This window comes from Temnothorax longispinosus, chromosome 4, assembly GCF_030848805.1.
Source record: "Temnothorax longispinosus isolate EJ_2023e chromosome 4, Tlon_JGU_v1, whole genome shotgun sequence".
NCBI classification, from domain to species: domain Eukaryota; kingdom Metazoa; phylum Arthropoda; class Insecta; order Hymenoptera; family Formicidae; genus Temnothorax; species Temnothorax longispinosus.
The window spans coordinates 8,993,216-9,055,613 of record NC_092361.1 but is presented as its reverse complement, the minus strand read 5'-3'; the positions used below and the strand labels follow the sequence as shown (position 1 = coordinate 9,055,613).

General features: G+C 40.2%; 3 protein-coding genes, 1 long non-coding RNA gene and 1 pseudogene across 4 annotated transcripts; 2 read left to right on the top strand and 3 right to left on the bottom strand.

Moving 5' to 3' along the window:
- Window positions 1-14,322: 14,322 nt before the first annotated feature.
- LOC139812061 (interstitial collagenase-like) lies at window positions 14,323-15,024 on the bottom strand. The gene has a single exon (XM_071776691.1). It carries the CDS (start codon window positions 15,022-15,024, stop codon window positions 14,323-14,325), a length of 702 nt encoding a protein of 233 aa, XP_071632792.1.
- Window positions 15,025-26,451: 11,427 nt separating this feature from the next.
- On the bottom strand, window positions 26,452-36,358 carry LOC139812373 (uncharacterized). Its single transcript, XR_011731860.1, has 4 exons — window positions 36,061-36,358; window positions 33,782-33,881; window positions 33,444-33,494; window positions 26,452-26,866 (listed from the first exon to the last, which is right to left on the bottom strand). It is a non-coding gene; the product is annotated as an uncharacterized lncRNA (long non-coding RNA).
- Window positions 36,359-38,913: 2,555 nt separating this feature from the next.
- Window positions 38,914-45,913, top strand: LOC139812060 (uncharacterized). The gene is made up of 6 exons (XM_071776690.1): window positions 38,914-39,069; window positions 39,140-39,248; window positions 41,571-42,079; window positions 44,892-45,090; window positions 45,463-45,632; window positions 45,872-45,913. The coding sequence occupies exons 1-6, from the start codon at window positions 38,914-38,916 to the stop codon at window positions 45,911-45,913; spliced, it is 1,185 nt and encodes a 394-aa protein (XP_071632791.1).
- Window positions 45,914-57,161: 11,248 nt separating this feature from the next.
- LOC139812059 (uncharacterized) lies at window positions 57,162-57,703 on the top strand (annotated as a pseudogene).
- Window positions 57,704-60,512: 2,809 nt separating this feature from the next.
- LOC139812058 (uncharacterized) lies at window positions 60,513-62,393 on the bottom strand (the record flags this gene model as incomplete). The annotated part of the gene is made up of 1 exon (XM_071776688.1): window positions 60,513-62,393. A coding segment is annotated over one exon (1,692 nt), but the record flags the coding sequence as incomplete, so codon positions are not given.
- Between the last annotated feature and the right edge of the window lie 5 nt (window positions 62,394-62,398).

The following is a 62,398-nucleotide window of genomic DNA, read 5'->3' as shown; positions in this document are numbered from 1 at the left end:
ATATATATATATATATTCTGTGATATATAAATTAGATTCTATTAATGTTTATATTAGTTTTATTAAATTATTTGTTTTGTTAATTTTAATCATTATTTACAATTGTAAATATTTAACTATATTTTGAAAATATTTTTTTATTAACGTATACTATATTATATAAAACATTATATTACATTAAGTAATGTAAGCATGTGCGCTTTTATCAGTTAAATACTAGAAGTACTAAATAATTTCGACCGACTCAATTTTTTATTCTGTTGCAATCTTACTTGATCGAAAATGTTAAATTTTGAAATATTATGAAATTTTATTGATTGTTCTTTTTATTCTAATAAAAAATTTTATTAAAGTAAGAATTAGAACTTTCAATTTATTTTATTTCAATCTTTAATAAGATCAAAAATATATTTATTAAAAAAATTGAAACGGTTTAAATTATTTAATACTTCTTGTATAAAGGTCACTTTACACAATTTATAATTCACAACAGATAAAGAATACAATTATGTTAATAATTTTTTGCATCGTATAACATAGGAAACAATTCATTTATGAATGTATGCATACATTTATAAATTTAATTGTTTTAATTTTTTCTATATACATATATACGATTTTATTCCACATTCTGTTAATTATAAATTGTGTAAAGTGATCTAAAAATTATCATAATATTCTCTATATATTACTTTTGCTTTTCTATTCTCTGTCCTTTATATTCTTTTTTAATTTTATTTATTCTTTTATATCTATCTTGTGTCTATCTTTTTAACTATCCTTTATTCTATCTATTCTATCTATTTCTACCTATCTTCTATCCTATTTACATTAAATATTCATTTATTCATTCATTCATTCATTCATTAATTCATTCATTCATTCATTCATTCATTGGAAATGTAGAAGTTATTTTCTTTAATATATTAAAGAAAATAACTTTTACATTTCCTACTGACGGAAGAGACCACCACCTTCTCGCGGTTTCCGTTGAGCAACAATGTGTACGTCGACTATTAAAAAAAAATTTACATAACAGAAATATTTGTTCCTTGCTTAATTATTTTTACTCGATATTTTTCTTGATTTTACCAAAAATCGAAAATTTTGTTATTTTAATCATTAATTCCAAATGAAAAGACGAACCATGTTCAAATATGAAATCTTAAATAAGTACATTGTATGGAAATATCATGCGTTGGCTCAAATAAACCTTCAGCTTTATTTAAAAAATTATTTATTTTGTTGTAAAAATAATTTCTCTCTTTTATTTTATTACATATATTTTCTATTAGTAAAATAACAAATATATTATTAGAATAATTTATCCACTAGCATGTAATAAAACCTTAATATGAATTCTTTGTTTACATTTTCTTGTGCTAATTATAAATCATCTTTTTAAATCACTAACAGATGATTTTGTAAGAAAAAAACGTACACGTTGGCCAAGAGTGGATTTCATCTTCTTTTTCTATCCTTTACTTCCTTAATTTTAAGTTAATACTTTTTATATACACAAGAAATTATAACCCAGATAGCACAGCTGATCTTTATGAATTCAAAAAGATCTGAATCTGATCTTTATGAATTCATAAAGATCAACAGTGCTATCTGGGTAATTTAATTAATTAATGATTTTAACTTCTAAATTGTAAAATCATTAAGCGATATGATAGTGTATCGCATCTGATAGCATCTAGTGTAGAAAGAGGCACGCGACAGTCAAGCCCGCTAATATACGTATTTCGTCTGCGAGGCTGATGACGCGCCGGTTCAAGAGAGAAAGAGAAAGAGCATAGCATGTTTGCTCTCTCTAGCTGGCCGAGGCCGGCCGAGCGCTGAGCGCACATGTACACGGGGCGCTTGGCTTGTGTGCGTCAGCGTCACGTGACGTCAGCGTCACGTGACTATCCCCTCCACAGCCTATCCCCTCCACAGGCTATGTAGCAGAGACCTAAACCTGGGATCTCTGCCCCCTTTTTGAGATAATTGACCTTAAAGTTCACTCGACATAGTCGAACGTCGTCCATGAATAGCTCAATGGACGACGTTCGATCATGTCGAGTGAATATGGTTGTCTATTTTCTCATAAAAGAAAGACGAAGGGGGATATATAATTTGTTTAAATATTGCTATTTTATAACGATTAATTACATTAATTAATATAATAGCAATATGATAAATATTATTGGATAAATGTATCTGGAGTACTGCGCATTCTGTAAATCCATGGGCCAATAAGATTGCTCTACGTTAAATTATTCGTTTTTCTTGAGGGAGAGGGGAGGGAAGGGGAGGGGAGAAAATAAAAACAGCGGAGATAAGAACTTTTCGTCAGTCTCTCGATCAGTAGTCGATTAAAGACTTTTTGATTTTGAAAGTTTTGATTTTTGTCGTTGCTTTATACAATTCACTTTGCGTCTTTTTCAGGATACAGTGAAAAATATATAGAATATATACAATATATAGAAGATTATACTTTAACACGCTCGCAAAATAAAAAGTTTCCGAACGAATCGTCAACTTTTTAATTGTATGCAAATAATCTTGATTTATCAAATTATGAGGCTTTAATAAGCCACATAATATCATGTATTGATACTGAATTACCCAAAATCGCGTTGGAACCATTGAAACGAAAAATCATAAATTTCACGAAAAATTTGAAGTTAAAATAGATAGCTAGCCGTTACGATTACAATTACATTACAATTACGATTACATTGCTGGATTCGCTGTTTCGAATGCTTATTACATATTTCGTATAAAATTAATATCAAATGTTGGTCAGCAAGGAATGAGAGTCATAAACGAGAAGTCGAGCAAAGAAAAAGAGAGATACAGACTGCCTTCAGAACAAAAGCAGGTCTCTTGATAGACTTCGTGAAACAAGGAAAAGGTACATCTAATGATGGCAACACGGCCAGAAAATTGTTTGCTAATCCAGAATTATCAGCTGCCATTACAGGTTTAGATAAGAACTTAATAACTCGATTTGGAGTTTTGTTGCAAGTAATCGCTAGCGGTAATAGGATTAACGTGTTGGAATTCGAATCCTATGCTTTTAGAACTGCCGAATTATTTGTATCATTATACCCATGGTACTACATGCCAGTCTCAGTCCACAAATTATTGATTCATGGCAGTGATATTATAAATAATGCTATCGTACCAATAGGACAATTATCTGAAGATGCTCAGGAAGCAAACCATAAATATTTTAGAAAATATAGAAAAAATCATTTGCGAAAAATGTCGCGAATACAAAATAGTAGCCATACTATAGGGGATTTGAAACCCGGCGCACTTGACGGCGGGTCGGGGGCAGGAAGCGGAACGCGTGGGGGCCGCCGTAAGCGGTGGGCGAGGGGATGGCGTCGGCAGACGGGGGCCGCCCCGCCGCTGCTTTTCTAACCCGGGATAGTGGGGGGCAGCGAGGGGCGCCACCACTTTCGCGCGGCGCGGCACGAGGGGGCGGGCCACTCCGAATTTTCCCTTTAGGTCAATCGCGGTTATCTCTCAAAGCTATTTCCAGAGTTATCTGCTGCCCTATTGACATCCGCCGAGCGATAAGCGCGAGCCAACGCGAATCCTCGCGCAATTGTATCGTCAGTTTGAAGTTTGCGAAGGTTATATTTTAATAATAATTACTGAAATCTACATTGCAATAATCGTACGGACAGAAACAATTTCAACAACGTACGCGACATTTCGTCGTCGTCGTCGTCGGAGATCGTTTCCGTTTGCGTGATCGCGGTTATCTTTTAAAGCTATTTCCAGAGTTATCTGCTGCCCTATTGACATTCGTCGAGCGATAAGCGCGAGGCAACGCGAATTTTCTCGCGCAATTATATCGTCAGTTTGAAGTTTGCGAAGGTTCTATTTTAATAATAATTTACTGAAATCTACATTGCAATAATCGTACGGACAGAAACAATTTCAACAACGTACGCGACATTTCGTCGTCGTCGTCGTCGGAGATCGTCTCCGTTTGCGTGATTGCGGTTATCTCTCAAAGCTATTTCCAGAGTTATCTGCTGCCCTATTGGCCCCGTACATCCGCCGTCGAATCGTTATCGGGCGCTATATAAACGCGGGAAGAACGCGAATTCTGACCTATTGACATTTGCCGAGCGATAAGGGCGAGACAACGCGAATCCTTGCGCAATCGTTGAAGTTTGTGAAGGTGCGAGAACGTTGACGCTCGTAGTTCGCGCGGTACATCTGTATGGAGAAATGGTGCCATGGAGAGTCAAATGAAAGATAAGGAGGCTCTAATGTCGTTGTTGGACGAGCCGTTCGAGAATCAGGTCGTAGAAGTCGAACGCACCTCGACGGATATCAAGTCGGTCAGTTTCGCTTTGCTCGATCTGTTGCGCGAAATTTGGAATCCTGAATGTTCGGCGTCGCAGAATTTGAGACCGTTGCTCGCAAGCGTCTCGAAGTACCTGACGACTATGAATCAGAAGCAAACCGATTGCGACGTACGTCGTATGCGCGAGGGCAGCAACATAAAGAGCGTGCTAACAGAGCTCCATAAATTGTGGCTGAAGGAAGGTCCTAAGAGTCCTACCTGTTCCGTGAATGAAATGTATAATTTTATTCGTGATCGACTTCCGTCGAAGTTGTATTCATCATTAGTGAGTGATCTAATGACACAAGATACCTTTTACGAATGGATTAATTATCACGATAGATACGTCAAAAGTTTACCCGTCGGTGCGAGAGGGGATATCCCCGCCGCGGTTTCGACGGATCATTCGTACAGCGTGGACAAGCGAGACGAGGAGGAGGAGGAGGCAGGATGCAGCGGCGGCGGCGGGCTCGACGCGTTGTTCCACCTGACGGAGTCTGGTCGCGATCTCGATCGTATTCCGCAGCATATATCGAAGATGAAAGATCGACGGATGCTTACCGTAAGGTCCCCCGGGGAGATCGGATCACAGTTGATCCGTCTGGACGTCTACGACATCAAGGATATCGCGAACAAGGAGAGACGTGATTGGTGGAAATACGCGAAATTGCGATCTCAGATCCTGACCACTTTGTCGCGTACGGATCGCAAGCGATTATTAGTGCGTCAGTTATTGGATCAAGCGGCGGACGATTTGAGGAAGATTCCCGGGGTTACGAAGGAAACGAGGAACGTCATACATGAAAGCGGCGTTTAAATATATCGCGAACATGTACGTCTTAATAATGTTTTTGAAAAAAAGACTTATTATTATATTCTTTTATCAAGATACACGTTTATTTAACTTTTTTTTTTCATTACAGAGGTACATCATACCGTCAGGGGCCCCCAGTAGAACCACCCACTATACAAAAAAAATGTAATATGTAGAAAAAAAATACATTATCTTAACTACAACACGGCTGTCTCATTTCTATAATACAATAAAAAGCGTTCCAGAATGTCGAGACGCGCGCGATGTTCCGCCCACCAATCGTGTAACTTGCACACGTTCTCCATGGCGCAGTTCCTCGCGTGGCGTCTGCAGAGGAAAGATCGGATCGCACTCAGGGTCTCTAGTCGACCGATGTCCTCGTATTCGACGTCCATCGACTCGATCTTAACGTTGAACTCACCGACGGCGTCGCCGAGAATCTCCTCCAATCATCCTTTTTTTTCAGCGCCTTTCACGTAAACGAGTTTGAGCGTCTCGCAGTTCAGCCTATCGCACACGGCGCTTCGGATGATCGTTCTCGCCCGAACGTAATTCACGTCTCCATCGTTCCATTTGAAACCATGATGATTCGCCGTCAACCAGCACGCCCGCGATTTTTCCGCTCTTGTTAGAAGATTCCACGCCAATGGCGCGCGAAACACGTAGTGAATCAGTTCCTTTTCGTCTCTGAGCACGGCCACTTCTTTAACTGTGAACTTTTCGCGGATAACGAATCCCTGCAGATCCACGAATATCGGTACGTCGCGGACATCGTCTCTCTGTACGGTCAGTCGCTACCCCCACTCTGTTTGAACCTGCAGCTTATCGCGATTTCGTCAGACCAATAGATACGTTCTTCTTCTTCTTCTTCTTCTTCTGTTTTCCTTTACAGATCTTGCGGACTATGTTAGTCAGCGGATTGTACTCGATCACGCGATCGTGGATGATGAGACAGTAGGCCGTCGTATTGGAATCTATATTACGTTTGCAATCGAACTCTATGCGAACGTCTACGGTGGCGCTTTTGACGGATTCGTTCTGACGAGAACAGTCGATGACCACGAACGGGCCCCATTTGTCAAATTCTTCCATCGTTAGAAGCGTGTTCTCTCGCTCGCATCCGTAATACGACTTTCGAAATTTCGCGTACATCTCGTACAGTATGGCCGTTCTACGCTTCTCAAAATCCAAGTTCATATCGTCGTAGGGATAAAAATCTGAATTAAGGTACAGTTTCACATTGATGAGATTACCGTCGTCGAACTCGGAGGCGTGTTTCAATAAGTTGTTAGACCTCCCGGTTTGTAGCGCGAAAATGACGTATCGCGGTTTCTCAAGCTGCGTCGCTGCTTTCACAGCCCACGAATGCCTGTTCGTGGTTTGGAGCAAAGGGTACTCGTACAGATCCCACGAGCGGAAGCCCATACTTAGGTATCGTCTGCTTTCCAACATTCGTAAAAAGGACAATTTATTGACGTCGTTCAGCACCACGTGCGGCATTCGCCATTGCACTTTCAACAGAGTAATCGTAGGATTCTTGTGACGTTCCGGTTTCGTGACGATGCAATTAGCGTCGGTTCGGGAACGTATCAGAATGAGTTCGTGTCGCGCGTTTATCACCACGTGTTTGTAATCCTCGCAAAAACCTAGCAGAACGTTAAGGGGTACGCAGAAATTGAAATCGCCGATTCTAGTTCTCGAACGAGGTCCCACGTATTCATTGATCACAATCCATTCAGCGTTTTGCAGCTTCCTGCTTCTCTCGGTGGTCAACGACACGAAATTCTTGATCGAACTGGTTATTCCGACGTTTCTGTTCCTGTCGATCTCCACGCCGTTGAGTTCGTATCGAATCTCGTCGAACATGAACGCCACGCAATTGTTGTCCATCGTCGTATCCGAATCCTTTTCCGGAACGCCGTCGGAGAGTGCTCCCTCGATGTACAGAAAACTTTCGCAGGGTAGAATGTACAGATCCTGCTATTGTATTAGAATTCGTATTTCGTCGCTGTGCCCGAACGTGGTATTGGCATATGGATTGTAAGTGTGTGTCTCGATCTTGACGATGCGATCGTCGAAGATCGGCTCACCTCCGATACTCAGGATGTCGGTCATGATTGTTTTTCACGACGAATCCCAGAAATCGTAGAAAAGCGACGTTCGCAGCGCTCAGTCCGTTTTTCTTCTTCTTCTTCTTCTCTCTTACAATCGGTCTGCGCGTTCCTTTCGTCGGAGCACCGAACGATAACGTTTGCGGTGCAATGACGGATGCGGCTCTTGCGAACGAGTCGTTCAAAACAAGCATCTTTTGCGCACGCACATATCCGCCCCCGATTTTGTATTTTTATTTTCTGCGACGCACGTGTAGTCGAACCGTTATCTCCTCCCCGCGGAAGTCGATCAATCGTCCGATCTGATCCACGACGCGTAACGTTATATCGGTGACACTCCGCGCGATGACCGGAAGGTAAATGATCTGCGTCGGAGTCTGCGACAGCTTATATCCCGGTGGAACGTTCGGCGCGAATTCGTGTATCGTGTGTGCTGGCCTGCCGTTGCTGTAGGCTCCCGCGGTGACGTTGCATTCCACGCGAATGATATTCACGCGCATAATATTCACCGGTTTGTCGGACGCGTGCCATTTATTCGGCTCGAGTATGCGACGTGTCGAGAAACCTAACAAAGAACCAACGTTGTTCGATTTGGTGAAGTCAACTCTATAGGCACACTTGATTTCGCTTCTCATAGTGTTCTCGTTAGCGCGTAAAATTATCGAGCGTTCGCTTTTCTCGCGGTCATCATCGTTATCGTCCACGTATATGTAATCGTCTTTCTTCTTCGTACTTTTCTTGCGGAGGATAGCTGTTCTCAGGTATCTATCTATAGCGTCCAGTTTGTACGATCCTTCGAGAATAGCGATCACGTCGTTGTTGTCAAAGTAAAATCTATTGTTCGTGAAGTCAATGTTCGGTATCGTGTTGTACGTCTCGAAATTCTCGAGGCCTATCTCGTATTCGCCGCCGCTCAGATCCAGAGCGGGAAAGTAGCTGGCTGAGAGGACGCTGCTTCTTCCGGATAGCGAGAGAGTCAGCGACATAGCGAGATTGTTTCTCCCTCTCTCATCGTCAGAGACGTTTCCAGTCGACGTTTCGGAGGAACCGCAGACACAATTGACCGCAGATGCTCTGATCGAACGTCTGATACGAACGACGGTTGTACACGATATTCACGTCACTCCCGAGATATCGTTCGAGTTCCCTCGGGGGTCGAAGATTTCCAAAACTGTCAAAGGGTGCGTTTCGCTATTCACTCGCAGTACTGGCAGCACTGTAAATCCGTTCCAATATACGCGGCAGTAAGCTGTCAAAGCGTTTTCGTGTTCATGTGACGTCATAGATTTTGTCGTCACTCCCTACTTTCATTACTGCGGCTCGCGAGGTGAGGCATTCGCAGTAAGAACATGGCGGCTATGGCGGCACCTTTGAAAAAATTGGTCCTTACCTATGTGAACCTTGCACCCGACTTTCGAAAAATTAATTTTTTTACGGAAAACGTTAGCATTTGGTTTGTAGTTGTTTATAGTAACAAAAATTTCGTTTGTAGTTTAATACATTAAAAATTATAAACATTTAAAAAATTACTCGCACCCCACTTTGAGATAACTCAAATCCGCTTGCGCCATCTTCTTCAAAATTGTTTGTAGTTGTTTGTAGTGCTTTTCTTTTCGTTTGTAGTTGCACTGTTCAAAAGTTATTATATTTTTGCAATAAACAAAAAAAGTAACTTTGCCAATTTTGGAGATATCTCAAATCAGCTTGCGCCATTTTCTTCAGAATCATTTGTAGTGCTTTTCTTTTTGTTTATAGTTGCACCATTCAAAAGTTATTATATTTTTGCAATAAACAAAAAGAGTAACTTTACCAATTTTGGAGATATCTCAAATCCGCTTGCGCCATCTTCTTCGAAATCGTTTGTAGTTGTTTGTAGTGCTTTTCTTTTCGTTTGTAGTTGCACTGTTAAAAGTTATTATATTTTTGCAATAAACAAAAAGAGTAACTTTGCCAATTTTGGAGATATCTCAAATCAGCTTGCGCCATTTTCTTCAGAATCATTTGTAGTGCTTTTCTTTTTGTTTATAGTTGCACCATTCAAAAGTTATTATATTTTTGCAATAAACAAAAAGAGTAACTTTACCAATTTTGGAGATATCTCAAATCAGCTTGCGCCATTTTCTTCAGAATCATTTGTAGTGCTTTTCTTTTTGTTTATAGTTGTTGCACCATTCAAAAGTTATTATTTTTTGCAATAAACAAAAAGTAACTTTACCAATTTTGGAGATATCTCAAATCAGCTTGCGCCCATTTTCTTCAGAATCAATTTGTAGTGCTTTTCTTTTTGTTTATAGTTGCACCATTCAAAAGTTATTATATTTTTGCAATAAACAAAAAGAGTAACTTTACCAATTTTGGAGATATCTCAAATTCGCTTGCGCCATCTTCTTCGGAATCGTTTGTAGTGCTTTTCTTTTTGTTTGTAGTTGCACTGTTAAAAGTTATTATATTTTTGCAATAAACAAAAAGAGTAACTTTGCAAATTTTGGAGATATCTCAAATCCGCTTGCGCCATCTTTTTCAGAATTATTTGTAGGTGTTTATAGTGCTTTTCTTTTTGTTTATAGTTGCACAATTCAAAAGTTATTATATTTTTGCAATAAACAAAAAGTGTAACTTTGCCAATTTTGGAGATATCTCAAATCCGCTTGTGCCATTTTTTTCAGAAACGTTTGTAGTTGTTTGTAGTGCTTTTCTTTTCGTTTATAGTTGCACTGTTCAAAAGTTATTATATTTTTGCAATAAACAAAAAGAGATAATTTTGAGAGACAATTTTGGAGATATTTTGAACGAAACGAAACGAAAACTATTACAAACAACTACAAACAATTCTACATCGAGTCGCGCAATTAGTTTTAAAATATTTCCAAAATTGGCAAAGTTACACTTCTGGTATATTGCAAAAATATTATAACTAGATATATATAGAACGGTGCAAATACAAACAAAAGAAGAAAGCACTACAAACAACTACAAATGATTCTGAAGAAGATGGCGCAAGCGGATTTGAGATATCTCCAAAATTGGTAAAGTTACTCTTTTTGTTTATTGCAAAAATATAATAACTTTTGAATGGTGTAACTATAAACAAAAAGAAAAGCACTACAAACAACTACAAATGATTCTAAAGAAGATGGCGCAAACGGATTTGAGATATCTCAAAGTGGAGTGCGAGTAATTTTTTTAATTTTTATCATTTTTAATGTATTAAACTACAAACGAAATTTTTGTTACTACAAACAACTACAAACAAAATGCTAACGTTTTCTGTAAAAAAATTAATTTTTCGGAAGTCGGGTGCCAGGTTCACATGGGTTTGGTCCTTGTGGACCTGGAAGGCAACAACGAGAAATATACAGTAATTGTTAATTACAAAGATGCGGAAAAAGCCCGAAAAGATTACTACTACTACTACTAAATTAATATAATTAATATAATAATAAATAATTTCGATATTTTTATAAATCTGAAAACTGTTATTTATTTTATAGACATTTTTGCAACATTATTGTTTAAGTACAAGATTCTTTTTTATACATATATTTAGAATAGGTGCTCCTATCGTCGTGTCACGTCGTGTCTAAAATAGGTTAAAATAGGTTATATTTCTTTCTCATACGGGTGCGTTTCGACATTCATTGGCAGTACAGGCAGTACTGTGGTCGTCGTTCTGTTATTCCAGCCTGAAAGTAACAGCAGCAATATAGAAACGCTCCTGCAGTTCTACTCAATGACGTCATATCGTCAGTACTTACAGTGAATATCGAAACACAGCCAAAGTAGATCGCGTTGTTGCCCCTCTTCGCATAGGCGACCCAGTGCGTACCCGGGCCCTCCTCGTCGTCGAGATTCACGATTCCGCTCTCGTCGCGACGCACTTTCGTCGGCAACGCGTCGCGCATAAACACGCCCCTAAAGAAAGGTATGCGCGAAAGGCGCGCGGACCGATTCAATTGCTCGTTTGTCGTGACGCCGAACGTCGGCAAATCGAGCGTCATCAGTGTCTTTTTCGGCGATTGTTTTTTTTTACCCGTTCTCGTTCGTTTTCTGCTCGTCACGCCACTACCGCGTTTGTACGACGCGAGATACAGTCCGCGACCCTCCAACGTGCGATTGTGACGTTGCAGTTCCTCGAGCTGACGTTGAGCGGCCTTATTGTCGTTCACCGCCTTGGCCACGCCAGCCGCTCCACCGATCAGGGATCCGAGCGCTCCCAATATCGGTAGAAAGGGTAGGAGACCCCCGCGTTTCGCCAACGGGAGAATTTTCTTCTTCGTTACCGCTCCCCTCTTCCTCTTTCTCATGCCCATGCCCAATTTCGTTTTTGTTTTCATAGCAGCCCATACGGCGGTCGCGGCGGCTCTCTCGCCAATGGTTGTGTCGCTCGCCGTGATACGCTCGCGCGCCTTTTCGGCTAGCGCTCGATCGGCGACGTGTCGATCTGCGAGATCACCGCTTCGCGAGTAAGCGATATCGTGCTCGCGACACGCCTCGTCCAACGGATTGATACCTCGATCACCGCGCGCTAGTCGCTTGGCGAGACGAGTACCCGGCCCGCAAAATTGATAGCCGGGTATGTGTAATTCGACGGGTAGCGCGTTTATCGCTTTGTTGAGGAGGCCGCTGCCAGTGCTTCGCGCCGCTGCGCGCGACATGCGCCGCAATCCCTTATGAGCGATGGTGGACCGTCTATGTGCGTTCTCTGCCACGGACGATTGTAATGTTCCAAACACGGACGACAGTCCCGTACGTCGGGATCCGTCCTCAGATGAACGGGCAGTTTGTCCCACAGTCGATCGACGTAATCGGAAAAGTTGCGCAGCAGAAAAATCTTCGGCACAAATTTCAGTTGCTTGGCGGACAGACTGAGAATATCGCGTTTATCCGCCAGGACGAGAAACATCGCAGTAACTGAAGGCGTATACCGATCGAACGTTACGTATAAATAGGGCGTGTGCGCGCACGCGCGTAACAATGCAATTCGTGAGACAATCGTCGGCGATAGGAGTGTCGAATCTCGATTGCAAGACGCGACTGACGTCGGGTTTAACGTCAAGAGAAATGCGTCGACACGGCCCTCTTGTACCGATCGCGATACGTTGCGTCATCTGCGGCCCTTCCAATTGCGGTAAGACGAACGTGTTGATAAGCTTACTGGAAAGTCTGCACGGTCTGCGTTTCGAAAACGTATACGTGTACTCGAAATCTCTCCATCAGCCGAAGTATCGTTACCTCGAGAGTCTGCTCGAATCGATGGACGAGATCGGTTATCGCGCGTTCTCCAATAATCGCGACGTCGCGGCGTCGTGCCGTCGAGCGAGGCGCTCCGCGGTTCGATATTCGTGTTCGACAACGTGGCCTGTGACAAACAGGACGCAATCAGGGAGTACTTTGCCATGGGTCGACATTCGAATATCGATTGTTTTTACCTCTGTCAAACGTACGCTTAAGTATCGAAGCATCTAATACGCGACAATGCGAATCTGTTGATCCTGTTTAGACAAGACGGAACTAATCTAAAACACGTGTACGACGATCACGTGAGCCCCGATATGTCGTATGAAGATTTCTGCGCGTTGTGTCGCGAGTGTTGGCAGCGCAGGTACGGGTTCGTGGTGATAGACAAGGACAGCGCGCTACAAAACGGCAGATACAGACGAAGATTCAACGACTTTGCCGTACTGTAGAGCGATCAGTAGCTGTCGAACGTTCCGAGAGCGATGAGCGACGCGAAAGACACCGTTGACCGAGAGAAGACCGCGCGGCAGATCGCTAAAACGCGCGCGTCGATACGCAGAAAATACAGAGCGTTGAAAACCGGCAGTATGGAGAACGAGATGGCTCTCGAGAGACAATTCAAACCGATCGTCGACCCGTTGAAACAAATCGTCGAACACGTCGAAAGAGGCGAATCCAAGAACGACAATGCGGCGGCGGCGACGACGAAAGGTTTCGTTATTAAAAAAAAACGCGAGCAAAGCGAAGACGACGACGACGGACGACGACGAAGGAAAAGTCGCGCGAAAAATAATATCGAGACCTAAGAAGAGGAAAGAACAAACGAGCGCCGAGTCAGAGATGTTCCCGAACCACTCCACGCCTCTGAAACCGCGAAAATTATTGCTGCACGAGCGGATGGGGGAGCTGGAGGTTTTCGCGTCGCCGTTGCCCTCCCCCGAAACACCCGTAAGGGACGTTCTACAAACGCCGCAAAATCACGAGGAACTGCACAGTCAATTGGGTCCGTTGGGACAAAGATACATGTGCGCTCTTCTAAACGGGGACCACCAAAATGAATTCGATATCGTTTACGGTGTGTACGTCGGGAATGACGGCACGATGCTCGGTGACAAACGGTTCAAGGTGAACGCGGACGATTCCGTGATCGTGGACGGAGTGAGATACACGGGCACGCCCGGCTTGTACGAATTAATCTTCAAGAGATATCCCGATGGTCCAATTTACACCGAGGACGACATGCAAAAGTACAGAAATATACTGTTAGCGACAAACGCTTACAGACGCTACAGACGCTTACAGACGCGATTATAATGCTCTTAACTTCATAATGGGCAACAGGGGACAAAAATACACGAAAATCATCGCTCCGTTGGTATCGCGCGATAGAATCGGTAGTAATAGAAAGGGCGCTGGCGTGACCAGATTACGGTCGATTATGAAATTGAACGACAATACAATGGATTACGTTTATTGGGACGATCCTAACGAATTGGTGGATCGTCTGCGATTACTCGATAATCGAGTCGATAATCGAGGAGCTTCGCGAGATCGGATTGATTATAAATTGAGCTGTCGCGTCGATCGCGACGGCAGTACGTTTCTCGACGAGAGATCGGCGCAATGTCGGTGAACAAATTCGGAATGTCTCTGAGGAAACGCGGCGACGGCGGCGGATTCGCGACGGAAAGATCGCGATTCTCTATCGACTCCCTGCGGAACTACGTACGAGACAGCGCGCTTTGCTTGAACAAGGATTTCTACGACGCGAGGGAGCGCAAGCTACGACGTCTAGCCGTTGTCTAGCCTAGCACAGATCCATCTCGACGTCTTTCGTAGTCGTCGTTGCTATCGTCGTCGTCGTTGTGGTAGTCGTCGGTGTCGTCGTCATAACGATCGTCGTCATAAGTAATAACTACTTTTGGAACTTTAGCGTTTTCTTTAGCGCCGTACAGATGTTGAATGGAAAGAACGTCCTCTAGAGTAAATTGAACGGGAAATGTCTTCTCAGGTACGAACGCGAACATCACCGAATCTTCGCGGAAGGTGTGCGGCAAGCCTAAAGCGTGACCGATCTCGAGCGTCAACGTCTGAAGTAAATTGTACGTCCCCGGGGGATTCTTAGTCAGCTGTATGTGCCACGTCTCCGCTTTGTCTACGTGCACCTCCGAGACAAAATTGGGGTCTCCGGTGGGAAAGAACGCGTGAGCGACATCTCCGTTAGGACTTCTGAACGCAGACGAACACGGTTCGTTTCGTCGGGAGTATAGCATCGCGTGACGCCCCTCACGAAACGATATCAAAATATCGGGATTCAGCGAATCGCGCTCGAACGTCAATGACGAATTCGCTGCCCACAGATCGAACGCGGCTCGGGTCGTTTTCAAGATTATGTCGTTGGCCAGATGAAAGTTCCATTTGAAATGTTTCCTCGGCCATTTGTCCGAAAGCGGAGCGAACGTGCGCTCCGAAATGTCCTCGACGCCGCATCGCGGTTTACCCATTCGATTCAGCGTCTCTTCGTTTAATTCGCCGTCGCCTGGTAGTCGATAGAATTCTTGAAACAGTGAGACGGCTCGATGTAACTCCTACGTAGTGTTGTAGGACGATGAAAATTGCTGTGCATCGCTGTTATCCAGATACCCATATTTTTGCAGATAACTAATCGCAATCTCATTTTCACTCGATTTACAATTTACCGCGCACGTAATTACGCGCGCGAGCAACATCGTCGAAAGATAACGATACGTTTCCCACCTCGACCCCTTAACCCTCGAGAAGCGATAAGCGTCACCGCCCGATCGAAGCGCGAGTGACCGACGTAACGAGCGATGCGTTCCTTTTTTTTCAGCGATCGCGACGCGGTTGGGAGGTCTCGGTAAAGGTGTTAATTCGTGAAAGGCTGAAAATGAGCGTCGACAAGGCGAACGTGACGATTTCGCTTTGACGTTAGCGCCAATGATGAAGTTGCATTTGTATAATATCCACCATCGTCCCGGTACAATGAAACATAGACTTTAAACAAAACATTATTAAGAAGTACATATTCGCAATATATTATATATATTTATTTAAACGCAGCGTAATATCTTCAAGTAATAATATTTCATGATACATATATAAATACAAGATATTAATTCTGAAAATTCGGTATTTGATATCGCGACGCGGGTGAGAGGTCATTCGGAAATTGATATCGCGACACGAATGAGAAGTTTATTATGTAGTCACATTAATTTACATGCCTTATAATAGACATATATATATATATTTATTAACCCTTCGTAAGACAACGTTATTTGAGATCTTCAAAAACATTATTAAGAAGCACATATTCGCAAGTAATAATAATATTTCATGGAAACATATATATATATATATATTGCGACGCTTTTTCCCCCGGTCTCGCAATCCGGTGGAGGGCTATCGAGGATTGGCAGCACGCACAACTAATTCCGACACCAAAAGATTGGGCGCCAGGTGCGACGGATCGCACCACCGTACACTAATATGTCTGACGCGATATTCCCGGCAATACTTCAGGGCGTAGGGCTCTTTCAGGGAATTCAGAGAGAGGCGTTACGCAATCAATCACACACACGAGAATAATTAATAATAACAGATAATATATTTAATCAGGTAATATCAAGGTGTAGGTATAATCGATCTGAGTCTCTCGTATTACCGCAACAATGTCGGCTAGGCGGACGCACGAATGCCGCAGACGCAATAAGTGCACGCGGTAATGTCGACTATTAAACACTGTAGACTAATGCACGCGAAGTTATCAGCGCAACAGCTAAACGCAAACGGACACACAAAAGCTTAACAGAAATAATGACGATTCAGGTATCGCGGTACCTGGCTTCGAACTCACACCGGACTCACGCCACGAGGCCGACGAACCGACTCGCCGCACCTTCGGTTGCTCCTTCAACGCGCACCCGGGCCACCTCGATTCCGCACGACGCAAAAATTATGGGCGATCTCGCCGAGTCGACCACGCTGGCCGGCGATTGCCCCCGAACACGAAATAAGGACTTGTATCGCGGACGATCCCGCGGCTTGCCACGCGAATCCCGAATTCTCTCGCAAGCACGGAGATTCCGCGGCCCCGCACCGATCCCGTCGATCTTTTCGTCCCGCCAAACACAATATTCGCTGTCCTCGAGGGCCCGGATACGCTACTCTAATACGAGGGCGAGTGCCCTTCAAATTACATGACCACTCGCGGCTCGCCGTTACCCGCACAACTCGCTCCCGTTATCGCCACGCACGGCATCACTCTCAATAATATAGCCAAGACGCGACACGATTACGAACATAAATAATATGGCCGAGACGCGACACAATGACGAACATAAACTCTAACAGAATGAAACGCAACACGATTGCGAATATGAACACACTGAAACGCGACACGATTATTTACATTCACGCAACGAGACGATATACAATTCGACCCGATTGATCCGACTCACACATCTCCACGCCACGCGACTGTCGGCCGTGGCGGTGCTCGCGGGGAGGGCACGATTGGTCTCTACGCACTAGAGAGCTCACCCTCGGCAAGGCCCTGGCACGACTTCCACCCGACTCTATCTTAATGCGAGCGCCAGGTACCGCACGCTCTCGTCCCGCAGTCCACAGGTAATCCTGCGGCGCTCAGGTAACCGATGCGTGCCATGGGCCAGTGCCTCGAGCGAACCCTCCTTTTCTTAACGTGGGGACGCCAGAGTGGTGACCTTACAATGCGTCGTCGTCCCTTCGGTAGTCCGGGCAGCTCGGGATCCGGGAGATGCTTCCTGCTCTTTAGCCGGCACGACAGTGTCGGAAACGATAGCCTGCCGGGATCGCGCCGGTTCCCCGCGCCTGCGCTGTAGCGTGTCGCTCGACCGGATTGCCGATCCTAGCGCTTCCTGCGCCTGGGCCGCCCGTGCGCCGCTCCTTCCGGGGGCGCCACTCCAAGCGCTCTCGTCGGCGCCTCAGCTTCTCGCGCGCCTCCCCTTCCGACGGCGCCGCTGCAACTACCTCCGATTCGGCGCGGGCTTTTCGACTCAACCGGCTGTCCGGGCCGCGATGATCGAGTCGGCGTTCGGGGTCAGACTGACCGGGCCTCGGCCCCGTCCGCCGGCATCCCCTCGGGACCCTGGCCTGACTGGCGTTTCGCTCGGTGGTGTCCCGGGGTCTTCCAGATCGTTATCCGGCCGCTGTTACGACCGAGTGTGGAGTGAACTTTGGCCGGCGACGCTCGCACTTGCGGGGAGGTCCGGGCGATCCGACTTGCAGCCATGTCCCCTGGCCGTCTCCTTAATCCTCTGCCCTTCCTCGTTGCGGCCCCCGGCCGTTACAGATTGAGTCCGGCCACCACCGGCAATCCCTTAAAAACTTAAAAGCTAATTAGACCAATTAATATACGCAACTGCCCTCCTCTCGCTCTAACGAGGAGGCAATTCCCCTCGGCCGAGCCCGTCCGGGAAGGAGACGCGACTTGTCACGTCACAATATAAATACAAGATATTAATTCTGAAGATTCGGTATTTAATATCGCGACGTAGATAAGAGGTCATTCGGAAATTGATATCGCGACGCGAATGAGAAGTTTATTATGTAAACACATTAATTTACATGCTAAGTCTGTAAAAATGTAAGCAGAAATAGATATCGCGACGCGGGTGAAAGGTTTTCTATATATATATATATATATATATATATATATATATATATATATATATCTTGTATTCAAAAAATATTATTTTATTCGGCGAATACGGTTCGTTTAAAGCTACACGTTAACGTTTAACGGACGCGGCGTAAACGTGTGGAAGCTAGACGTACGGTAAAGTTGACAACGATAGTTTTTTGTGCAAAAGCTTGCGTGCCGCCCGTTTATTTTAAAACCGTTCCGAAAGAATTTTTTATACACTTTAAGACATGTGCAACCACCGCGGTCGAACCAAACGTCAATATTTTTTTTATAAAAAAAAATAAAAAACTTCATCTTTTTGTTCAGGCTTACAAAGTGCGCGTACCCTTTAAGTGTCTTACATCACGTCGTAAAAGCACAAAGTCCTTCATACGATACTTTTACTGTCGTAAAACGCATAGTTACGACGATATATTCTTTGAAGCGCGAACGTATATAAGGTAAACGGCCCAGTTACAGGCACTGTCCTAGTTTCCGACACCGACGGTACATTTATATTTGTAATAAATAAAGTTTTCGTCAAATATTAAGAACATTACAAGCAACGTAAAGAGTGTTTTTTACTGTTGATTTTTACACAAACACTTTTTTGTTTAATGTTTCGTACTTAAATTACCGACAGTGAATGGGGCGACTCGCGCGTTTCAGTGGCTCCCGAAGGACATTTCTAGGTGACACATCTTAGTGGTAGCGAACGTCAAACTGCTGATTTTTAGTATTATGTAAGTATTAAAACGTCATAATGATTATATGAACATGTTTAACACGAATCACATTATCGATTAGATAAGTAATAGTTTATCTGTATGTTAGTTTTTCCCTTAAATTCTTGATGCCAAGAAGTGCGTCACGTACGGAAGGATATGTTTCACTTTTTGGCACAGAGTTTGTAATATGTTGCATCATCACGTTTGCTTTATTATTCTAGAAAGTAAGGTAGATTTATTGATACTTGTAACTCGAAAATTTATGATAAAAAACATTTTTTATGAAAAAAATACGTCTAATAACGTTCTATGAAATTTATTTGAAATTTATTACGTATTGAATACATTTTGACACTTTACGCTACAGATAAATTTTGTTTTCTGTATTTTATTTTCACCTATCTTATTTTTTGTATTTAAATGTAATATATAAAAAATCTGTTGTAACAGAATAAGCATAGATAGAGAAAAAAGTGATAGAGACTTTGGACTCTTCGAAGGTAACTACGTCATCTCAGAATGCATCAAAAAGGTACAGAATACTTCTTTCGAACTAAGTATAGATTGTATTTTCAATAGGAAATATTTTAATATATTTTATTTTAATGTGCTTAGGAAGAAAAAATCTGCTGCAAGGTACACAAATGCTCGAACAAAAAAAGTAAAAAAATAGTCATTAGAAATCCTACAAGGTGAAGAAAAATTAAAAAAACTCGTAACGTAACTTTATAAAAGTGTGCAAAATGTATTATTTTATATGTAGTTTTTGTATAGAGGTTGACAAAATATATTTTGTAAAACTGTGCATATGTCTTATATTATATGTAATTTTTGCATAGAGGTTGACAAAATATACGACCTACAAGCTACGTAGTACGTAAACATTGATTATTACTGCTAAAATTATACGCAGGACACGTTAAGTAACTGTGACGTCTCGAAATACCGAAACGTGGGCCCGTTGGTGCCATAAAGTGCGGTAGAGCACTTCGATAGTGCCAAAAACGCCGGCAGTAACAAGCATTATAAAAATAATTATTTATTTATTAGAACTGAATGATGTAACTAAAAATATAGGTGAATCTTGCTCAGAAAGCTTTACGGCACGTGTTAAAATAGTTTGTTTGGGATTTAACAATATATCGCGTTCGTAAATAATAGAAAATCAGGGCCACTGCTATAAAGATGCCTATAACTAAGCCGTTTACCTTATATTATATTTAAAAAAATATATGGCAAAAGATATCGCGACAAAAAAGAGAGCTTAACGTATGATAGGTACGTGCAAGGTCCCTCCGTTACACGTGGATGTAACGTCGCCGAAGTTACTATACCGCCCCGTTTACGCGAAAGACGTTGCGTACATTTATATAGAACGAACGCTCGCTTCGAACGAATATTTGAACTGTTTGTTTTCGTCACCCAAAAAAAACGACCGCGACGAGCGTCTTCCAGGAATCGGACACCGACGGACAATATGGCGGCGGTCGCGCGCGCTTGCAACGAAACACACGCAAGCTTCTCGACGGCACGGCGTCGATCGGGCGTGTGCCGTCGCGAACACACGTACTCGCGTTGAACAACGCGGAAACGTTATGTACTTACAGGAGAGGTGAGGCACGCGCATCCACGGTCTCCAACGGATTTCGATGTGAAACTGTCTCGAACTCGACGGCCGGCCTCGCGCGCGACGCGCGCGTCCGGGACATCCATCGTCCGGTACGAAACACCACAACGAGAAAACGCAGGCTTCGCAAGCGTCGCGCACACCCGGTTGAACGACGCGTAAAGCCCAAATCAGACTAGCGGCTCGCGGCCGCGACTGCACGTGCGCGTTCGTTTCTTGATCAATGAAAAAGAAACTGCTGGCACGTCGAACATTTCTCATTGGTCAAGAGACGAACGCGCACGCGCAGTCGCGGCCGCGAGCCGCTAGTGTACGATGGGCATAACTCACCGTTTTCGCACGAAACGGAAAAATCCACGCCACCGCGCGACGTCACGGCCGTTGTGCGTGGTGTTCTTCAGGAAACTCGTTCCCACCCTTCCTTGCCCCTCGTGTAAACACTGGCCTCGCGCGCGGGTCGCGTGTCCAGGGCGTCCATTGTCTGACGCGAAACACGGCGACGAGAAAACGCAAACTCCGCAAGCGTCGCATACACCCGGCTGAACGATGCGTAACCCGCCGATTTTCGCACGAAGTTGCCACGAAGGCTCGTCTGCGTGCGAGATCGTTGAACGTACTCGCGAACATCGTATTCTCCCCGTACCTTAATTTACGAAAGACGACGCGTTACCACCGCACACCACGTTCTTACACACCGCACGTTCGCTCGCGACCGATAACCGACGACTACTCGTACGCGCGAAACTACTCGAAGGTCGGAAAACATCACGCTACCGTGCGACGTCACGACCATCGCACGCGGCATCCTGCAAAGAACTGTTTCCCACCCCACCCCTTACCGTCCTACAGTCCTACGCGCGGCCGGCCGCGGGGCGGCGTGCGCGACAGCCCCGGTGCGCGTACGCGCCACGAAACTGACGGCAGGCACGTAGCGCGTAGCCTCGCGGCCCGCTGCTTACATCGAGCGTGCTCGCGTCGATCCTTAAGATAATCCTAAAGCCGTGCGTCTAGTTGACTTTTTTCGGTTTTTTTCTTAACATTACGCTTTTATGTGGTTTTATAGAATGGCAAACGTCTTGTCTAGACGTAAAGTACGCCGCAAAATCTAGGTCATGGTGGTCGACGTTATATGTAGTGGTTGTTACGTTGTAGCCGGACGGAGGATCGACATTAACCACACGCCCTTGAGATCATTAATTATCACGGTCGCCACTCGATTTTAACCTAGGCCTATCGAGAAAGATACTGATGGATGACCAACCTTTCGCTGACTTTGCTAATTCCCCTTTCTACGACTCTGTTTCAGCTCCCATCTGTCTCCGGATCGACCCGCTGGACCTGTTGGACCTCTCCGCTCAAGGGACTTTCCTTCGCTTCTGTGCTGGACAGCACCGCTTGGCTGGGCCTCAGCCTCTGTGCGTGTTCGTCGATGGAGGATTTCGGGCGGCCGACAGGCGAGATTATGATTGGGATAGGTAAGTCTTTGCAGGTTGTCTCAGATTGAATGATAGTCGTCACACGTATGTTTTCGCAACAAGAGTTAAGTTATAATTTATTTCTCTTTTGTTCAGTTACGTTACATGGACTCGCGGTATAACGCCCCGTTAAGCGGGATCGTTCTCGTTCTCGCTCGCTGTTAACGCACGCGTTGAGATTTTATCTATCTTACGCCGATGCTCCTGACTACAGGAAGCCAACACTGTACGCCGAGTATTTCTCTAAGTGAGACGAGTGCTCCGATGCGAGAACCGTTCGCATCGAGAGCCGAGAGACGAATTCCTCGATTCCTCGGCTCGGCCGGCCCACCTCGATCGAGTGGGGATCGCCCCACTCGTCGCCATCGCCGGACACCTGTGCCCACAACCGGCAGCTGTGTCAATAGCCTCGTGAATGGTCTTATTGTTTCGCGCGCAAACACCTTTTGTTCACGGCCGAACATCTGGCCAACATCTGTATTCACTTGCTACGCAGTAGCGCAAATACTTCCGCATTCCGCGCGCTTTCACTTTTCGCGCAAACATGTTTACGCTCGACGAATCGAATCTTGGAACGATCCAGAAGATTCTACATGTTTCCGCTCGCTACGATTCCCTATGCTAAGTTCTATCGCGGGTTCGTCCTCGCGGTTACGCTACGCCTCCACCTCGCGTTGCCTCCTTTGCCGCGCCGCGCTCGGAACCCATCGTTAATTGATGGATCGACTACGCGGCGTCTTCGTATTACGCTCTCGCTTCGATAATCCGATTCTGCCTACGGTCGGCTATTTCGCCTTGCCCCGCTCGGATTACATCAAACCTCGCTGGATATAGTACCCGTCAATTCCGCCTCGCGTTCCCACGTCGATAATCCGCTCTTGCCTGTGGTCGGCTACTTCGCTTTACCGCGCTCGGATCGCATCGGAACTCGCTGGATACATTACCCGTCAACTCCGCCTCGCGCTGATGCGTCGATAATCTGATCCTGCCTACGGTCGGCTATTTCGCTTTACCGCGCTCGGATCGCATCGAAATTCGCTGAATGGATCATGTCGGATCCATGCGTTATGCTACTATGTCGGTGAGTCGATTTCGCCATCGGTTGGCGCTTTCGCTTTACCGCGCTCGGAACTCCTCACACCTCGCTGAGCGGAGCACGCGGCATCCATGCATCGCGCTCCTCTGCTGCTGAGCCAATCGCGTTATCCGTTGGCTATTTCGCATTACCGCGCTTGAAACTCCTCGCAACGCGCTGAGAGGAATACGCGGCGTCTATGCGTCGCGCTCCTAGTCTGCTGAGCCGGTCCCGTGGTTGGCTCGCAAGTTCACGCTATCGCGCTCGAAACTCATCGCAACGCGCTGAGTGAAATACGCGGTGCTTATGCATCGCGCTCCTAAGCTGCTAAGCCGGTCCCGTGGTTGGTTCGCAAGTTCGCGCCATCGCGCTCGGAACCCATCGCAACACGCTGAGTGAAATACGCGGCGCTTATGCTTCGCGTTCCTATGCTGCTGAGCCGATCCCGTGGTTGGCTCGCAAGTTCACGCTATCGCGCTCGAAACCCATCGCAACGCGCTGAGTGAAATACGCGGTGCTTATGCATCAGTCGGTGCCCCACCTTGCATTATCGCGCTCGAAACTCATCGCAACGCGCTACCGCAGTCTCGCGCTCGTTCCGCGGAACAAAATTTTACCGGACAGCAAACTCAACCTTTGTTTGCTGTCGCGCAATGCGTCCTCATGCTTATGCATCCGCGTCTGCGGTTAATAATCGTGACGAAACAAACAAAAGGAAAAAAACAAAAACCAAACCGATATAAGTTAGTTGGATCGCCACTCAACCCCTTCCCCTTACCTGGCTGTAGCCAAATCAATTACGCCAATCGGGGTTTCCTACTTAGCCTAATTTGTGGTACTTACGTTTAAGTAATCAACGCTCGCGTCTCAATTTGATATCGACGGAGTCATCGCGTTTTATTGGTTTAATACATATCTTATATCTAAATACTACAGGTCTTATTGTCTATATACAACGTGCTGCGTCCTAGAACGCCGCACTGGGCCGCTAAGCGCTTTGCGCTTACTCGCTAGACGTAGCGTTGGGCGTCTCTTCGGCTCCCGACGTCCTCCGCGTCTGGTAAGCGGCCTCCTGGCCGCTCGTCCCGGGCTGCTCGCCTTGCGACCGTCTGTCGGTTGTTCCGACTCGTTGGCGTTCTAGTTGGATTATGGGCCGCTTCGCCGGCACCGGCTTGGTTGCCCATATCCCTCTGCCGAGGTGATATGCTTCGGTCAGCGCCGCCCCGGTCCTCGGCGAGATCACGATGCCCTTGGTCGCGCTCGGTGGGTCGCGGTCATCGGACGGCTGCAACGTATAACAAAAAATATTAATTTTTGTTCGTTTTCGATATAACGTCGACCACCATGACCTAACGTGTGCGGCGTACTTTACGTGTAGACAAGACGTTTGCCGTTCTATGAAGCCATTTAAAAGCGTAGTGCTAAGAAAAAAACTGAAAAAAACCAGCTAGATATACAGCTTTAGACGTACCTTAACAATCCGTAACCGTGACGATCGTATACGTGACGAAAATATTTAAACGCCGCGTACGGTGTTTAAACGTTCTTTACACAAAGAGATCGTAAAAATATACATGACAAACTTATGTTTCCAACGTCGTTCGACAACGACGTTATATACATTTCGTTAAGTTTTACACTGTTATATATATTTATGCAGTGGCGGATTGATAGGGAAGCCTACGAAGCTTAAGCTTCGGGCCTCCAACAAAAGGGGGGCCCCATGAGGGCCCCCAAACGAGCGCACTATCTTCCGGCTTTCAACCCGTAACTTTTCACGAGTTCACGCTAGAGAAAAACATACCCTAGAGACACGGGGTGCGTTCCGAACGTCACTGCTAGTGTCGAAACGCTATAGTATACGTGACGTGAACTGTAGATTTTCAGTACTGGCAGTGAATATCGGAACGCATATCTAAAAATGTTGCTAGCTAGTAACCCTAAAAAGTAAAATCTCGAGTCCTCGTGGATATCAAATCGTTGTGTGTCAGATGTCAGATACAGTATGAATTCTCCATAACCTAACCTTGGGATCGGATGCTAGATCATCCCACCCATCGTCGAGCCTGGACCAACCCAGCGGAGGTTCCTGCCAACCGATCGGCGAGCCCGAGGCGCGAGGCATGGAGGACTTAGCCGCGGAGACAACCGTCGACCAAATTAACAAGGAGACGGACGAGCTTGACGACTGCAGCTTTGAGAGCCTGGCGTCAACGCAAATTCTAGAGTCGATCCCGGAGGCTGTGGCGCAAGCCATTATATCTGAAGGGATCGCACAGCCCGCAGGACCAAGCGAGGCCTTCCAACCAATAACACAGCCCGCTAGACGAGGCGAGGCTTTCCATCCGATAACTCAGCCCGCTGGATGTAGCGAGGCTTTCCACAGACGCGCACAGCCCGCTGGACGAAGCGAGGCACAGGGGGACAACGTCGAGCGTGAACGAGAGGCCGAGAGAGCACCGAAGCAAACGCCGATTCCCAGTAGCCAACCGCGTACGCAGGAACTTTAATTTGTATCCGCGCGGCGCGTATTTCGATATAATTTTATGTGTGTGTTACTTTTATGTTTTTATTTTATTTTATTTTATAATTTTTATAGAGTCATTCATAATTGACGTTTTACAAAGTTTTATGCAGCAAGTGCAATTGATAGAAGTTTTATTTTGATTTATATAGAGTCACGTCATTCGACGATTAGCATGTAAGGCATGACGATATTCAATTTTGCGATTAAAAAAGACACTCGGATTAATAACAAGGCTTACCATATCCTTAACGACCCATCCTACACATTTCCAGGAGTAGAGACTGAGATTCGATAAAAGAGCCAATCAGAGGCCAACATTTCATTCGTTCAAGATAGCTATGGATTCGGATAAGTTTCGTATCCTAGTCTTATCATTCATATTCGTATTGTTTGCTATTTCGATAGTTTGCATTTTGCTATTAGCGTATTCCAACGTGGCGAAAGCCGTTCCATATTACCAGGCGTGAGAAAGATAAAAAGGTTTACAAAATGAATCTCAAGGAATACATAGTAGTCACCCTAATCATATTCGTTCCAATAATACTCAGTTTTCCAGACGTTCAAACAGTCACCATGATTTACGTCCTGTACACTCTCTACATCCTGTTGTTAAGCCTCGAGATCGATCCGCGAATCATTCCCGAGGAGATCTGAGTGATTATGCATGCATTGCAACAAAAAGTGCTCACGAGCACGAGCGAGGGCCAACCGAGTCCCGAAACCATTATTTTATGCGTATTTTATTCATTTATTAGAATTATGGCAGTAAAGGCGAAACGCCGAACAGAAGCGACCAATGGCGAGAGACCAGGTCCGTTATATTTAAGTTTGCATTAATTTCATTTTATTCGAGTAATTATATCATTCTCAGCAGCATGAGAGCCAATAGGATCTATTCTTGGCAAATTAATACGGTTTTATTATTCTTTAAACTTATTCCTTATCATTAAAGGCCTTAAGCCATTAAGAGCGCGGAAAGCGACTAGATACCGCTAGAACGTGTAAACCGACCAATGAGAAGCGAGCAAGACTCGTAAGAGCGAGAATACGTTCAATGACGCGATTTTGATTTATATTCATTAATTTTATGTTATTCCCTGTCGAAACGAGTTATATTAGTTTATTTTAGCACGTACGATGCTTTATTACATACTTACCGTTCGGATACTTACCGACGACGATCACCAGTCCATTAATTGGGCGAGACGATCCCACGAGAACCCGGTACCTGAAAGAAAAGGAGAATTAATAAAATTGATTCTAGTAATTATGCTACTTACCTGGTTAAATAAGGGAACGTCAAAGAGACCATTTTCGGTCACTCGGAAATCGTTCCGGGTGACTTGCCGCGAGTTTGCACATAGTGCAGATTGCGACGGCTGGCATTGGTTGCCGCGTCCGAAGCGAGAGCCCGTGTCCGCCGTTGCAATGCCACCGTAGTATCTCAGTCGAATTTTGAGCTGAGCCAATGAGATCGGCTCAGCCAATGGGATAAGCGCCGCAGGGATCGTGTCGCTCGACACCAAGCGACGCGATAGGTTGAAAAGGAGAAAGCGCGCGATTACATCATTCTCGCGCGTAAATGCGAGGCGACGCGCCTGCGCTAGCATCAAAGTGGGGGGATGAGAACCTTTCCTCCCGGACAGTTTGCTTGAGAAACTCGAGGCGTCAACACGTTTCGACGGTTGCGCGAAATAACTCGACTCAGCTTGCTTATCCCGTGGCCGTATACGATAATTACGCGACGATTAACCACGCGTTAACGGAGATTAACCGAATATAGCTCGAAGCGACGGTTTTCAGTGTTCGTTAACAATCGACGCGGGTCAGCGCGCGATAGAACCTGTCCGTTCGTGTACCGAGATACTGTAACTGTGAAATTATTAAACTATTATTTGTTTATAATAAACAAAGATTCATTATTCGCGACCCCAGTGAATATCCTCTCCGATTATCCGTGTCACACGTGCGCTTAACCAGGGCGTTGTCGATCGGCCTTGAACACGTCCGCGTCGTGGACATCGGCGGCCATTACGCTGGAAGGAAGGACGGGGCACCGCATAGCAACAGGGTTTCTGTATAAATCCCGGAAAATACAGTGGCGACCGTAATTACAGCCCAAGTAGTAAGTGGCTAATACTTTGATTTTAACATCATTAATCGTTGATCCGGTCACAACCTAACCTAAAATTGGCAAAAGTAATTCTTAGATCTTGTTACATGGAATTCCCCTTTTGGTTACCTTCTCACACCTCGAAGTATACCTTGAAAGGTCATTGTTCCTCTAATTACCTCACAATTTATACATGCAGAAAAAACGAAAATCTTTGCAACGTATTGAATGTTTGATGGAGTATGATATATGTTGTAAATAAAATTTCGTAATTAAATATTATTTCGTAAGTTAATTTCATATTTTACTTTCTTTCTATCTTGTTTCTTACAATTGTTTACTTTAGTGAATTATTATTATTTTAGGGAAGATTTATTGAAAATGTCTGAACACAAACGTAAATATCTGAGCGGAAGTCATAAGAGGAAATTAAAAGAACAGAAAGAAGTAGAACTAGCAAAATGTCAAAAACTGTCAAGTTTCTTTTCATATATACCTTCTACTTCGGCTTCTCAGAATGATTTTGGAAGTCATACAAATAATGATGAACAAAACGTCGAGGAAAATTTAGAAACAGGTATAGAAGAATATAAAAAAGGAGAAGAAATTATTCAGTATGCCGATCCAATTATCCAAGAGAAGAGTACGGAAGACAAAACTAATAATAGTATAATTAGAGCAATAGAAGACTTTGTTCAGTATAGAGACTTAGCATTATGGCCTGATTCACTTAATACGGAATTTGTCAATAATTGTCTTTCAAAAGAAGCATCGTTTTTTCAAAATAGAAAGCAAGATAACCTTTATATTAATTCAAATAAATATTATAAAGATCAAAGCAGACAATTTAGTAATAAGTATTTCGAAAAATGTTTAAAAAATGGACAGAAATTGATTAGATCATGGTTATGTTATTCTAATAGTAAGGGATGCGTTTATTGTTTAATGTGTAAATTATTCTCAGTGTCACGGACATCTCTTAGAACAACCGGTTATTCTAATTGGATTAATATACTCCGTACTCTAGACGAACATGAAGAATCCCCAGATCATAAAAAGTCAATGCTAATATGGTTAACACAAAAGGAGAACAAAACTGTTATTGATAAGCAATTTGAGAAACAGATTAAAAATGAATCGGAATATTATTACAATGTCCTAACGCGTGTTGTTGCCATTATTAAATTTCTAAGCGAAAGAGGATTGTCATTGAGAGGTCACGATGAAAAGTGGGGATCTCCACATAACGGTAATTTTATGGGGCTTGTCGAATTGATTGCAGAATTTGATCCTTTTTTACGAGAGCACATTGTAAAATGTCAATCTCAACAAAATAAAATGCTAAGTTATCTATCAAAAACTGTTTATGAAAAGATAATTGAAATAATGGGAAAACGAGTTTTACGACAGATTGTTAATGACATTAATGGAGAAGACACAAAATATTACTCAGTCATTGCTGATTCAACGCCGGATTTAGCACATACAGACCAATTTGCAATAATTGTACGATACTGTACAAAAAGGAAAATTTACGAAAGATTTTTATCGTTTTTACCTATTTATAGTCACGCGGGTTTTTCTTTATTCAACACTTTAAAAAGTTTTTTAGAAAAAATAGGACTTTCCATTGAGAACTGTCGTGGCCAGTCTTATGATAACGCTGCAAATATGAGCGGAAAATATAACGGATTGCAAGCACATTTAAAAGAGGCAAATAAGTTTGCTGATTATGTACCTTGTGCGGCCCATTCTTTAAATTTAGTTGGGGCAGAGGCAGTAAATATTGTACCTTCTATCACAAGTTATTTTGGTATTGTTCAGCAATTATATGTATTTTTCTCGGCATCTACGCATAGGTGGGATATGTTAAACCAACATACAAATTTGCCCCTTTCCATAAAAAATCTTAGTCAGACAAGATGGTCTAGTCATTATGAAGCTGTACATGCCTTAAGAATAAGTTACGACAAAATTTTAGATACTTTAAAAAGTATTTTTCAAAATAATTTAGAAAAGAGAGATTGTCAAATGGAAGCCAAAAATTTATATAACAAACTTTTGAGACTAGAAGTTGCTGTATTAACAGTACTTTGGGAAGAAATTCTTGAGAGATTTAATAAAACCAGTAAAAAATTACAAACTCCTGGTTTAGATTTATGTGAAGGTTATGCTCTTATTTCATCTCTTGAATCATTTGTAAAAGCCATCAGACAGGATTATAATAAAAAATTAATCGAGTATGAATTAAAAGCAACGGAAATGAGTTCAAACATTGAAAAAAATTATAGCGACCTGAATCAAAGAATTAAAACAAAAAAATACTCAGACGGTACAAAAGGTAAAGATACACTCACAGGGAGAGATAAATTCCGTGTTGAGGTAGTTAATATGTTGTTGGATTCATTAATGTCAGAACTAAATAAAAGAGAAGAAATATACGAAAAGTTGGGGAAAAAATTTAAATTTTTAATAGATATAGGAAATACAACTATTTCAAATATTGACGATTCAAGTATTAACTTCATTACAGCATATTATAATATTGACATAGACCAAAATTTAAAAAGTGAATGCATACAGTTTAAAGAATACATCAAATTATCTAAAAATTTATCTGAAGAAAAATTTTTAGGATGTCCAAATATATTAAATTTAATTTATGAAAAAAGTCTTATAGATATTTTTCCAAATCTCTATACAATTTTGAAAATTTATTTGACACTGCCGATAACGAGTTGTGAAGCAGAAAGAGGCTTTTCTAAATTATCTTTTATAAAGAATAAATACAGATCTAAAATGAGAGATGAAAGACTAACGTACTTATCAATTCTTTCAATAGAGAATGACATTACAAGAACACGTACTTATGAAGAAGCCTTAAAAGAATACGCAAACGCCAAATGTAGAAAAGTATTAAGAGTTTAAATACTTTTTAAAATTCATATCTTTAGTATATATAGCTAGAGATTTTCTAGTAAGAGTTTGGACACACGCCCCAAACATGGCGTTTTTTGTACAAAGCCAATCAGTGAACACCAGGTTCCAGGTTTGTGTGTCCAGACTCTGACTTGAGGGGGTCTCTATATATAGTCAATTATTTTAAAAAATGTAATTTGTTTTTGTTTAACCGTTAAACGTTTATAGTATTGATAAATACTATTGATAAATACTAGTATTGATAAATACTAGTATTGATAAATACTATTTATTATAAATGTTCTACTAATAAATGTATTCCATTCAAATTGTACATTTATTAATATTTTAATTTTTTATGAGCTGTTATCTATAGAAGAGAAAATTATGATAATGTCAAAATAACGAGAAAACAATCGAATCATAATAGAAAAGTTAGTTTTTTCGTTATATTTTAATGTTATTATAATTTTCTCTTCTGACTCTGACCGAATAAAGGGCCCCGAAATAAAATGAGCTTCGAGCCCCGAAAAGTCACCATCCGCCTCTGTATTTATGTTACGAGTTTTTATACTTTAACGACGTAACGCGTAGCATTTTACGTAAAAATGTTTACGATCTATGGATCGTTCTTAAAAAATATATTTTTAATGTGTTTCAGCTGCAAGTTCCAAAAAAAATAAAATGTAAACGGTCTTAAACAAAAAAAAAACACGAGAACTGCGCTTATTTGTATTATGTTCGACGTTTAAGTTCAGACAAAGGTAAAGGTACGCAAACGACAAGCCCCAAAAACTCTTGTTTTTGTTGCAAAAAGAAAATAAAAATAGAGTACAAAACATTTCGACGGCAAATAAAAAATACAACAGTCTAACGATATCTAATAGAATACGTTAGTCAGAGATGAAGAAGACAAACTCCTTCGATACCGGCTGCGTCGCAGGGGCCCGATTCTGTAACTCGTTATGCTGTCGTTATGTGTTTATAACGACAGTTGCGCAGGTATACTATATAAGAAAAAAGCTGCGCAACTGTCGTTATGAGCACATAACGACGATGCGAATGAGACTCGCAACGAGTTACAGAATCGCACTGCAGGGCCGGTAGCGTCGAACGGTACGGTTACGACGTCGCGCGTCGGACGTCGTACGTTAACGAAAGCGCGTTACGTATACACTGAAAAAGAAATACTTAGATCCAAGAAAATATTTTTTATATAGTATCACGGGCTTCGTTACTTACGATACGTACATCGTACGTTAGATTTAAATATTTTTACTTACGTTAAGTAAAGATATCTACGTCTAACAAACGATGTGCGTATCGTAAGTAACAAAGCCCGTGATATTATGTAAAAAATATTTTCTTGAATCTAAGTATTTTTTTTCAGTGTATAAGAAAAAAATAACGACGCATGTTCCATAAGAAACGCGTACGTAACGTGAACGTTACGTTACGTTTGCTGTTACGTTCTCGACACGATGCGTACGTAACTTTTTCGCGTAAGAATGGTCGCGAACGTATAAAAAGCAAAAAAGAGTCAAAGACGGCAAAGAATATATTAACCGCGTTTTTTTTTTCGCGTACGCATCGAGCGTCGATCTCGCGCGCGACGATCTGACATTAACGAGCGTACGGTACACGAAACAAGCGAACGTAAAAAATCACGCGAGGACGAACGCACGAACGAACGCACGAATGGAAAAAAAATAGTACACGCCGACGCGAGAATGGCGAACCACGAACCGAACCGCAAACGACGGCACGAACATTCGTTGATCATACTTCAACGATAAAGTGAAATATACAGAATAACGGACGTGAGATCCAAAAAAAAACACAATGTTCCGAAGCACGATCGTCACGAATGTAAATAGCACACGCACGATACGGTTTTTATCATATTCTTGTGCCGAACCATTGACTTTCGAACGTTTCACTATTTCATGTATCGTCATCGAAATATCTCGTATTTTTTTTTATTCTAAAGTGTTCGTAAAAATATGCAACGTACGATGAAACGTATCAACTTTAAGATATTTCTATATAAAAATGTATTCTGTCCTGCGACAAAGTATTCACTGAATCTCACATCCGTTTTATTTGTTTTATTTCATGATACAAAGCCACAACGAATACTTGATGGATAGACTATAAGAGCGTAGGATAAACGCGGCATGTTATATATAACATGTATATATATATACGTTGTATCCAAAAAATATTCGTTTATTTCTTGCAAAATTTTATTTTACGTCCTTTTCTCTTTCTGTGTCTATATCTTACGACGTATTTTTAAAACAAATATAAAAGTGTACGTATGTTACGAACATTCGTTAAATGATATTAATATCAAGACGACGGATAACTAATATAAATACTAATATAAAATACATATTTAAACACGTTCAATAACGCGCCTATTTTCAGGCGACTGGTAACTTGATGGTCGACGCGTACGATTCTATGCACGAAAAACATTAGACACATCAACGAACGGATGCGTCGACCGAACGAGTTCTCGTATAAACTCGTTGCGTGTTAACGCGAGAGCCGTCTCCCGTAAGTACACGAAGTCACGAAATGCGAGAGGGTTCGAAGCGTACGTCGTTTATAACCTAGTCTGCGTTAGTCTATCCATTTTAAGGCAACGGATCTGTGACAAGTCGCCGTTATCTGCCGTATATATATTACATGAAAATAATACATAAATATACACGCTACGATCGTCACAGATTCGTTACCCCCGTATAAAAAATTTATTCGCACTCACCAACCAGCGGCGCACGAGGCGGAGTTAATCAGTTATGTAGCTCCGATGATTCTGTAACACAAAAATGAAAGATTCAACATAACGAGATGCTCAAAATGATCACGGTTTCAAAAAATAAATTTTGCACACGTTTATGTCGTCTTTTACGTAGGTTTACTAACATACGTTACTTCTTTCCCAAGAAAAAGCTTTACAAGAAAAACCTTTATAAGAATAAACTTTTATAAAATTTTAGACAAACGTTCGGTTTCTTAAGTTATTTTTTACTTATCGGAAATAACGAGGCCCGACGAAATGAAAAAGAACTCGTACGTTTTAAACGAAGAATGAACACTTACCCCAAGGTTGCTCCGCCAGTGCCCGATGCCTTTGCCAGACCTCCTCCTCCTCTCAGACCGTCACAGATTGTCCAATATTTCGCGATCGAATACGAAGTAACTGTAATAATACGATGGCGACCATGTATTACGTACGTATTAGTTACGTATTTAGTATTAAATAACCACGCGTAGATTTTTTATTAAATATAGACGGTATGCATATGACGTCCATGAAAGTAACGTCGTGAGTTTTTAACACTTTTAACACATCATAGAGAAATTTTAAAACTGTCACGACGTAGTGACGTTCCACGCCAGCTTCATACACACGAGATCAACGGGGTTTTATACGTATAACGTCGTTTCTACGGAGTTTACGCGTTAGAATTCGTGACAGACGGGTGTCTAGACTGGAGAACTCTATGGAATCTTACTCCTTCGTGCGCATGTATTCAAAATACGATGAACGTGTGACAGAAATATTACTCCAATATTACAAGCTGAACCACGAAGAAATGAACTTCTACGTTTATCTGCTTCAGAAATAATTTTACACTAAATCACAGAGGTACGAGGCGCGGGTGCGGTAGAGCCGCGTTCACACGGTACGGTGCAGCACGACAAGATGGCCGCGAGCGAAGTTGATATCAGGATCAAACTTCCGGCGTTGATTTTATGAGAAATGATCGACAACTCTCACGCTCGGTGATCGCAACGCTCGAGATACGAGGCACTCGCGAAAACCGGATTCGCGTCGTGGGACAGTTTCGCCGTCGACACGAGTTTTTCACTAAGGATCACGCTACCGCACGCGGTGATCATGTAATCCGTCTGTGTGCGTCGTCCCGTCGTCGTACGGGTGACGAAAACTCGGAAAAAGAGATGTTTCGCGCGACGCGCACGCGAGTGGGTGCAGATCACGACGAAACTTGGACGCACGATGCAACCCTTTGCACGGATGCACTGAGCGCACTCAACTTTCCGAACGTCGCGCGCGGATCACGCAACCGGGTACGCGCACGACGAAAACCGGCTCACTCTCCGTTCACGTGAACGGAAAAGCTATCTGAGATGTTTCACGCGGCAACCACTCGAACGGGTGCGGCTCGCGATGAAACTCGTACGGACTTCGCGCACATACTTTTGGCACTCCCGATAATATACGTGCCACGAACGGCCGGCTCGACTTTCTTCTTAGCACGATAGAAACGGAAGAGAGCGTGGTTCACGGATCGCGCGTGATCATCCCTCGTCCCGATAGGAAACCTTCGGCGGGGGTCGTTGCTTCACGCGTCACAAAGGACGACGCACGTCGATCCACGAAGTTAGGTGACAACGCACCGCGATCCGTGATGTAACGCGTTGCGCGGTATACGCGACGTAGGAAACACCGGCGCGTTTTACCTCTTTGCATGTCGGAACAATAAGCGCGACAACCGGATGATCTCGGGCGACGTCGGGTCAAGCCCGAGGGTTGTTTGTGCTCACGCCAGGAGCGTTAGCTATCGTGACAGCGCCCCACCGTAACGGCTTTACCTTAAGATAATAAAATAAGATTACTACTCGTGAGAAATATTTCTTTTGTTTCAAGAAATATAAATATTCCCCGCAGATAACCGTTTCTTATTTTGATGTACGTTTCATTTTTTTTCATAACATATAATTTAAAGAGATACGTCTTTCATTCCAAAAAATATTTACTAGCAACAAGAAAGTTGTTTCTATGAAAAAAGTAACATCCTGCTAGAGACTATTGGAGTACGTTTTTTCTTTAAAGTACGGAACGTTCACTTGAAACAAGTACATTTTTTTCCGTGTATCATATGTATCATTTGTAACGTAAAATCGGAAAGACAAAAAAATATATTGAATGCGTTCTCACAGAATGAGACCCGTACGAGGAAATGGAAAAGCTCATTTTATATTCTTAACATTCAAACGTACATACGTTTGATTTTGTAACATTGTTTTTGTACACTTGAGAAAAAATGTACTGTAAATATATTTCGTACTTTATATTAGAAATATATGTACAAACAGTATATATATGGAGGGGTAAAAACCACAGTGGCGTAAGGCAACGTTTTTAAAATATTTTTCCATGTGTATATATAACGGTACGTTATATTGTACTGCGTGTATCTATGAAAATCTTGCGTCATCTGTCGTCTGCCGCAAACGCGCAACGGAAATTTTGCAAGAGCCGCGACTCGATGCCCTTGCGACGAAGATCTTGTCCACGAGATAAACGACGCGCGCGAACGCGACGCAACACGAGTGCGCGGAGACGAGCTCACCTGGTGAGAAGGAAGATCACCCTTGAAGATAGCAGTTGACCGCTCTTGGCAACTCATATGGAGTCGTACTTCTCCCGCGTGAGCGGATGGGCACGTGTTAAAAAACGTCTTGGCGTCCTTGACATGCACACCGTTTTAACACGTTCGTGGGCGGCACAGCCGCGCATAACGCGGTGGAGAAACTACACACACAGAATATTTGCCGTTTTGCCAAAATCCGTACGTGCGTTCATCGTCGTGCAAACGACTCGTCGTGTAGTCAGTCGAGCTGTGTTGCAAGCTACAGGTGTTCCGCAGTCAAGCGTTCTATAACAGAAAAACAACCGTATATAGTGACACATGCACGACGCGTACAACGACGTAAAAAAAATTTAAATCACCAGCAAATACGCAACGTAGTAGAGACGAAGCGAGCGTACTCAACGAGCGTACTCCGAAAAATAACGTGCAATAAAAATTTAACACTCGTTACGTTAGAACGTACATCAACTGACCAAAACCCATAGTCGAACGTACGACGGTCTCGATGCGTACGCCGAAAAAGTGCTGTGTGACGCTGACAAAACAAGTTGGCTCACAGTTTTTCAACGTTCACATCGAAAAGACGTTATATCGTGCCAGTCACGGTTGATTTAACGTACTTTACGTATTATCAACGATATCGTAAATACGTTAAATGTTCTATACTAACCCGTATGAGCTACGTCTCTCGAGATTCCGAAGTCTCGTAGATAAAAGTACAGCATACAAAATCACAACGAACAAGCCGCCGGCCGTCCCGGCACGACTCCATTTTGATCATCAACTCTCGTTAGAGGACTTCACGCCGACTTGCACTCGCAACGTGATATTTAGAGCCGGTCTACACATAGTCGTATGTCGGAACGTAGCCAATGGTCCACAGAGGAAACGTCGTTTCTGAAAAACTTTTTTTCGTGTTGAAGGAAGATGTTTTTTTTCATAAGCTATACGTATCGTGTCATCTTCCGGTGACACGTATATTCGTGAACGAAGCGTGTACGCGTGTTGAACGTTAATATTATCAACGTCTGAAAGAATTTTTTTATACATTTCTGAAAGAATTTTTTTATACACTTTAAGATATGTGCAACTATCGCGGTCGAACCAAAGTTCGGTATTTTTTTTATAAAAAAAATAAAAAACGTTATCCTTTCGTTCAGGCTCACAAAGTACGCGTACCCTTTAAGTGTCTTACGTCACGTCGTAAAAGCACAAAGTCCTTTATACGATACTTTCACTGTCGTAAAACGCATGGTTACGACGATATATTCTTTGAAGCGCGAACGCATATATATCATATTTGAAAAAATATATGGCAAAAGATATCGCGACAAAACAGAGACGTTAACGTATGATAGGTACGCGACATGTCCTTCCCGTACGTGGACTTGACGTCGCCGAAGTTCGTACACCGTCCCGTTTACGCGAAAGACGTCGCGTACGTTTATATAGAGAACGAACGCTCGCTTCGAACAAATATTTCAACCGTTTGTTTTCGTCACCCAAAAAAAACGACCGCGACGAGCGTCTTCCAGGAAACAGGCACCGACGGGCAACATGGCGGCGGTCGCGCGCACTCGCAACGAAACGCACACAAGCTTCTCGACGGCACGACGTCGACCGAGCGCGTGCCGTCGCAAGCACACGTACTCGCGTTAAACAACGCAGAAACGTTATGTACTTACAGGAGAGGCAAGGTACGCACGTCCGTAGTCTCCGCGGGACTTCGATGTAAAACTGTCTCGAACTTGACGGCCAGCCTCGCGCGCGACGCGCGCGTCCGGGGCGTCCATCGTCCGATACGAACGACGACGACGAGAAAACGCAAGCTTCGCAAGCGCCGCGAATACCCGACCGAACGACGCACAACTCACTGTTTTCGCGCAAAACGGACAAATCCACGCCACCGCGCGACGTTACGGCCGTCGCGCATAGTGTCCTGCGGGGAACTCGTCCCCACCCCTCTTTGCCCCTTGCGCGAACACTGGCCTCGCGCGCGAGTCGTGCGTCCAGGGCGTTCACTGTCCGGCGCGAAACACGGCGACGAAAAAACGCAGACTTCACAAGCGTCGCGTACACCCAGCTGGACAACGCGTACGCCGCCGATTTTCGCACAAAGTTGCCACGTCGGCTCGTCTGCGTGCGAGATCGTCGAACGTACTCGCGAACACCGTGTTCCCCCCGTACCTTCATTTACAAAAAACGACGCGTTACCACCGCACACCACGTTCTTACACACCGCACGTTCGCTCGCGACCGACAACCGACGACTATTCGTACACGCGAAACTACTCGAAGGTCGGAAAACGTCACGCTGCCGCGCGACGTTACGGCCCGCGCGCCCGGTATCCTGCAGAGAACTGTTTCCCACCCCACCCCACCCCTTATTGTCTTACGCGCGGCCGACCGCAGAGCGCGCGGCGCGACAACCCCGGTGCGCGTACGCGCCACGAAACTGATGGCAGGCACGTAGCGCGCAGCCTCGCGACCCGCGGCTTACATCGAGCGTGCTAGAGTCCCTATATATAGAGTCTGGCCACTCCGCTAGTTTTGTAAAAACATGGCGGCAGTATATATATACATATAAACACAGCTGCGTGAGCTGATACGAATATAAAGTTGAGCGAAAGTTAATAAAATAGAGACGTATGTATGTAAAAATATTTATTATAAAAAACTATTGACGTATTTTGTATTAAAGTACGTATTATTATTAACGTATTTGTTATTTGACGTTAATATAAAAATTGTTTTTTTAACCTCACATATTTTTAACCTTACCCGAAAAAACAACATTTTTTTCAAATAAACGATGACGTTTCAGATTTTAAAATGCCGTCTTGTTGTATTTCACACGGCAAGACGTCGTCTCAGAAAGGCTTTTCCCTTTACTCGCTTCCTGCAGATCCCAGTAGAAGAGCCGTATGGCGTGCTAATATTGAGAAATATGATTTGAATAACTCATCTAAGAACGTGTTTATCGGCGAGGTAAGATATCAACGATCTTTGTTATGAACGTAAGAAACACGTCTTTTTTATTTATGTATATATTATTTAGATACACTTTTCTGATGATATGTGGGAGAAGCCTCGCAGTGATGGAAAGCGTAACGTAAAGCAAAACGCAGTTCCAACACGTTTTAATAATATACTTACTTGTGATGTAAGTTAATTTTTTTTAGCGCTTACCGTATCATTAACGTTACGTTTTACGTGTATAACGCACGAATAACGTTGTACTTGCAGGCTGATACAAAAAATGTTAAAACGCAAAATCAAAAATCATCATCAAAGTCAGCTTTGAAGATAGTTTTAAACACGGAAGATCACGTTGATGATAACAGAACCAGCTCAGATCTTTCTATGCAAATATCAAACTTTTCTGAAGCTAAAGAATGTTTCACAGAAGCAGAACACGTATCTGTTGTAGAAGATGTCGTAGAGTCATCTCCAACATATAATCAAAATGATTATGAGACGTTGAAACTAAAACTTCAACAAGCAGACGTAAGAACGCAAGAAGCAACACAAAAACTACAGCAAGCAAACATACGTCGTCATAAAACTGAAAGATCAAGAAAGATATTTAAAAAACATATAAGAAGACTGCGAGATGAAAAGAAAAAACGTGAACTTGACACGTTAAAGTCAAAACTAAAATTAACGTTGAGAAAACGCGTTAACGATGATCAACGTCAACGTATTCTTGGTCAAACGTCACGCGGCTTTAAGTGGTCGAACAACACACGTCTGAAAGCATTAAACGTAAGGTTTTTGTGTGGCAGCACGGGATATAATGACGTAGTAAAACACCATATACCTTTACCATCAGAACGTACTTTACGAAGAAAAAAAGAAGGCCGTGATTTCGAACCAGGAATATTAGAGGACGTTTTTGATATTTTAAAAAAACAACGATCATTGTTTAAAGATGAGCGAGAAAAGGATGCTGTACGTGCTATTGACGAAATGAGCATAGTACCTGGAGAACACGTTGATCCTTCCACCCTTTCATATCGTGGCACGAGTAGTATGCCTGACAGTTCAGGTATACCTCTTTCCTAAGAACCCGTCTTATAACATGTCACAACGGCCCCGTTACAAGACACAACGATAAGATACGATAACTATTAGTTTAAAAATGTACGTTCCACTTGCACTTGGTAGTTGCAGTTGTTTAAAAAAGTTAAAAGTTAACACATTTCTTTTCATAAAAGCAACTGCTAAGTACAACTAGTAATAATATTTTTACGTAGTACTTGCGACTGGCAACGAGGCCGTTGCCGTACTTCAACAAAAAAGAACAGATTTTATATTGTGGTTCTTTTTTGCAGAACGTGCAAAATTTTAAGTTTTGTATTTACACGAGAAGAAAAAATTTTTTTCTTTCACAGGACACGTTCAAAAAGCGTCACATGCTTTAGTCATACGGCTTGCTGGTATTTTTTCGCGGTGGAAACAAGTTGTTGCCTACTACTATACGCCCAATGGATTTAACGGTACCACGTTAAAAGCTATTATAGAAACAGTACGTAGAAAAGCGGAATCCATTGGTTTATATGTACATAGTATAACATCCGCGATGGGACCCGTAACGCAGTCTATGTGGAAAGCATTTGGACGTTCAACGGGAAACGTTTCTCCCATTCAAAATTCACGAGGTCATCCTCGTGATACGACACGAAACGTGTTTTTTTTTGCTGCGGCGCCACATCTTTTAAAAAATTTAAGATCAAGTTTGGAAACGAATAAAATAATACACGTACCACAGACCGTCGTGCATACTCATAACGTATCCTCTTGTATCGTACACGTCAAGCCGTTAAGTGACGTAGTTGACGTGCAAGAAACGTCAGTCCTCAACGTAACTCCAAAACTTCACCATAGTGATATTATTTCCGGAAAATATAATAAACGGAAGGTAAATAAAGCGAAAAATGTTATGAGCACAGATACCAGTAGTGCACTCAACGTTCTTGCTGAAGAAAATGGTAAACGAGAATATGAAACAACAGCATCATTTATAGAAGTTGTTTCCAAATGGTTTACACTTGTTACATCACGATCTCAAAAAGTAGCCGTAGGTAAAACATTAGACACGGAAAAAAGTGAACAAAAATATACGCAAAGTGTTGACGTTCTAGAGTCTATTATAGAACTATTCAGAAATCGTGAACGAGGTGAAAATCACAACGTCAAACTCGTCCACGGTGGTATCATGCGTACTACAAAATCTCGTATTGAGCTAACAAAATATTTGATAACGGAAAGAGGCTACGTCGTTGTACTAACAGGTCGGTTTACGCAGGACTGTGTCGAGACGTTATTTTCAAGACGAAGAGCAAAACATCAATGACCCACGGCCTTACACGTCAAGCAAGACTTAGAAGAACTTTGCATATGTCGACATATAAAACCGTCTAAATATTCAACGTATGATCTAGATGATAGAGACGTTCTATGTGACTTCTTGAATAAACAAAAAAAAGGAACGTTAGGACACGTTCCTAATATTTCTATTGATGTTAGTTTCAAACATATAACGTTTAATAATATAGACGTAAATGTATTATATAATATAGCTGGCTATACTGTTAACAGTCGTGCTAGAGGTAAAAGTGCACGATGCGCAACTTGTTTAACGTCTGCTGATTCAACAAAATATAATAGAACGATGATTTTGTATGCAAACGTTGTGCCGTTAAAATGTTTCCGAAATACGACATTATTTTTTGTTACCGCAGATGTTTTTAAATATTTTCGTGATATGGAAGTTCGTATTCAGCACGATTTATCTCATTTAAATAATGTTAAATGTACGTTACGTAGTTTTTTTCGTGAAAAAATGAAAAATATTTCTTGTACAAGTCTTAACAACTGTCATGACGTAAGTTTTAAAATTAAGAAACGATTTCGTGCATCGAGAATAAAAATTTCATGCATGAAAGGTCGCGTAACTAAAAAAATATATAGTAGCAAAACACGGGCTCGGCATACCGTACGTCGTTAACGTATATTTTAAAATTTATACATACGGTTTACTTCCGTTTAATTTAAAATTAAAAAAAACGTTACTACGTATTCGCACGTTTTATTTCACTCCTTTTCAACGTATTATGCTTCTCTCTGACAACATCTATTGGTTCCGCCATGCTTTTACAAAAGTTGTTTCGACCACGAGGAAGGAACACGAACGTGGCCAGACTCTATATATAGGGACTCTAGAGTGTGCTTGCGTCGATCCTTGTCGATCCTTAAGGACGTTCTCTCGTCCTTATACTAGAGAAACGCGCGTTTCTTAGGATTTTCTTGAAACTGTAACGATACGTTACGTGTTAGGTGTGCTTTCGGCGTGGTCGAACGTTCAGTACCTTTTCGGATATAAAAACGCAAGATACTGAGCCTCAAAGTTTCACGTTTTACTACGGACGAGGTTTTCCAGACTAAACGGTAAGAGCGACGAAGTTGACCAAGAGAACCAAACGTGCTCCTCTCGTTGAGTTCTCGAAGGAAAAAATGCCAAAACTAAAAAAACGTACGTTTAAATTTTTTAAACTTTGAGGCTCAGTCGTTTTCGTTTTTATCCCGAAAGAGGTACTGAACGTTCGACCACGCTAAAAGCACACCTAACGTAACGTCGCGTCACACGTTCAAGAAAATCCTAAGAAACGCGCGTTTCTCTAGTATAAGGACGAGAGAACGTCCTTAAGGTGCGCCTAAAGCCGTGCGTCTAGCTGATTTTTTTCGGTTTTTTTCTTAGCACTACGCTTTTACGTGGCTTTATAGAACGGCAAACATCTTGTCTAGACGTAAAGTTCGCCGCAAAATCTAGGTCATAGTGGTCGACGTTATATGTGGTTGTTGTTACGTATAACAAAAAATATTACGTTTTTTTTCGTTTTCGATCGAACGTCGACCACCATGACTTAACGTGTACGGCGTACTTTACGTCTAAACAAGACGTTTGCCGTTTTATGAAGCCACTTAAAAGCGTAGTGCTAAAAAAAAACTGGCTAGACGTACGGCTTTAGACGCACCTTAACAACCCGTAACCGTGACGATCGTATAATTGACGAAAATATTTAAACGCCGCGTACGGTGTTTAAACGTTCTTTACACGAAGAGATCGTAAAAATATACGTAACAAACTTATGTTTCCAACATCGTTCGACGAGTACGTACATACCGTTACGTTAAGTTTTACACTGTTATATATTTACGTTACGAGCTTTTATACTTTAACACGATAACGCGTAACATTTTACGTAAAAATGTTTACGCGTTATGAATCGTTCTTAAAAAATATATTTTTACGACGTTTCAGCTGCAAGTTAAAAAAAAAAAACATAAACGGTCTTAAACAAAAAAAGACACGAGAACTGCGCTTGTTTGTATCGTGTTCGGCGTTTAAGTTCAGATAAAAGCAAAGGTACGCAAACGATGGGCCCCAAAAACTCTTGTTTTTGTTGCAAAAAGAAAATAAAAATAGAGTACAAAACATTTCGACGGCAAACGAAAAATACAACGGTCTAACGATATCTAACAGAATACGTTAGTCAGAGACGGAGGAGACAAACTCCTTCGATACCGGCTGCGTCGCAGGGCCGGTAGCGTCGAACGGTACGGTTATAGCCCGGGAGATAGCGACAGATTTTTCGCGTTAATATCTATAAAGCTAGATTTTTTTCCCATGATAGTTTAGACAGTATCAATGATGAAAGTGCAAGTCTACCAAACTTTTAGTGTTGCAAAAATGAGTAAAAAATTAAACAACATGTTGCAAAAAATTGCATAAATGTATTATATCTACAAGATTGAAATTTTACATACTCACAGATGACATAAAAACATACCGGAAAATAATATTCTACCGCGTCGGAAGCGTTGTTATGTCAGGTCTACCACCCACGCAAAGTGTGAAAAAAATAAACATTTTTGACTTATATCTACAAGGCTAAAATTTTTTTCTGGAATAGTTTATTGAATAAGACATCCAAAAAATACAGTCTACCGATCGTCTCATGTTGCTAAAACCTCGGTAGACGCAATGGAATGCAAGCGCGTGACCGCGGCCGCTGCGCTCCGGGCCATTGCAGTTCGCGGAGAAGTTTTGCATTTTCCGCCGCGGAATATTAATCTACAAAGCTGATTTTTTGTCTACAAGCAGTGTATGCACTATTTCGATTAAAAATTACATTCTACCTCCGCTGAAAGGTGGCTAAATCTTTGGTAGACGTTGCCAAAATGGTAATACATAGTCAAATTATAACAATTATATTTTTCATTAATATTAACGAACGGACAGTTTTCTTATAGCTGTGTTAATAATCACTTTTATTTACTCCATTATGATTTATGTTTTGGTAAGGAAATTTATTTTTCAATTAATATTTTTTTTAATGTCAAAGAAAATATATTCAACATATTAATAAATAATAAATTCACGATTCTATATAAATCTCATTGTAAGAAATGATTGTTTTTCATAACTTATTCTAAAAATTCATTCGTTAAAAGTTTATTATTATTTACCAATGTTACTGTTAATTAAATACTAAATTTATTACAAGTTATGTTTTGAAAGTAATTTCAAACAATTTAAAGAAAGCCTGAGAATATAAACGTAAACACACAAAAAAAGCTGTGCTGTTTTGGCCGCAAACTATACAGTACTGCTTTGATCGTGCGTGCGAGAGAACGTGCTGTGAGGCATGGCTACACAATTATTATACTGTTTTGTGTGCCGAAAGAAGCCGAAAAACCGAAATATTATTAAATTTGATCAAGAAAAATTTAAAAAATGTTTGGAGATTTTAGCTATAAAAAAGGCAAATAAGCTAGTGTATGGTGATCTAACTTTGCCTGCTCAACTAACTGAAAATGAAGGTTATCATTCAGAATGTTACAAGCGGTTTACAGCACTCTCGAGAAAGTACAAACCGACACCAATCGATGATTCTCCGCCTTCTACAAATTCAGAAACGCAACCACCGAATCAATTAAAGGCAGGTAAGTGTAACGGCGCGCTTCCCTTAAATTCCACGTGCTCGTTCTCTCTCTCTCTCTCTCTCTCTCTCTAGGATGGTTTCTTGCGGGGGTATCATATTGTGAGGCAGGATCGAGCTGGCAAGACTGGCGGGGGTGTTGCGGTCTACCTGAGTGACCAGCTCAGTTCCAGAGTGATCCATCACTCCGAGGACAAATACTGCAGAAAGCCTGAGTACTTAATGGCGGAGATCTCAGCTGACGGAAATTCGAAGCTTCTACTCACAGTGGTATATAGGCCCCCCCACTGTGGATACTTGTCAGACATTTTCAACACCATAGCAGATTTGTCTGCTCTGTATAAGCACATAATCATTCTTGGTGACTTTAACGCAGATCTGGACTCTCAGTCTTTTGACGCGGAGCAAATTAGGACCCTTGTTAATTCGCTTCATCTTTCTTTAGTGCCGTATGCACCAACGCATCATACGCGCGCGTCCTCTACCCGACTTGATTTGTGCATAATCGATGACACTGAAAAATTAATCTCCTACGGCCAACATGACGTAAGTTTTCTTTCGGCACATGATTTGATCTATGTTGAATATGACCTCAGAATTAAACGTGTCTATGATCGATGCGTCTGGGTCAGGGATTTTCGATTTTTTGATTCCGAGAGCTTCCTTGATGAGCTTGATTCTTGTAACTGGAGCATCCTATTCGAGGCTATTGATATAAATAGGAAAGTAGAGATACTTAATGAGAATGTTATTGGATGTTACAACAAGCATGCGCCTCTCCGTAGGATCAAACCTCGGCACCTGCCGGCACCATGGCTCTCAAATGACATTAAGTCAAAAATGGCCGAAAGAGACAAAGCAAGGAGAAGATGGAGGAGACAGAGAACAGACGCGAATTATGAAAGGTTCAGACTTCTGAGAAATCTTACGCAAAGCATGGTTCGTGAGGCTAAAAGCGAGTACTATCTCATTGCATTTCAGGATCTCACAGATATGAATTCTATATGGAAGAGGTTAAAACATCTTGGCCTTATTAAATCGAACACCATGAACAGAGTGTTATTCTCAAACGAGGATTTAAATAATTATTTTTCGGGTTCTTTTACGAGGCTTGATGGAGAAGAGGAAGATAGGGAAGTCTATGATCTGGGCGAGGAGGTGTATAGTGATGCAAAATTTTATTGGAGTCACGTTGAGCCACAACAAGTTGTCAATGCGCTGCGAAGGATAAAATCTAACGCCACTGGTGAAGATGGATTGTCGGCTAAATTAATTGTCACAGCCTTGCCCAGCATTCTTCCAGCAGTAATGCATATCTTTAATTACAGTTTCACAACAGGGGTTTATCCTGACTTGTGGAAGATGGCCTTAATATGCCCTATTCCTAAGGTTAAATGTCCCTCGGAACTGCGAGATTATAGACCTATCTCAATTTTGTGTGCGATATCAAAGGCTATGGAGCGTATCGCTGCGGACCAAATCAAGGAGTATCTCGGGAAATCTGACATTCAGGATCCGTATCAGTCTGCGTATAGGAAGGGCCACTCCACTCAGACAGCATTGGTAAGGTTTCTTGACGATGTGAGACAAGCGGCGGATTCAAGAATGGTTACCGTTGCTGTTTTCTTCGACTTTACCAAGGCTTTTGATAATGTCTGCCACAGAATCTTAATAGAGAAATTAAGAAATGCAGGTTTCTCTTGCTCTGCTCTTCGCTGGATCTGCGCTTATCTGGATGATAGGAAACAGGCAGTCCGCGATCCTGTTTCTCGTGAAAAATCAACTAGGAGAACGATCTTTGCGGGAGTTCCTCAGGGTTCGGTACTGGGACCACTGTTATTCGTTCTTTACTTACTGGGTTTTGGATCGATCCTGAGGTTCTGTAAATACAATTTCTATGCTGATGACCTTTTGATCTACTTGCATGTGGAGCCTAGATATCTGCGTGACGCGATACAACGTATAAACCAGGACATTTCAAGTATAGTTGACTGGGCAACTGCCAACAAATTGACCTTAAATCCAAAGAAGACAACTGCCATGATTATGGGGACAGCGAGATATGTGAATGAAATTCATAAACACGATTTGCCAAGAATTTTTGTAGATGGAAATGCAATCCAGTATAGCGAATCTGTGGTATGTTTGGGTCTCATGATCTCTAGTACTTTATCATGGGATAAGCAAGTCACCAAAACGACCTCTAGGGTAAATGCATCGTTGTACCAGCTGAAATTGTGCAAGCACCTGCTTCCGCTTGCTCTTCGGGTACGGTTAATAACCGCCCTGATTTTGCCTCACTTTGACTACTGCTGCGCTGTCCTCACTGATATAACGGGTGAGCAAAACTTGCGACTGCAGAGAGCATTTAATGCCTGCGTACGTTTTATATTTCAAGCTGGCTGGGACGAACATATCACTCCATACTTTGAAAGGCTTCATTGGCTGAAGATAAGTTCGAGGCGGAACTATTTTATTGGCAACTTAACTTTCTCCATCTTGCACTCTAAGATTCCCTGTGTCCTGTATAATAAATTTGAATATAGATGCAACATGACTCAACGTGATACTCGAGCTCTGGGTGACGTTCTCACTTTGCCTCTGTGTCGTACGGAGTTTCATAGACGGTCGTTTAGCTATAGAGCGGCTAAACTTTGGAACGGTCTTCCGCCTGATCTGCGTAATTCAGAGTCGTTAATTATTTTTAAACACAAATTATATAATTACTTATTAAGCAATGACTCTAGTCTTTTAAATCGTTAATGCTTGCGAACGCGCGTGTAATAGCACGCACACACATGTAATCTAGTTTTTAGTCATGTATTGTATTATATGTTATGGCTTTGGCTTTTGGCGCTTAAGAGGATTATCCTCCTCTCTCTCTCTCTCTCCCTCTCTCTCTCTCTCTCCCTCTCCCTCTTCTCTCCCTCTCTCCTCTCCCCCTCTCTCCTCCCCTCTCTCTCTCTCCCTCTCCCCTCCCTCCTCTCCTCTCCCTCTCCTCCTCTCTCCCTGTTTGGGCCTGCGATTCCTCAAAACAAAAATATTAAACAATTTTTTTTACTAATTTTTTTACAGTGAAAAGTAATGACCAAATAGTATAAAACTCAATAGATCAATATGAATTAAAATAATATGTGATCAATAGAGATCACATATTATTTTAATTAAAAATTTTTACTCAGCATGATTTCACGAGTTTTCTTTTAGGCCGTGATTTCTTTTCGCTGATTTCACAAATTTGAATGAATTTATTATGAAAAAATATGTTAATAGTCATATATTTTTTTAGCGAACTCGAATATGTCGTTTCTGAATCAGAAGAAGTTCAAGATTTAGACCAGCTTCAATCTCAAGAAGAAGATTTATTGGAAGAACAGCAAGACGACAATGTGCAGGAAAAAATGTCTGACGAAGAGGAGTTTGAAGAATCGGAAGATACAGCAGTATGTATTTTTTGCGGTAAAAAATGCAAAACGTTCAAAGGTCGTTGTGAAAATTTACACATTATTTCTAAAACAGCAACTTTTGAAAGGTTACAAAGCAAAGCTTTGATTGAAAATATAGATTTATGGAACGCATTTGAAGATGCAAAAAAATCTGAAGACAAATCTGCATACTATCATGCCAGTTGTAAAAACAAAATTAAAAGCACTTGTGAATCGCTTACCCTCGCACAGCAACCACAAAAAGAATGGCACGAAAAACGAAATATTAGAGCAAATGTTTATGCACAAGTTTGTTCGTTCATTGCTCAAAATGTTATATCAGAAGAGAAATGTTTTTTTTTCTGAATTATTGCCAAACATTATACACTAATTTACTGAAACAAGAATATGAAAAAGACAATTTATATCAATGTCCAGCATTCCCTGCACGGTATTTAGAAAACGATTTACTGAAAATTTTCCAAAATAAAATCAGTATTGTAACATTAAATAAAAAAAAAGTTATAAAGCCTTACGGTGCTGCCATAATGGGAAGTACTGACCTTGAAATTTTACAAAAGCGTGATATTGTAAACAGAGCAGCACTTATTTTGAGAGAAGAAGCGAGGTCTGTAAGGAAAAATAAGTTGCCAGACAATATAAAAACGAAGGACTTGATTGCCGGTAAATGTTCAGAGATACCATCTCTTCTGAACGATTTCTACGTTACTTTATTGAGTAGTTCTAATTATAGGCGCAAGCAAAGCCGGATTTGTCATAGATTAGCTAAATCATTCTCGCAAGATGTAATTTATGCTGTTTCAAACGGAGAAATAAAACCCTCTAAGCAAATCACTCTTGGTCTTGCTATTAAAGGATTAACCAATAGCAAAAAAGTTTTAAAAATTCTGCATAGGTATGGTCAAGTTGCTAGTTATACTAGGCTTGAAGAATTGGAAACCGAATCAACGTTAGCTGTAGCTCAAAACTCGGACGTCTGTCCAGAGGATATTTTACGAACATCATGTCTACGTACTGGATTAGCTTGGAACAATTTTGACCGATTCGTCGATACAACGTCAGGGAATGATACTTTACATGACACGGTTAACATAATTTATCAAGATATTCCAAATTTAGACATAAATCAAGATTCCGATTCGTGTTCAGCTCTTTCAAATGTTAGCCAGAATGAGAGCGAGACTACCATCCGAACAGCCACCAAAAAAAAAAATGAGAAGAAGCTTTGATGTACCTACTCTTGAATTGCAACAGAAACCAAAAAAGAAATTAACAATTTCAGAGCATTTGTTAGGCACAGATCATCCAGCGCGCCTTTCAATTCCTGAAAGTCTCAATTCTTTCAAAAAAATCAATTTTGCTTGGATGCTTTCGCACAACTTGAATATTCCAAATATACCGATGTGGGTAGGATATAATCACAGGATTCATGAAGACGCATCTCCAAAACAAAGAATTTCATATTTAACTACTATAAATTCATCGCCAACCAATCCAGCAGTAGTTGAAGAAACAATGCGTCAAAGCATACAAGCAGCTGACGAATGCGGCCAACAATATATGCAGGTTACGTACGATTTGGCCATCGCAAAAATAGCTCTACAGATACAAACCAACGAGAAAGAGCGTTTTGATCGACTTTTTGTACATTTAGGTGCTTTTCATATTCAGCTAGCATTTTTCAAAGCCGTAGGAAAATTTATCGACGAATGCGGTGTGACTGCTATTATGTCTAGTGCTGATATGTTAGCTGCTGGATCAGTAAATGGATTCATTCTTGGCAAACACTTTAATCGGTGTAAAAGACTGCATCCTATAGTAACACTTGCAATACAAATATTGCATTTTCAAAGTTTTCTGGAAACAAACCCTGAATTCGAAACAACCGAGATTAAGAACTATCTCGAAAATTTCGTCAAACAAAAGTCAGATAGTCCAACGTTGCAAAATGAAACCTTAATTAATATCTTTTCTGAATATGAAGAATATAAAAAAAACACACTTGAAGGTCGACACGGAATAACGCCACAATTCTTTATGATGTATGCTCAATTCATCGATTATTTTCTGATGTTCAGTTTCAGTATAAGAGCAGGAGATTTTAAAATGTTCATGTACGTTTTACCGAAAATTGCAAATTTATTTTTCTTATTTAATCAACAAAACTACTCGAGATACTTAGTGAAGTACCATGACAATTTATTAAGAGTAGATAAAACGCATCCAGGACTATTACAAGAATTGAAAAAAGGAATTGGAATTAAAAGGACCGACAATGATTTGTCCAGGCAGCCCATAGATCTGACACTAGAGCAGACAATCAATGCAGATGCTGCGAACAAATTAACAGGTAACTACTATATTATTGTTATGCAATAAAAAATATAATTTATTTCTTCAACATATGATAATAAATTTTTTTAAATGTTTTATTAAATTTATAGGTATTTCTTATTGCACTAATTCAATATCAGCTCGACTACGTTGGTGCAAAGATCACAGCATACGTACAAAAATTATTAGCCACGTAATGGAAGAGACTGGTTTGAAAAAAAAACAAGATGTGACAGATGATTTGAAGCAGAGTATAATAAAAAAAAGTAGTCACCAACTCCAAAAATTTATCAAACTTATTGAAGAAAGCGTTAATCCCTTTGATAGTACATTAGATAAGGATTTACTTTTTAATATTGCTAGTGGTCGAGCTGCAGACGATTGTGTAGCAAATTTTTTACTGAATGTGGAGAACGCAGGAGAAGATCTGCGCAATAAATTTATTGATGAATGTGCCTTGGATCAAAATAGATTTGATCGGAGTTTGAAGAAGAACAAAATCTTGAATTTTGCCTCATCACAGGCCAAAACACAAGTAAAAGTTTCGGGTAAATTAGTGAAAGTGAAAATGCAACGCGACCTATTTGGACAGCTTCTAGCTATTGCGCTTAAAAAAAAAATCGAGATGAAAAAGTTTTAACATATCCGTTGACACCTATGCCATTTTCTTTATGCCATCCTGATACAAGTATATGCAAAACTGAAAAATCAGCCTTACTTAAATTATTGGAAAAAAATATTGATAGCAATCCGCCTTCAGAATCAGATCTTCACATTTACGACGGATTTTTTTACTTACATCAAATGAAAGAAATACCAATGACTTATGCAAACATATCAAAAAAATTGTTGCATATGTTTTTGAGAAATGATGCACAGTTTGTGATAATCGTTTTTTATACTTATCCCTCTCCTTCGATCAAAGATCACGAGCACGATTTGAGAGGGACCCATCGAGGTCGAAAAATTGAAATTAGAAGTCCATCGACACGCCCTTCTGACTTTTCAGCTCAATTGAAAAATATCACTTTCAAAGAAGACTTGGTGGAATATTTTTTGACAAGCTGGGAGCGAAATGAGATGGCACCGCTTTTTAAAAATAAAATTGTTTACGTGAACTACTGTGAATGTTACAGATATCAAGTTGTCAACGGAAATGTTGTAAGAACAATTGAACATAATCAATCGTGCTCAAACCACGAGGAGGCCGACACCAAAAGAATCTATCATGTCTGCAATTTCGAAGAACTTCAGCCACCATTTAACGTTCTCGTGCGATGCTCAGACACGGATATATTGATAATAATGTTAAACAATATGAAATTTGTGCATCCTGAAGTAAAGGTGTGGATGGAAGTTGGCGTTGGCACTTCATTAAGGTGTATAAACGTTAGTAAATTGTACGAGACGTTGGGATCAAATATATGTGACGCTCTAGCTGCCTTCCATGCTCTAACTGGTTGTGATTTCAATCCGGCATTTTTCCGAAAGGGAAAAAAACGGCCCTACACGCTATTTGCAAAATCTGAAAAATATATTGCTGCATTCACTAGTTTGAGTAAATTTCAGTCATCGGATGACACAGAATTTGATACATTGGAGGAGTTTGTATGCCGGATGTATGGCCAAAAAAAACTAATAAGATAAATGAAGTGAGGGCATTAATGTTTTTAACAGTTTACAAAAACAAGGATGAAAAATTATTTTTCGAAAACGTTAAGAGTTTTGATTCCTCTTCTTTGCCGCCTTGTCAATCAGAGCTTCGGGAACACCTCCTCAGATCAGCTTACATTTCACAAATCTGGACCAATGCTCATTTGAAGAACCCGACAACTTTATCCCCTCTTGATTGCGGTTGGAAACTTGAAGCGAATAAATATGTTTTCAATTGGTTTAGTGGAGATCAAGTACCGCAATCTATTGATGATGTAGCACTTGAAGAACATAGCATCAGCGTTGACTCAGGTAACAAAAAATATTTTCCATTCAATGTAATGAGCTCGCGCATGGTGAAAATAGGTTTGATTTATTATTATTTCTTGCAGATACTGAAGACACAGAAGAGCTACAAGAATTTCCAACGTGTAGTACCGCATATTCTGACAGTCCAATTAATCTTTTGGAAGGAAATGATGGTGTTTCGTACGAAAGAGATTCCGAGGACGAAATCAGCGACGAGAGTGAATATGGAGATTCAGATATGAGTAGTGAAGAATTCGACAGTTAATTTGATTATAAAAGTACTATATCACTCGTACGCACTAATGTGTGCGCGAATTCAATTATGATAATTAAATTTATTTTATATATTTATTTTAATTTTATTAATTATATTTATTTTAAAATATTGTGTTATTAATTTATATAAAAGATATCACATAAAACTATAATAATATATCGATAATTGGTGCAAATAAAAAAAGTTACTTTTGATTCACTGAAAATAAGCTTGCTTTATCTCTCACATTTCTAGCCACAACGTTTTTATACCATCTGAAATTTTTATACATGGTTTTTACTATTGAAAATTGAATAAAAAGAAGGAATTGAAATAATGGGAACTATAAAATTTTTATGCACTCGGGAAAGAAATTCAGAACGTTACAAATCGTTTAACTTTTTTTATGCCCTGTAATTTCAGCAACGTCTACCAAAGATTTAGCCACCTTTCAGCGGAGGTAGAATGTGATTTTTAATCGAAATAGTGCATACACTGCTTGTAGTAAAAAAATCAGCTTTGTAGATTAATATTCCGCGGCGGAAAATGCAAAACTTCTCCGCGAACTGCAATGGCCTGGAGCGCAGCGGCCGCGGTCACGCGCTTGCATTCCATTGCGTTTACCGAGGCTTTAGCAAAATGAGACGATCGGTAGACTGTATTTTTAGATGTTTTATTCAATAAACTATTCAAGAAAAAAAATTCAGCTTTGTAGATATAAGTCAAAAATGTTTGTTTTTTCCACACTTTGCGTGGGTGGTAGACCTGACATAACAACGCTTCCGACGCGGTAGAATATTATTTTCCGGTATGTTTTTATGTCATCTGTGAATATGTAAAATTTCAATCTTGTAGATATAATACATTTATGCAACTTTTTGCAACATGTTGTTCAATTTTTTACTCTTTTTTGCAACACTTATAGATTGGTAGAATTGCACCTTCATCATAGATACTATCTAAACTTTCTTGGGAAAAAAATCTAGCTTTATAGAAATGATTTCATGAAAACTGTCGCTATCTCCCGGGCTATTACGACGTCGCGCGTCGGACGTCATACGTTAACGAAAGCGCGTTACATATACATTGAAAAAAAAATATTTAAATCCAAGGAAATATTTTTTCACATAGTAGGTACCACGGGCTTCGTTACTTACGATACGCACATCATACATTAGATTTAAATATTTTTACATACGTTAAGTAAAGATATCTACGTCTAACGAACGATGTGCGTATCGTAAGTAACAAAGCGTGATATTATGTAAAAAATATTTTCTTGGATCTAAGTATTTTTTTTCAGTGTATAAGAAAAAGATAACGACGCACGTTTCATAATAAACGCGTACGTAACGTGAACGTTAACTTACATTTACCGACAAGAAAAACGTCAGCAAAAACGAATACGTAAACATCGCCACTCTGTTTGATATCTTTACTTTCTTTACCTTAAGGACGTTCTCTCGTCTTTATACTAGAGAAACGCGCGTTTCTTAGGATTTTCTTGAACGTGTGACGCGACGTTACGTTAGGTGTGCTTTCAGCGTGGTCGAACGTTCAGTACCTTTTCCGATATAAAAACGTAAGATACTGAGCCTCAAAGTTTCACGTTTTACTACGAACGAGGTTTTCCAGACTAAACGGTAAAAACGACAAAGTTGACCAAGAGAACCAAAGTTGCTCCTCTCGTTGAGTTCTCGAAGGAAAAAATGCCAAAACTAAAAAAACATACGTTTAAATTTTTTTTTAAACTTTGAGGCTTAGTCGTTTTCGTTTTTATACCGGAAGAGGTACCGAACGTTCGACCACGTCGAAAGCACACCTAACGTACGGTCGCGTCACAGTTTCAAGACAATTCTAAAAAACGCGCGTTTTTTTAGTATAAGGACAAGAGAACGTCCTTAACGTGTCCTAGAACGCAAGCAAGTAAAGAAGATCCCCAGTTTTGTTCCTACCCCGACGCGATGCTTACACAACGTACGTTCGGCAGACGCACGCACATGCACCGGCGTACGACGTATACGCTACGCAAAACTCGGCATAGGTGTGTGAGCGAAAAGTGCTACGATATTAACTTCGATTTACAAGCACGATCGTAACGTGGTCGTAAAGTACTCTTCACGTAAACGGAGGAGGAAAAGAACCGACACTCCAGTACGTATACTGATTTGACGGCCGCGCGTGTGTCATAAAAAAAAAAAAAAAAGGAGAGAAAAATCATGTACTTTTTAATACCTATATTATGTGCACGGAATGAGATATTTGCACGTGTCTTCAACGTTTTAAAAATTTAAGTAGCTTTAAAAAGCATATAACGCGTAAACATGTAAATGATAAAGATATTGGTACGAACGTTGAAAGTCAAGCGTGTAACTTCGATGATACACAAAATGATATACAAAATAACACGGACGTTGATGCAAGTGCTAGTCCGTCTACTGCATCTTTAGTTTCTACGTATCCCGTTTGTACGTCATATGATGATATTAATGAAACGCGAACATCAGAAATACGTGAAATAGAGAATAGTTCACGTCATGAGTTTCAAATGGAAGAGTCGCTTAAAAAAATGGTTACGTCTGTTACGGACGTTGTACTTACTCTCCACAATAATAATAATTTTTCTAGGAAAAATGTTTTTAAAATACAGGAATACGCGAACAAATGTTTACGTGATCCATTATTGAATATTATGAAATCATTTTTCAATACGAAACTTCATGCAAACAGTTCTGTATATAACGACGTTAGTAGTCTGATATCAACGTGTAGAAATCCCTTCAACGTCTTAAATACTGCGTATTTATTGTATAAATGGTTAAAAAGTGAGACGTACATTGAAAATGTACAAGACGTTACACGTGATGACGCACGTAGTGGACGTCATCGAAACGGTAGTTTTATATATGGTGAAAAAGAAATAAAGGGTGCTCTTATGCCCTTGAGATTTCACGTTAGAAAAATATTTGAAAAAGGAGGACTTCTAAAACGTACATTAGATAATATTGACTGTTTACAAAAGTGTCCGATATTCACAAATTTTGTGCAAGGCGACGTATGGAAACAAAAAACTAACGTATATTCTGATAAACGAGTGATGCCATCGTTCTTGTACTTGGATGAGTTTGAATGTAATAATCCTCTTGGATCTCACTCCAAGGTTCCGTCACGTTGTACGTTTTACTATTCTTTTCCGTGTTTTCCGGTGGAAGAATCTAACGTGGAAAATGTATTTTTTGCTGCGATTATAAAATCTACTGATATAAAAAATTATGGGAATGAAAAATGTTTTCAGTCTCTTATAAATGAATTAAAATATTTAGAAATAAATGGTATAGACATTAAGGTAAACGTCCCGATTGCCGGACATGACCCTATATCCGGACATTTACATGAGAATTTGTCGTTATTAATCTCAAATGGTTTTTTAATTATAATTTCAAATTTTTATCGAAATCTATAAGTATTTAAGGATATTTATATAATAAGACATTTTAAATATTATAAAAATTAACGTCCAGTAAGAGATAAATTTGTTACGCATTTAGGCGAAGGACATATTTTGACAGTGTTCTTAACATTTTCTTAAGAAAACACGTCTTACTTGTTAAGATGATTTTTATTTTATTTCGCGTTTTTATTGTATAAACAAAGTTTTATTCAAGTCAAAAAAGATGTAGAATAATTATAAACATATGCTGATATGCTTCTAATTGATATAAACAATATTTTTGGGCAAATTTTGTGAATTTAGTTACTGGTACAGTAATTTACGTGACTGCCTAGTAACTGATCGTGTGCTAGTTACCGGTACAACTCGCTTCGATGACACGTAGTTGGAAAGTACCACTAACTGAATCAGAATAAATAAGTGCTATTAAGATTAATTATGTAAGTATTTTTATAAATAATGTTATTTAATAGTATTATCAATATTAATTTAACATCTATAAATATATATTTCAATAGTTTAAAAAGATATATATTAATTTAGACAAGATGCTGTAACATAACCTTGCAATGTATCTGCATTGACACTAAGTAAGTAAATATTTTGTGTTCTTTAGAATCACAAACATGCCAAAGGTAACAAAAAAGAAATATACCCAAGAAAATATAAATGCTGCTTTGAAGGACATAAAAAATGGCATGTCGTTGAGAGAGGCAACACAAATATACAATGTACCGAGAAGCACGCTTTACTGCAAATCCAAAAATATTTATCCTGTGGAGTGTTCTAAAGGACCACCGACTATTTTAACGAAAGAAGAGGAATTAAGAATAACAGAATGGATAATCTACTGCTGTGATAGAGGTTTTCCAGTTAGTAAAAATCAACTGCTCGATAGTGTGCATTCGTAGTGACCGAATTAAAAAGATGTACGCCTTTCACAAATAACAAGCCCGGTAAACACTGGTATGAAGGTTTCTGTAGACGTCATCCAGAATTGTGCCTCAGAGTAGCTCAAAATTTGACACGTACTCGTGCTTCAGCTACAGAGGATGTGTTAAGAAATTGGTTTGCTGAAGTGCATGCACATTTGCAAAAAAAGGATCTTGTCGAGATTGATTCATCCAGGGTATTTAATTGTGATGAGAGTGCTTTTGCTTCCTCATAGAGGAAGCTTTGTTTTCGTGATTTTCGTATATGAACCTTTGATTGTGTATAAAGTTGGATCTAGTCAACCAAATTTAAAAAAAATATATATGAAATAGGGGTAGAAGAAACCAACGAAGAGATTGGTTTTTGAGTTTTTTCTGCCAATATGTTCAGATTGTTGTAAAACGTCGAAATATCGCCTAAAAAAAAATGTCCGTATGTGTGTATGTGTGTGTGTGTGTGTGTGTGTGTGTATGTGCACATTTGATGTTGTGGTTGCTCTAACTTCCGCAAATATTGAGATATCGGGCTGTTTGTTTTTTTAATCGATAGAGTATCATTTAAGGAAGGTTGGTATTGAATTTGACGATGATCGGTAAAGGGGTTCTTTTTAAAAAAAAATTTAAATTTTTTTAGAAATGTCCGTGGTTGCTCCAACTTCCGCAAATATTGAGATATCGGGCTGTTTTTTTTTTTAATCGATAGAGTATCGTTCAAGGAAGGTTGGTATTGAATTTGGCGATGATCGGTAAAGGGGTTCTTTTTTAAAAAAATTTTTTAAGATTTGGTTGATTAGACCCAACTTTATACGCGATCAAAGGTCCATAATTTTGATCGCATATAAAGCTAAGTCTAATCAACCGAATTTAAAAGAATTATATATGAAATAGAATGACATTTCTAAAAAAATTTAAAATTTTTTTAAAAAAGAACCCCTTTACCGATCGTCGCCAAATTCAATACCAACCTTCCTTGAACGAGACTCTATCGATTAAAAAAAAAAACAGCCCGATATCTCAATATTTGCGGAAGTTAGAGCAACCACGGACATGATAAAATATTATGAAAACGTATCATGGATAAAACGTATCGTGTATTGTGGATTTTTGAAAAAAATTCACAAAAGTAAGTGAATATTAAATATAAAAAAATTTTGAATTTTTTTAAAAATGTCCGTGGTTGCTCTAACTTCCGCAATTGAGATATCGGCCTGTTTTTTTTTTTAATCGATAGAGTTAAAAGCCATTCTGTAATTTCGTTTAATTATAATTAATATTCACTTACTCTGTAAACAAATTCTTCTATATCCCTCTATCTTTCCCTCCGTCTTTCCTCTACGATAGCAATATCGTTATTAAATCTTAAATAATTATAATATGTTTCTTCTAATAAACATTTACACTATTTTAAATAATTTATTAAAGACATGTTTTATTCTCCAAAAATGTTTATAAAAAAAATTTAACAATTTATTTAAATATTTTGTTAGAAAAATTTTAAGATAAATGATTTCGTTCAATAGTACTAAAGAAATATTTATTTGAATCAAGATACAATTTTTCTTTGGAACAAATAAATATTTCCTAGAAAATGAAAAATCGTGAACTGAAATGCAATGAATTGTTACTTACTTGTAGTAAATATTTCGTTGATTCAAGATAATCAGATCTTGCCTCAAGATCTGCATTTCTTAAATCAAAGAAATATTAACCTAAAGAAAATAAATATTTACTTGAGAATACAAAACAAACATTTCGATTTATGAATTGAAATGCAATGAATTGTTACTTACTTGTAGTAAATATTTCGTTGATTCAAGATAATCAGATCTTGCCTCAAGATCTGCATTTCTTAAATCAAATAAATATTAACCTAAATAAAATAAATATTTACTTGAGAATACAAAACCATTTCGATTTATGAATTGAAATGCAATGAATTGTTACTTACTTGTAGTAAATATTTCGTTGATTCAAGATAATCAGATCTTGCCTCAAGATCTGCATTTCTTAAATCAAATAATATTAACCTAAATAAAATAAATATTTACTTGAGAATACAAAACCATTTCGATTTATGAATTGAAATGCAATGAATTGTTACTTACTTGTAGTAAATATTTCGTTGATTCAAGATAATCAGATCTTGCCTCAAGATCTGCATTTCTTAAATTAAATAATATTAACGTAAAGAAAATAAATATTTACTTGAGAATACAAAACTATTTCGATTTATGAATTAAAATTCAGTATATTGTTACTTACTTATAGCAAATATTTCGTTGATTCAAGATAATCAGATCTTGCCTCAAGATCTGCATTTCTTAAATCAAATAAATATTAACGTAAAGAAAATAAATATTTACTTGAGAATACAAAACCATTTCGATTTATGAATTAAAATTCAGTGAATTATTACTTACTTACAGTTAATATTTCGTTGGTTCAAGACAATCACATCTTGCTTCAAGATCTGCATTTTTTAGATCAAATAAATATTGTAGCGGGGCGAAGCTAGGTAATTCGGACTTTGATCAAACGCTTGGTTGTTCCGCGCATTGACCAGTCAATCCTAATGGAACGCCCGCGCTACGGGCTTTGACCATGACATATATATATGTTATGATATATTGGTCAAAGCCCGTAGCGCGGGCGTTCCATAGGATTGACTGGTCAATGCGCGGAACAACCAAGCGTTTTGATCAAAGTCCGAATTACCTAGCTTCGCCACGCTACAATATTTATTTGATCTAAAAAATGCAGATCTTGAAGCAAGATGTGATTGTCTTGAACCAACGAAATATTAACTGTAAGTAAGTAATAATTCACTGAATTTTAATTCATAAATCAAAATGGTTTTGTATTCTCAAGTAAATATTTATTTCTTTACGTTATATTTATTTGATTTAAGAAATGCAGATCTTGAGGCAAAATCTGATTGTCTTGAACCAACGAAATATTAACTGTAAGTATAAGTAACAATTCACTATATATATATATATATATATATATCACAGTAGAGAGCTTATAAATAAAAACAGATTGAAATATTACGAACAAGTGTTTTATTTATCAATCGTTTTTTTTAATATATATAATTATTAGAAGGTACATAATGTTTTGAATCGGACATAGTATGCACATTTTGTACTCGATAATCTACAAGATTTTCATGGCTTACAAATCCCCACTCTTCTGTCTCTGTAATTTCGAAAGCGCTTAAATGGAAACAGTGTTCTACAATTTGAATTTTGCAGTACAAAAAAAAAATTTTTTTTCAAAGCCGATTATTATAAATTTTATTTTACCGAGAGAAACGCCAAAATCGTCTTTACTATAATTAATAACGTTATTTATTTCATAACGCGTCCCATTCATCCTTACCCAAGAGTAGCAGTTATAATCAAAAAAATTATGTGAAGGTAAATATTCTTTAAAACTTTCAAATTGACTTGTTAATCTAACTTTTACAAAAGGAATGCCATGAGAAAGATCATCATCAGAAAATCCAATATTACGCACTAGTCTATGAGAAAACTGTAACTGATGCTTTACTGCTAAGCTGTACGAAGGGTTTTTACGACTAGTGATAATTTTACTAGTTTCTTTTATTTGCTTGTGCTTGGCTTCGAAGCGCATACTGGACATATTTTTGAGTGGACCGAATGCACGCATAATTCGGGGATAGTGCAGCAGAATATGATGTTTAAATTTGAAGTTACATTTAAATAATTGTTTATGGGATGTTAAGTATTGGAAAACTAATTTTTCAAAGTTTTTAATAATTTCTTCGTTAATAGCTTCTGCTATTGCTATACACACAATTTTACGCATTATTAAATATAATTGCCAATATTTATTATTACTTTCAATTAAATCACCAACGAACAGACAGAGATTTTTTACTAGATAATGCATCTCAGATGCTGATAATATAATTAGTTCTTTTTTAATTGATTCTGATTGTAAAGGTGGTGGAACATTAGAGTCGGAAACGTGATTAAAACACTTAATTCTTTCGTTTAAAACATCTAAAGTAAAAAAGTTCTCCGTATTAATAAAATTATTCAAAATTTTAGCCAAATCGTATCTACATATCCCTTCAAATAAATCGTGCATTGGGTCCACTGAAAAATTTTGAGTTACGTGATAATTTGATATTACATGAAATACGCAATTTTCTCTAACTCCAAAAGTTTTTTCACTACAATGTGTAGAGTAGTTTGCTCTTGTTCTTAACATTTCTGGTTTTTCTTTTTTTTGTTTTTGTAATTCATCTTTAGGAACTGTACAAACTCGACAACAATGTGAGGAATTAAAACTTTTTGAGAAACCAAGAATTGTATTTAGTCCTAAGTTGTCACCTACTATGTAAGTTAAAACAAAAAAAATGTTCTTTTCCTCTCCATCAATGTTAATAATAATTCCATTATTTTGAAGATCAATGATTTCCTCTATGATGAAATTAAAAATTTGTTTATTTCCTACAGTGTTGTGATCCTGAGAGTTATGTAATTGCCATAAAAAAATATTTTCCAATTTACTAACATATTTCGTGGGCAAAATTGGAATAGAGCAGTACACTGCTCCAATTTTGTTGATGGTTCTATGCGTCCCTAAAGGATTATTTATTTCGATATCATCAAAATACAAAATTATAGGAAAAATAATTTTTTTAGCTTGATTAGCTACGTTTGTGTTCCAAAAATCACCTTTCATTACCGAATTAATGAGCACACTTTTATTACATTTTTCTATATGCTTCGTTATTACAGAAAAAACCATTGGCATTTCTAAAAAATTTTTTAACATCAATTTTATAGGTATTATAGTCAATGTACTTTTACAGATTACAAAACGCCTTCTACCTTTTAATTTGCCATATTTTAAAAATGATTTAACAACGATTTTTTTCGGCGGAAAATATAAATTTA

Coding starts and splice junctions, on each gene's coding strand:
- LOC139812061 (XM_071776691.1), bottom strand. CDS start 15,024: ATGGGTAAACCGCGATGCGGCGTCGAGGACATTTCGGAGCGCACGTTC.
- LOC139812060 (XM_071776690.1), top strand. CDS start 38,914: ATGCCGTCTTGTTGTATTTCACACGGCAAGACGTCGTCTCAGAAAGGC. Junction 39,070..39,139: donor AGAACGTGTTTATCGGCGAG/GTAAGATATCAA, acceptor TATATTATTTAG/ATACACTTTTCTGATGATAT. Junction 45,091..45,462: donor ACCGAATCAATTAAAGGCAG/GTAAGTGTAACG, acceptor ACTTTAACGCAG/ATCTGGACTCTCAGTCTTTT.